At 42.3% G+C, this 69,285-nt stretch overlaps 6 protein-coding genes across 6 annotated transcripts in view; 5 read left to right on the plus strand and 1 right to left on the minus strand.

Moving 5' to 3' along the window:
* The first annotated feature begins 205 nt into the window (after window positions 1-205).
* On the plus strand, window positions 206-13,012 carry washc5 (WASH complex subunit 5). The gene is made up of 29 exons (XM_030103293.1): window positions 206-245; window positions 915-1,187; window positions 1,491-1,636; window positions 1,863-1,947; window positions 2,116-2,216; window positions 2,477-2,669; window positions 2,918-3,070; window positions 3,247-3,360; window positions 3,752-3,923; window positions 4,386-4,513; window positions 4,890-5,019; window positions 5,328-5,440; window positions 5,684-5,850; window positions 6,525-6,600; window positions 6,698-6,808; window positions 7,230-7,370; window positions 7,820-7,900; window positions 8,228-8,329; window positions 8,481-8,660; window positions 8,811-8,935; window positions 9,190-9,352; window positions 9,486-9,588; window positions 9,681-9,760; window positions 9,878-9,981; window positions 10,265-10,394; window positions 10,504-10,600; window positions 11,110-11,263; window positions 12,281-12,368; window positions 12,653-13,012. The coding sequence occupies exons 2-29, from the start codon at window positions 1,002-1,004 to the stop codon at window positions 12,707-12,709; spliced, it is 3,480 nt and encodes a 1,159-aa protein (XP_029959153.1). The 5' UTR covers window positions 206-245; window positions 915-1,001; the 3' UTR covers window positions 12,710-13,012.
* A 553-nt stretch (window positions 13,013-13,565) lies between these two features.
* Window positions 13,566-18,733, plus strand: nsmce2 (NSE2 SUMO ligase component of SMC5/6 complex). Its single transcript, XM_030102626.1, has 6 exons — window positions 13,566-13,974; window positions 15,174-15,280; window positions 15,577-15,730; window positions 16,411-16,496; window positions 17,400-17,506; window positions 18,151-18,733. Exons 1-6 carry the CDS (start codon window positions 13,860-13,862, stop codon window positions 18,260-18,262), a joined length of 681 nt encoding a protein of 226 aa, XP_029958486.1. The 5' UTR covers window positions 13,566-13,859; the 3' UTR covers window positions 18,263-18,733.
* Window positions 18,734-21,743: 3,010 nt separating this feature from the next.
* lratd2b (LRAT domain containing 2b) lies at window positions 21,744-23,903 on the plus strand. The gene is made up of 2 exons (XM_030103367.1): window positions 21,744-21,882; window positions 22,128-23,903. The coding sequence occupies exon 2, from the start codon at window positions 22,349-22,351 to the stop codon at window positions 23,171-23,173; it is 825 nt and encodes a 274-aa protein (XP_029959227.1). The 5' UTR covers window positions 21,744-21,882; window positions 22,128-22,348; the 3' UTR covers window positions 23,174-23,903.
* Window positions 23,904-44,326: 20,423 nt separating this feature from the next.
* LOC115396885 (kelch-like protein 38) lies at window positions 44,327-53,167 on the plus strand. Its single transcript, XM_030102955.1, has 6 exons — window positions 44,327-44,426; window positions 49,121-49,164; window positions 50,137-51,357; window positions 51,452-51,593; window positions 51,684-51,789; window positions 52,048-53,167. The coding sequence occupies exons 1-6, from the start codon at window positions 44,367-44,369 to the stop codon at window positions 52,335-52,337; spliced, it is 1,863 nt and encodes a 620-aa protein (XP_029958815.1). The 5' UTR covers window positions 44,327-44,366; the 3' UTR covers window positions 52,338-53,167.
* Window positions 53,168-58,332: 5,165 nt separating this feature from the next.
* fbxo32 (F-box protein 32) lies at window positions 58,333-65,396 on the plus strand. Its single transcript, XM_030103568.1, has 9 exons — window positions 58,333-58,585; window positions 59,018-59,139; window positions 59,376-59,425; window positions 59,560-59,652; window positions 62,225-62,318; window positions 62,914-63,098; window positions 63,196-63,378; window positions 63,828-63,971; window positions 64,082-65,396. Exons 1-9 carry the CDS (start codon window positions 58,473-58,475, stop codon window positions 64,169-64,171), a joined length of 1,074 nt encoding a protein of 357 aa, XP_029959428.1. The 5' UTR covers window positions 58,333-58,472; the 3' UTR covers window positions 64,172-65,396.
* Window positions 65,397-66,702: 1,306 nt separating this feature from the next.
* Window positions 66,703-69,285, minus strand: part of prelid3a (PRELI domain containing 3A) — a 2,762-nt gene continuing 179 nt past the window's right edge. The window contains exons 1-7 of the mRNA XM_030102649.1: window positions 69,179-69,285; window positions 68,632-68,800; window positions 68,282-68,371; window positions 68,006-68,076; window positions 67,753-67,855; window positions 67,465-67,541; window positions 66,703-67,322 (exon numbers count right to left, since the gene is read on the minus strand). The exon at window positions 69,179-69,285 is cut by the window's right edge and continues 179 nt beyond it. Of these exons, the coding sequence (XP_029958509.1) occupies window positions 67,470-67,541; window positions 67,753-67,855; window positions 68,006-68,076; window positions 68,282-68,371; window positions 68,632-68,800; window positions 69,179-69,210 (537 nt within the window). The 5' untranslated portion in view covers window positions 69,211-69,285 and the 3' untranslated portion in view covers window positions 66,703-67,322; window positions 67,465-67,469. The remainder of the gene's footprint in view (window positions 67,323-67,464; window positions 67,542-67,752; window positions 67,856-68,005; window positions 68,077-68,281; window positions 68,372-68,631; window positions 68,801-69,178) is intronic.

Below are 69,285 nucleotides of genomic sequence, written 5' to 3' on the forward strand. Positions count from 1 at the left end.
TTGGCCTAATGTCTTGAACTTTTATGAAATTAGTCACTTTATTTTGTCATCACCATGACACTATACAGAGTGATTAATTCTAAACATCAATGTAATCAATTTCTGGCAACCAAATGAGGGATCCATTCGTAATAGTTGTTCCCGCTCGTCTCCGGCGCGCTGCTTGAAGAGAATCAAACGCACCCAGCAGCAGAGTCATGTGGTTGGTCATGAGGAAGTGCATAGGGAAGAAGAGCTTCAGGAAGGCAAGTACTTTCTCTCACAATCTTGTACTTTAAAGATGACACTCGTTTCAAACGAAGACATTTAAATGATCAGAAAGTAATCAAAATGTTTGCCACCTTGCACTCGCTGTCGTCTGCAGCGTCCTCGTTATTGACAGAAACTGAATGCTGAGGTTAGCTCGATGCTAATGGCTAGTATGCTGCAGGATAACGTCAGCCCTTCAACATCTATCAAACAGTAAACTGTGACCCCCCGTGTTTGTTTCGAGGAAACCGTGTGTTTCCTAAATCACCCAGATTTATGTCATGAATTAGTTAACCTCAAGCATCAAAATGATTAAATTCTCTTCTATTATCAACAGGAATCACTGATTTGTTAACATTTTAATAGATTTGCATCAAACGTTTGTTAAATATTCACAAATGTAGCCATTGTAAATATACCAATGCAATAATATATTATAGATTTGTTAATGGAAAGTGTGTATTTGGTAATTTTTATATATTTTTAACCTCATGTCCCAAGTTATTTTGGGGATTGTTTCGGGGATATATGGAGAATCCAGTTTTATTTCCACTCAGTGGAAACTGAAACTCAGAATGACCATATTTACTGCTTTTCACTCAACACTAGTGAAGAATAAAAAAAATACTATCCAAAGCTTGTTTTCTTTTTTCTTTGTTCCCTAGGAATTTCTGGAGTGTTTTCCATAAAGACCAGTGTTGAGGTGCGGTTATCTGTCCTACCCTCCTCTTCTTCTTCCTCGGCCAGCCATCATGGTGGACTTTCTGGCAGAGAACAACCTGTGTGGACAGGCCATCCTCCGGATAGTTTCCAGAGGAAATGCCATCATCGCAGAACTCTTGCGTCTCTCTGATTTCATCCCAACAGTGTTTAGGCTCAAAGACAAAAGCGACCAGCAGAAATATGGAGACATCATCTGTGACTTCAGCTACTTCAAGGTGCAGGATTTTGAAACTTTCTTTTACAGTTCAAAGCTATTGAATTGATAATCATGATCAGATAATTCTGTAGTGAAAAAGTAAGGAATGCAACATATTGTGTAAATGTTATTTTTGTGTGTGTATGTGAGTGAGAAAGACTTTTTGTTACTGTAATTGGTCGAGCTCCTCACTTTATTGTGAAGAGTGAACCGTCATCATGGGGAGAAAACTAATTTCATGCTGTAATTGTTCGTACATGTGTACATATCACCTTTTTTTTTTGCCACAGTGTTTGTCTCACAGTCATATGTCTCCCTGCAGGGTCCTGAGTATTATGAGGGGAAGCTGGAGGCCAAACCTGAGCTCCAGGACTTGGATGAGGAGTTCAGGGAAAACAACATTGAAATTCTGTCGAGGTTCTACCTGGCCTTTGAGAGTGTCCACAAATATATAGTCGATCTTAACAGGTGAGAGAGAAGCGGGCGACTCTGGTGGTTGGTTGAGTTCACTTTTAGTTCACTGAGTTTCTCAGAAGGCAAAACGTGCTTTGAAATTTTACCATTGAGAGAGAGATTACAAATATAGTCAATTCCCTTGGGGGCGCACTTGTTCTGTTTTTCTGTTTTTGGAACCCCAAAACATGAATAAAACACTGTTATAACGGATGTTGTTCTATTATTTCCTCATCTCTAGATATTTGGATGACCTATATGAGGGTGTTTATATTCAGCAGACCTTGGAGACTGTGCTTCTAAATGAGGATGGCAAGCAGCTCCTAGTAAGTTACGCAAATGCAAATTAGTAATATTTTGATACGATAACGGTTAACACAAAAGCTGAACTCCTCAGAACATCAATGTTTGACGAGTTAATGTGAGTCTTTGTTACCTGTGACACAGATTCCTCTACACGTGTCTTGACTGTGTGCGCTTTGTCTTTCACCCAGTGTGAGGCTCTCTACCTGTACGGAGTCATGCTGCTGGTTATCGACCAGAAAATCGAAGGCGAGGTCAGAGAGAGGATGCTCGTGTCTTATTATAGATACAGGTGCGCCTGTGACTCACACACACACACACACACACACACACACACACACACACACACTCACGATATTCCCTCAGTGATTCACTGGCTCATTGTATACAGTAAGTGTGTTCACTCTGAGCAAAAGTTGAGTCACTTTCTTAAAAAAGACGAGAATTAACCCCCAATGTCAGCGCACACAGAAGCAGACTATTTCCAGTTGTTTGGGCATTGGTGTAATTTTCTGTGTTGCGTTTGAAGTTTGAATTCCAAATTGTCCTCAGTGCCGCTCGTTCGTCGGTTGACTCCAACTTGGATGACATCTGCAAGCTCCTGCGCAGCACCGGCTACTCCAGCCAGCCCGGAGCCAAACGGCCTGCCAACTACCCAGAGAGCTACTTCCAGAGAGTTCCCATCAGCACCACCTTCATCAGCATGGTGATCGGGCGGCTGCGCTCTGACGACATCTACAACCAAGTGAGAAACCTTTAGCCAAATAGACAGAGGCAGGGAATAATTGATAACTGTGCATCAAGATGTTTTTTTCAAGCATCTGTGTTTTAAGTATTTTGAAGAGGTTTTACTTTCTACAATTCAATGCAATAGAATACAACTATAATGGATGTTTTCCCTTCGCTTAGGTCTGACTCAAACTATAATCCAGTGGTCAGATGCTCAAGCAAATATATAACGTTGGTCTAAAAAGATTTTTTTTCTTTCACCAGGTTTCTGCTTATCCTCTGCCAGAGCATCGTAGCACAGCGCTGGCTAACCAGGCAGCCATGCTCTACGTCTGTCTGTACTTCAGCCCCTCCATACTGCAGACCCAGCAGGCCAAGATGAGGGAAATAGTGGATAAGTACTTTCCCGACAACTGGGTAAACTATTTGTTTTATGATGGTTCATCAGATTTCCTGTATTAAAGCTTTTTAAAACGTTATGAAGCTGTTCCACCAGTTATCTGATGAATGGCACTCTGTAGGGATTCTCATGGTCTTATCTCGGTTTTTCAGAAGGGATGTTGGACTGAAGCACTCTTGTTGTCTCTCTGCAGGTCATCAGTATCTACATGGGGATCACAGTGAACTTAGTGGAGGCCTGGGAGCCGTACAAAGCTGCCAAGACTGCTCTCAACTACACGCTGGACTCTGCCAACATCAAAGAGCAGGTATTTAAAAAAACACACTATCTTCTCTGTCGCAAACTCCTCACATTTATTCAATTTCAGTCCTGCTGTACTTTAATCTACGACATTCAGACACCGATCTCCGTGTCCAGAGTCAGTGAGGCTTCCAGTGTGACTGTGCAGAATTTCAATTAAAGTAAAAGTGTTACCTAAAAAAAAATTGTAGAAATCTTTGTGCGTATGTACTGAAATGAGGATTACAGATGTCACATCTCAGAAAAATGAATGGTTGATCTTTACAGTGTGAACATTATGCAGCGTTGATCGTTCTAACAACCATAGCTCAGACGCAGTGTGTTTTAAAGAAAATGCAATCATTAAAAATGAAGGAATAACAAACTACATATCAGAACCATATCATCCCGCTGTTCAGGCCACTCGCTATGCAGCCAGCATGGAAAGCCTGAGGCCTCAGGTGCAGCAGCTGCTGAAGGAGGGCTTCCTGAGGGAGGAGATCATCCTTGACAACATTCCCAAACTGCTCAACTGTCTGAGGGACTGCAATGTTGCTATTCGCTGGCTGATGCTGCACTCTGCAGAGTCAGGTGAGGGATTTTATGAAATGTATTAAATAAGGAATGTAGTGCAGTGGTTAGCACTCTGCCGTCATCGTGAGAGTGTTCCAGGTTTGAATCTGAGTTGGATATGGGGTCGTTTGTATCTTATAAATAAATTCCATGAGGGTATTTTTTTTCTCAACTGCTCCGGTTTATTTTTACAGTAAAAACATAACGTGGCTTTAAATTTCCAATGGATGTTGATTTCAGTATTTATGTGACTCTTTGACTCTGTATTTTCCCTGCAACCCTAAATTCGATGAAGTATGATAGCAGATGATTGAATTATGGCACGATGTTAGTTTTGTTGTTTTAATTGATCTTTTCTCACAATCGAGTTCACACCTTCTGATTGATGCATTTTGGTTTGCTCTTATAGTGCATTTTTTCCACTGAGGTAGACCCATATAACTGAATCTTGTGTACTGCTGTGTCTCTGTGTTCCGACAGCTTACGACCCAAACAACAAGCGGCTGCGTCAGATCAAAGATCAGGTGCTCAACGACTCCAAATACAACCCCAAGATCCTGTTCCAGCTGCTGCTTGACACCGCTCAGTTTGAGTTCACGCTCAAAGAGGTGAGAGACTCTTTCATCAACGTTACATAAAGTCAGCGGCGATAAAGAGAAAACTGAGAACAGCAGACTTCTCATTAACGCCAAAGGACATGTAGAATGTGAATCTTCTTTTTTTTTTTTTTTAAGTGCGCTCGCTCCTTTCTTTTCATTACTGAGCCAAAGTTCAAAAATGATATCAAAGTAATATCAAAGTGATCTATCCAGCTGTGCTTCTTGTTAGATGTGTCTGCCCCGTTGCCTGCTAGCATACAGCGGGATCGCATATGGCTAGCCCAGTTTATCATTAGGAGAGGACACAAATTTAATCTTCTAATTACACATCTCATCTGACTAATCCTTCCTCATCGTCTTAGCATCTGTGCTGTCCCACTTCCAGATGTTCAAGCAGATGTTGTCGGAGAAGCAGATCAAATGGGAGAGCTACAAGAAGGAGGGATCAGAGAGAATGACGGAGCTGGCCGAAGTCTTCTCCGGCGTCAAGCCTCTTACCAGGGTGGAGAAAAATGGTGAGAAACACTTTCAGCTGGGATGTGGTGAATTAATATAAAGACGTTTTTTATGGGGTTTTTTTTCCTCCACTGTGCAGTCTCTAACTTTCAATTTAAAAGATTATTTTTCCTTTGGAACGCAAATAGTTTGGGTTTGGAGTCGGGTAGAAATGCACAGGTAAGGAGGAGGTGGCATTAAATTTGCATCAGTCGTTCTACCTTGAGCTGCGGTGGAAGAACCTATTTTCTCAACGCTTTGATCATATTTTTCACCTGTTTTTTTTTTTTTTTCCCCACTGTTTGCATGCCTACTCTAACTTTCACAGAAAATCTGCAGGCCTGGTTCAGGGAAATCTCAAAGCAGATCGAGTCTTTAAACTATGAGGACTCCACGGCGGCGGGGAGAAAGACAGTTCAGCTGATACAGGCTCTGGTTGAGGTGAGCAGGATAATTATAGTTCCCCATGGCTTTACATCTTCAGATTAGATCTGTGTAAGATAGTGGTATTAATACACCGTTTCCATTTCACTGAAGTATTTAGTTTTCTGTCACCTCATGCAAAGATAATCAGTGAATCGCAAAAAGCCTTTTCAGTTTGGTGCATATCTGCTGTTAACCATGTAGAGATGATTCATTAAAACGTCACACTTTACTTATAGATGTTTTCCCGTTGCTTTTCAGGTCCAGGAGTTTCACCAGCTGGAGTCCAACCTGCAGGTCTGTCAGTTCCTGGCTGACACCAGGAAGTTTCTTCACCACATGATCCGCACCATCAACATCAAAGAAGAAGTGCTCATCACCATGCAGATTGTTGGAGACCTCTCCTACGCTTGGCAGATAATCGACAGGTGGTTTCATGTTGGTGTATAATGGACACAGAAGTGACTGGCAGAGTAGATGCATTAGTCTGTGTCATATTAGTCAGTAACAATGAAAAGGTTTAGCAAAACACAACAGGTAGTGTAATTTCTATTGATTTTAAAAAATTTTTGTACAAAAGGAAAGACTGACAACACCTTTGTCCTAACTACCAAAAATTATAATCAATACAGATGTTTTAGTACTTCCTATGGCTTTATGCTGTCGGCATGTTCAATCTGTCTTTAATTTTTATTTTTTTTTAATTGCATGAACATAATATTAGTTTACATGAAACTAACATGGACATTATGGTGAATCAGCAGTAGACAGTTGGGATGAGGCGATTCAGAAAATAGACCGATGGAGTTTGTACATATATAGCAGTTCGGTTAGTGAATAATTGATTTTCTCGCATATTTGGCATTGATGCTGCTGCTCTTTCTGAAGAAATTCCTTGTGATGGCATGCGTAGTTTCAAGACCGTCTTTCATTAGGTCAGCTAAAAGCAGTAAAAGATTATTCTGCTGAGCTTCAGATAGCAAGAAGCATCACAGAGGCCACAGTGTTGTTTTGACTTTGAGTTCAGTCACTTTTGCTTTTGTTCTGTCTATGTGGCAGAATTCAACTTTGTTTTTCTCCTGGTTTATGTTTTATTCTGCAGCTTTACATCCATTATGCAGGAGAGCATCAGAGTGAACCCCTCCATGGTCACCAAACTCAGAGCTACTTTCCTCAAGGTGAGGACTCTTTGTGTGCGCATTCACACACTCTTCAGCGGCACCCTTGATGCGGAGAGGTATTACCTGTAGTTATTCTTTGCTTCTGTTTGACTAGTTGGCGTCCGCGCTGGATCTTCCCTTGCTGCGGATCAACCAGGCCAACAGTGCTGACCTGCTGAGTGTGTCTCAGTTCTACTCGGGAGAGTTGGTGGCTTATGTCAGAAAGGTACAGTACGATCCAGTGGAGTACCTTCTGTTTCCGGCATCTGTAAGGACTACTCTTTGTAGTAGTTATAGTTGAACTCTGCGTGCTACAAATTATTGTTGAGTTTCTTTGCGGGAGCAGCTGCAGTGATGATTAATGTGTGTCGAACCATCTGTTTGGGGAATTTAACCAAAAAAGAAAATACTTAGTGGATGTGTACCTTCCGATGAGACTACCTTCTGGTGTCATCAGCCGCATGCTGTGTCACTTTATGACAGAAGATTTGTTCCTCCTAGCTGTACACAAGATCCTTCATCCATAGTACCGCTACCATCTGCTCGTGAAGACTGATCCCCACTATTCTGCCATAAAACCCCCTTTGAACAAGTATTACACTCACGTTGGTGCTCAGTGTGTGGGTATTTTATCTTCTCGCCATCAGGTGCTGCAAATTATCCCAGAAAGCATGTTTACCTCTCTGGCAAAAATCATTAAACTTCAGATCCACGACATCATGGAAGTGCCAACCCGGCTGGATAAGGACAAGCTGAAGGACTTCTCCCAGCTGGGCGCTCGCTATGAAGTAAGCCAACTGTTGAAACCGACTCCTGCTCCCTGGCAGTTAATAAGGGTTTCACTTACGTAAAGTGATGAGGAATGAATCTAAATGAAATGAAATGAAGAACATAAATGATGATGTTCCTATTTAGCATGCACTCCTCACAGCAAGTATCTCTCCATCTGAGATCTTTGACCAAGGGCTTTTCTGTGTGGAGTTTGCATGTTCTCCCTGTGCACAGCTCTTCAGACACTCTGGTTTGTGTGCAATTACTTTATAAACTCAATATCAAAACTATATAGCACATGTTCAGTCAGTTGAAGCATTTCTCAGCCAACATGTCCTTTTACAGCCTTTTGTGACATTCTTTATTCCGCTCACTACCGTCCCTTCACACTGTATTGATCTACTCTGGGTTCTCATTCGATTGAAATCGTCATTTGTGTGCCTTGTTTTGCTTCATGTGACTGCAGGTGGCGAAACTCACCCACGACATTTCGATTTTCACCGAGGGTATCTTAATGATGAAGACCACTCTAGTCGGAATCATTAAGGTAAATGTTCAGGCAGAGGCTCCCTGCTGAGGACAGTTCACTGTGTTTATTTTTGATTGGGAAAGTTTGTGCGTCTCTTTTTGTTTCCTTCCAAACTAACACCGGTAAATTGGATTAAATGCCTGGACATGGGGAGAAAAATGTCTGCTTATTATTCTAATTAGCTATTTTTGTAGTATTTCTCATAACAGGATTAACATTGTTTGGCTCATTTGCTTTGTCAAAATATTTCGGATACCTTGTTGGTGCACCTCCTGTGAAGAAATGTAAGACATAGATATATATTAGCGAGTGCCCTGTCAAGGTTAACATGCTGTGACGTTTCAGGTGGATCCCAAGCAGCTTCTGGAGGACGGCATCAGGAAGGAGCTGGTGAAGAGAGTGGCTTATGCCTTACACAAAGGCCTAATCTTCAACCCCAAGGCCAAGGTGACACATTATTGGCCCTACTTCTCTGATTATTGTTCAAAATTATAGTCTAAATGTAGCTGGTTTGAGTGAAAAATCAGTTGTTGTTTTTTTTTTTTTTTACAATGAGGGTGAAGTAACGATAAAACTCCCTGATGCTCTTGTCTCACAGCCCAGTGAACTGATGCCAAAGCTCAAAGACATGGGCGCCACCATGGACGGCTTCTACAGGTCGTTCGAGTACATCCAGGACTACGTCAGCATTTATGGCCTCAAAATCTGGCAGGAGGAAGTGTCCCGCATCATCAACTACAATGTGGAACAAGAGTGCAACAGTTTCTTGAGAACCAAGGTCAGACTGCACTGCAGCTCCTGATCGTGCCCCTGAGCAGTGCACAGACAGCAGTTCACACCGGTTCAATCAATAGGGAAGGCTGTGGCCGTCCGGCGATTCGTCACCCAAGGGGGTTGATTGATCGGCTGGTTGCTTTATTCCATTCAGATCCAGGACTGGCAGAGCGTGCATCAATCCACCCACATCCCCATTCCCAAGTTCCCCTCTGTGGATGAGTCCGCCACTTTCATCGGGCGTCTCTGCAGAGAGATTCTCCGAATCACCGACCCCAAGTATGTCGATCAAGCGCAGCCAAAAATCCATAACGGCACTGAAAATAGAGCTTATGATTCTCATCCACACAAATAACACAGTGAGGTATCAGCAGATGGCTAACTGTGAAGATTTGATCTGAAATTCTAATGTAGAGATTGATTTCTCCCTCTCTTGACATTTGAATCTACAATTAAACATGTAGTTAATGTAATAAAATATAAATGCATTTAACCAACTTGACCAACATTGTTTTTTTTTTTTTTTTTTCTAGGGTGACGTGTTACATCGACCAGATGAACACCTGGTACGACCTGAAGAGCCACCAGGAAGTGACCAACAACAGGCTCTTCTCTGAGATCCAGAACACTCTGGGTACATTTGGACTAAACGGACTTGACCGCCTGCTCTGCTTCATGATTGTCAAGGAGCTCCAGGTAACTGGAAAGCTCAGCCTCAGGCTGGCCGACACGACTGAAAACTCTGAAATGTTTGAAGAGCTTTTAAAGGGATCGGTGCACAGAGCATGACTACTTTCCTAAATCTGAAAGTTTTTTTTTGTTTTATCAGAACTTCTTGACGATGCTTCAGAAGACCATCCTGAAAGACAAAGCGGTGGTAGATGTCTTCAAAACTATGCTGACTGCTGTCAACCCAGTCCAAGGCATTGTGGGTAAGGTCTCATTTAATGAATTTGTAATCTTGCAATGTATTTGTAATTGTTATCACAAATTTGATCTGTTGTTTATTTATTAATTCTGGTAGCTAATGCTAGCAAGGTGTATGCCAGTGCAGTGGCAAAGTCCCAGAAGATCTGGGGTCCTTACCTTGAAGCCATCATGAAGGTATCAGCCCATGTTGCTTACTCATGGTTGTGATCAGATACATACAACTACTATCTGATTAGCTTTCTGCTGAATAGACGCTGTTCAAGGTTTCCCTGCTGCCTGTGTGTGTTCTAGGTTGGTCAGATGCAGATCCTCAGGCAGCAGATTGCAAATGAGCTGAACTACTCCTGCAAGTTTGACTCCAAACATCTGGCTGCAGCCCTGGAAAACCTCAACAAGTAAGATCAGCCTCAACTGGACTGTTTGTCTCATAATATCTTGATATATCTGTAAAGGAAATCGATTAAAAACTTTAAAAAAAAATATGGAGTTGATCTGCATCCTTTCTTTCTTGAGTTTTATGGACTTCACACTCATTTAATACCAGACAGTCTATCTTGTACATAAAGTGACTTCATGGTGAATGATTTAGCTTTTTTATTTACAAAGAAGTGTAGTCTAATTGGTGATTATTGGTGTTCTCCTCATTCTGTTGCTGTTTTGTATCTGATCTGATTCCAGATCTCTACTGGCAGATATTGAGGCCCACTACCAAGACCCATCCCTGCCCTACCCGAAAGAGGACAACACTCTTCTGTATGAAATCACTGCATACCTGGAGGCTGCTGGCATTCACAACCCACTCAACAAGGTAGAGCGATGATCAATAACGCTTTCTACATCAGGACTGAACATTGTGCTGAACTCATATTTCTGCATGAAGCCGTGTTTTATGTCTTTTCTTGACACTTCTCGCACAGATCTACATCACCACGAAGCGCCTTCCTTACTTCCCCACCATCAACTTCCTGTTTATAATCGCACAGCTGCCTAAACTTCAGTACAACAAGAACCAAGGTATGGTTTTCTGCTGCCGGTTTGTTGTATCATAGTCTTCATCAAAATTAGATCTGACCAGAAAAAAAACAGAACTAATTTTACTCTGCAAAAGAAACTACTTGGCTGTCTTTTACACCAATTTAGAATACATTTGTCTTTATTGGAAAGCTTCACAGGATGTCAAAGTTTTGTTTCGCTGATCTTTCTTTCTCTGAATTGTTGATATGAGAGGCAGCCCACATTATTTTAAACCAATTATTGGCTTTCCTGGCCTGTGTATGCTGTTTTAATTGGAAAATCTACTTACAGTCCTTCGGGACACACAGGATTTACTGCAGGAAATGTAAGACTTCCTCAGTAGGACCAGGACATTTCAAGTAATGTGAGAACATTAGATTCGTGGCTTAAGTGGGTATCTTCAGTGGATTAGGCAATCAGTATTCCAGGCATACTACTATATGAAGATTTATTTATGTCAGTGACCAGGTTTTTTTACTGTCTTTTCTTTTTATTTATTATTATTCAAGGAATGACCTGCAAAAAAGCCACAGACCCAGTTGACTGGCCTCCGCTGGTGCTCGGCATGCTCACTCTGCTGAAGCAGTTCCACTCCAGATACACACAGCAGTTCTTGGCTCTCATTGGTCAGTTCATCCGCTCTGTTATGGAGCAATGCACAAGGTAAGTCATCGAAAAAAAAAACCCTCAAATAAACACTGAATTCTTTTCTAAGATTACACTGAAAGTTGTGGATTTTCTGCACTATATGAACACAAAAGTATTTCTCTGCTTTTCTGAATTAAGGTAATACTGTTGATTTTCACAGTTTTTATTTAGAAGTCAGGAAGATGCTTCATTAAGTGACCTTAATGGCTGTTTTGCATGGACCCCACGTGACTTTTTGTTTGTCCAGATGGAAAGTCTACTCTGACCTGCGACACATTGTGCTGATTCTCCAGGATCAGATGAAGTTGTGCAGCTTTGTCGATCCATGATGATACAATAGATATGCATTAAAGGTGCTGTAGGCAGGATTTTGCTAGTCAATGCTAATTTTTCTGTGTTTTCTTTGGATTAAATGTTAGAGTATCCATTGATAATCCTTTAGGAGTGTAGCATAATTGCACTACCGCAAGGGCACAGCGTTTCCATCTGTCTCTGTTTTGAGCTGAAAAGGAATCTCGAAAGCTCCAGGTATCTTTGACCAATCAGAAGAGCCCCTGAGGCTCTAACCGTGATTGGTCGAGGGGCGTTCGTCACATGTTCTTGTGGGAGGGGGGTGCTTAACTTGCGTAAGGGCGTGATGTCAGAGAAAACAGGACAGGATTGGCTGTGCTGGGTTTAAAATCGCCGTCTTAGATAGGTCAAATCGCCATCTTGCTCAGGTAACCCTAAGCAAGATGGCGGAGATGCGGAATCCTGCCTACAGCACCTTTAAAAAAAGAAAGAAAAATATTTAATCCTGGTGCAGTTGGGGAAAAGTGATCTCTGATTCAAGAAAAATAAATTCATATTTAATGAAATCTTCTGTCTTAGATTTGAAAAACTCTTCCTTGTTTCTTGGGTAGCAGTAACCCTAATACTCTTATGTAGTTTCACAATTGTAGTTTATGATGGATTATTGCTACACCCAGTAACTATTGACGAACACATTTATTCAACTTAATTGAATTCCATTTCAATTTAATTTCATTCCAGTCAAAAGATACCCGACATGCCTTCTGATGTGGTGGGAGCTCTGATGTTCCTTGAAGACTATGTGAAGTATACAAAGCTGTCCCGCAAGGTAAGACGTCACGGAATTATACCATTCAGTGTGTGGCTTCTGGAATTCACCCCGCAAAAAATGTGTTGCATTACTTTGGTTAAATAGTACAAATATTTTGTTGTTTTATCACATTGCCCCACAGATGCTTCTTTGAAAAGTACAACCCCCTTAAGTTGTTTAACATGATTAATTGAAATCTCTTCCTTAATAAAACACAAAAATATTTTAAACTGATTTATTTTTAGTGCACATTTTGTTGGATAGAATTATAAATTTTTGTGTATTTTCTCTTCATTCTTCAGGTGGCTGAAGCTCATGTGCCCAGTTTCATATTTGATGAGTTCAGAACCATTCTGTGAAGATGTGGATGTAGCATTTCATCAGAGAATAGCCGCCACCACCCCCCCCCCACATTTTTTTTTACTCCACGCATACACACTGTCAAATTCAGAAAAGGTGTATTCATTGTAATTAATTGTAGATTTGTCATCACTAGTGTCATTTTTTTCCCAACTAGTCAAATTTCAGGCTTGTTAAATTGTGTTTAGACTTCACTAATTAATAAATTGTACATATTGTATATGTGTTCTAATTCAGTGCTCTAATTTGAATGATTTTGTTTACTACCATTCTGTGCCATTTCTAAATGAAATCCATTAATAAAGAATATCTTTTGAAGCAAGTTGTTTTTCTTGACTCATACCACTGAAGAGCAGTACAGAGGACCACAGGAGACCCTTCATTTTTGTTACTCCTTGTAAATAGTATTTGTTGTGTTTTTGTTAATATTAACATTTGGTATTACTTATTCACTGTATCAATATTTTAGCTTCTATTTGACTTATTTCAGTTTCTTTTTTTCTGTGTTGAGCTATCTTATAAGAATTCCCCCTGTGATGGATAAAAGATTTCTATTGCATTGGAGTCTATCCTGTTCTATTGTATTTGGATCTATTGAAGTGGTGGGGTTTTTTTTTCCACCCGGAAGTCGTAATTGGAATGTAGCTGTACTTTTCGTGACGCGGGAAATTTGTGTTTTTTTTTTTTTTAAGTTAAGTTTGCTTGCATCTACTTTTAATTTTTTTTTAATTAAATGCTGATAGAAGCCACACAGGTTTAGTTGCCGCCGGTCAGAGCAGTTTGTGGGTGTTACGGATTAACTGGTTTCCCTTTCTAACTGATGACCGACTTCCTGTAGCAGCAGCAGATGACTCACTAATAAAGCAATTAAGACTCTGAAAAGGCACGACACTTCCACGTGTTTTGTAAACTCGGATATACTGCGTTCGCCTGGGCAGCTTTGGATTACTGTCAGGCTTTAAGCATCTGCCGCTGAACGACGCGGAAGGAAGTTGGTCAGTCGTTAACTGGTAAACCAATCAATCCGAAACACCGGCTAACACAGACAGCGAACGTTAGCAAGTGGCGGTAAAGTAGCTCAGATTGACACATATTATCTTTTGTTTATTGTGTCGGTGGCCACAGAAGATTTTAGTTACACCTCCCGAAATGTCTATGAGTGCTGTTCACGGGACTCTGTCCAGCCTGAAGTCCTGTCAGGCAGACATTGCGACGGGCATGGACATTGTGACAGATGTAGCCATGGACCTGATGGAGACTCAGGGTAAATATAAGCATTCTCTGAATATTTCTGTCTGTTTACACTTCTTTTAGCTACCGCCTGATTAATTGTATTGTTTCTAAATGCTGTTTATGTTTGTTAGCCCTGTTGATTTGTGGTAAAATGTAAACGCCAATAGCCACAGCGATCAATATAAAGAGATTATCTGCATGCAACATTAGTTTGTGTTGTAACTCAAAATTGCTTTCAAATTCCAAAAATCCCACATGATTATTGTTAAATAAAGCATGATGTCTCACTCTGTGATCACATTATTGTTGATATGTATGGGCATCTGTGATTTAAATATATTGAACAAAATGCTGGCTGTTCGATCATACAGCCAATGTTCTTAACAACTATTGTAGAGTTTAAGACAAACTAATCGTAGAAGTGATGATTTTCCCTCCTCAGTGATCCAGTCTGTTTAAGTTTACATGTGGAGTCTGAATGAGTCAAGCTATTTTCCAAAAACAAGTTTTGCACAACTCCCACTCCGAAAGTTATGTTAGGCCACATTCCTGCTAAATTCTGACAAAAACTGCTTCTGTGTTTTCCCAGTCCAAGTGATGTTTGCAGTTCAAAGGCTTGTCACAATGAATTCTGGTTTCTCTCCTGTTTGTTCACTTTTCATGAAGTGGTAAAACAACCATCAATGAACTTTTTCTGAGTGTTGACTGTTGTATTTTTATAGTTTGCTTCAAACTGTTGATCAGTGGCTCCTTTCATTAAATAATTGTTCCCTCTAAAACATCCATCAGTTTTCTAAGAAGGTTGCAGAGTAGTGGAGCTTCTACCAGCCAGCTCAATAAAAAGGCTACACGAAAAAAAAAAAAAAAAAAAAACTACAGCACAGGCACACATTACACCCACACACAATATAACGTCAGCCTATGTCCATGATGGTGTGTTTTTGGACTTCAGGAGGAAACCAGAGTACCAGGATACAAAGGCAGAGCGAGAACCGACTGTTCTCTGGATTGAACTCTGTCTCTTTTTACTATTCTCTCTTCACTGACATCATGTTCCTGAAGTCTTTTATGAATATTAACATTGAAATTATAATATATTCAAATCAACTTTTCAAATGTGGTGCACTGGTAATCACAACTGACAAGACTCCACTGTGTATGGATGAATTAAAATAAGTTTAATAATCATATGCTTCTTATTTATTTTATTTACCTCTTTGTGTGCTGAAGCACAGAACCCAGGGATCAAAGAGTTGGAGGCCACGATTCTGGAGTGTGCAAGGCTCGACAGAGAGATTAACTACTTTGTTGATACTGTGCAGCAAGTCACAGCTGAGGTGAGAGTCACTTGCCTTTGTCTAATTACCAAACAGCAACATGTAAACAGCTTCCTTGTAAATGACCACGGCCAAGCTAAATATGCACTTCAATTAATGAAACATGCATAATGATGTCTGATTGTTTTAAAGGTCGTTCGTTTAATTCTCGGTACATCTCACGCTATGGATTTTCTTTAATGGCTCGTCTCAGTGTCTGTCTCGTCCTTGTTTTGAAAACAAGCGGGAGCACACTGAACCTGACTCCTTGCGAAGATCAATAAAACGGCCTAACATACTTCAGTTTCAATCTGTAGGTTAACGCACAGCAGCCGGAGGCCATGTTCTGCCTGTCTGATAAAGTGAAGGAGCGGTTCACACACAGAATCGCTGAGCTCTCGGATGCCGAGCTGCACAATCACCAGAAAGTAATGGCCTTCAAAGAAAGCATCAAAAACTCTTCCAAACAAGGTAAGGCCTGTGGGGAGACAACAGAGGGGAGAAATGTCTTTAACCGCAGCACTCGGTGCTGTGTATTCACCACTGATGATAATAGTCTTGGACAAATAAACTAGGCTTTCAGAAGTGTTTTCTGAGCTGAAGCGCAAGAGGAACGTTGAGTGTCCTTTTTTTTTTCCAGGATAATTATCTTAATTGTAAACACCCCGCTTCTTCTGTGTGCTAATGAATAATTATGTTTGTCACCCTGTGGCTGTTCTTTGCTGCTTTTTCAGTGCTGTCCTCATTAGAGATCTAATTAAAAATAGGACTCAGACAGACAATGCCATGCTTCATAAATTCTCCGCAGACCTCATGAGCTCAGTTCTGTGAGTGAGTCAGCCCTAAATGTTGAAAATAAACTCGTACAAATCTATGAACTGAGGCGAATGTTTTATATAAAGCATACTTTAGTGTATTGTGTTACATGGGCCTGTTAAGCTTAACCAATCAGAATCTCTAACTTTTGGTGGTAGTGACTGAGAGTGGGGGCCCCAGGACTCCACTGTGCAGTCAGCTTTAAGTGGAAGTGGTGATCTCTGTGAAAGGGAGCAGCAGAATATCTCACCGGAAAGAGCAAATGAGAAAAAAGGTTTCACCCCATGTTCCTGTTGAAGGGTCCACTTTCAGAAGTGTGTATGTTGTGTTTTTAGCCAATGAAGAAACATCAGAGGACATGCTGGATGAGGACATCTCTGTCACGCAAACCCAAGTCAACTTTACCTGCCCGCTCACACAGGTCAGCTCATGACTCCTTTAAACTTCATACTTCATGTTGTGACATTTTTAAACTTAAATGCTATTTGTCATTCTAAAATATTTCTCTCTTCTGACACATTTTCCCTCATTCTTGCTGGATCGTTTGTTGCTCAATAGCACATTTCAGTTACCATGGAGGGGGAGATATTTTTCTCTTTCTTTTTTTAAGAAGCTATTTTAGCCAACAGACTACAACAAAACAATGGTGCAGCCGTCAGAAAAATAGCCTCTGCAGCAGTCCCATGGGCTGCTGGGCATTTGCAAAGATGCATTCATCAACTTTGCCCTTTGGTGAGGAATCAGAATCCAGAGAGCTGAAGCTCAGTTGAGAAAAAAACCCCACTACAACTACAATAGCACAGCATGTGGTCCATCATGGTGTCCCAGAAGTTCCACCGTATTTTTTTGTTTATTGTTTTGGCATCCCTTTGCCTTTCCTGAAATAACTGTCCATCCAATGTCCTGAATCTTTATCCTGTCCAACCTCGGCTGTGACGCCTCCACTTCGTCCCCTGTTTTCTGTCAATGCCTCAGTTTCCACACACTCTAACATACAGTAGCATCCTGTACACCTTCTCCTTCTCAATGCTCGCACCCTCCTTCACCTCTCTTTCACACCTTCTGCTGCCAAGTTCAGAAAAACTGTGCTTTTCAAAACCTTTAGCTTTGTATTTGAGCATGGACACCTCAGGGCTTCTGCTCCTCCAACTCCTTCACACCCTTTGCCACGGCGAGAGAAGCCAATGTCTCCAAGTCAGAGAAACCACTTGTTACAAAGCAAGCTTAGACCAGCATCTGACCGTACTTCTGTATAAACATACCAATATAGACCAATGTCATTATCTGTTTCAGTGTGTAATACTCCTCTTTATGTGTATTTAAGGCGGAAATGGTGAACCCGATGAAGAATAAAAACTGTCAGCACCACTATGACGAAGGAGCAATCCTGGGCCTGATCAGGAAAAGACACAGCCAGAGAAAGAAGTGCCGGTAAGACGCTCCCCCGTCAGAGGAGGGCTGGAAAGTTGAGTCAGGTTTTCGAGCAGTAAACAGCTCTGCAGGCTGGCCTGGGACCAGCAAGACTCCTAAATTCACATGTTCTTTATTGCACCGCTTTGATGTTGGAATCAAATGAAATGCGTCTGGTCCTAGCGGAGCGCCGATGGAATCCCAGAGCCGGGGCCGTGTTGTTGCCTATTGTCTGGCCGTGGTCACTGTGCTCTCCGGCAGCAGCTGTGCTCGCCCCTTGCTGCGATTAGCCGTGTGGCTGATGAAACGCCTTCAACGCCGTTTCATCAGACACCATTCTCAAATATTGTCAAAGCCCCGCAGTGCCCATTAATCAATTCTTCAGAGTTATCAAAGGTTTTATGTAAGCGCGATGGAAGAATGTGAGCCGCCGAAAGGTTTTCATGAAGTACCGTTCACACACAGGAGCAGGAATGTTGAAAAGTGGCAAGTCTGGCCACTAATTGGCAATTAGCAGCTTAAACAGTGAGCACACAAACGCTTAATGTTCTCCATGCAGTTATACAACAAAGAAGAGGTCTAACTAATGCAAGGCTGATGTACAGAGAACATCACGAACCTGTAGATGTGAGTAATTACATGTTCACGTTTCTCTTTCTCTGCAGTTGTCCCGTGGTGGGCTGTGGAAACGCCGACGTCAAGGAGTCAGACCTCATTCCCGACCAGGTTCTGAGGAGAAGGATTCAGAGCCAAAAGAGGCTGAGCAACAAGACTTAGTTCTCTTCATCTCCATGATCTGTATTATTCTTCATGAAATCTGAACATTGAGCCATAAATCTGAGGTTGCCAGACTTGTGCATACACTTTTAAAAAGTGATCGATCTATTTTCATTCTGAGGTTTGTTCTTCTGACATTACTTGCCTCTCAGTTGAATCTATTTTTTGATGCAATGCCTTTTTATGTTTTTATGGAATTGAAATAAAAAGTTGATATGTTTGTATAAATGATAAATCACTCTTGTGTACCTGATGCAGTAAGTTAACTGAACCACTAGAGGGAGATGTTTGTTCAAACTCAGCATTAGAGTAAACCTGAGGTCTATAACCTTTCTCAAAGAGCCAAACATTTTTTTAACCTTCAGAATAACGATCTCCTATACATTTCTAGTTTTTGTTTCAACATAACTGACATTTAAACTGTAATGGCAAAAGTCAACACTATTAATGTATAAAGAAAAAAAAAAAAAAGGAAAGATCCTATTTTCTCCTTTGCACTGGTTCAGGCATTTTTCAGGGTGATTTACTTGTAATACTCTGTTTTCTTTTTTCATGCGAGCCTTAAATTCTTTGATTTTGTGCACCAGCTTAGCCTGTTAAGATTGTTCTGATGCTTTAGAGTGGATAAAACAGCACACGGACCTATTTGTGTCCTCTGAACTTATCCATCCATTTTCTCTTCTTTCCAATTCAGTTTAGGGACCATGTCACACACATCACTTATATGGACATTTTAGTCACCAATTAAGTTCACATGTCTTTGAACCGCAACAGGAAACTGTTTCACACAGAGAAAACCCATGCATGCATCGTGACAACATGAAAACTCCCCACTGAAAGTTTTCTAAGCCTGGGTTCAAACTGGATGTATTCATGTCGTGTCATCATGACCACTTATCAGTCCAAACATGTACTAAGCAAAAAATGAGTAGCATACTGTGCAGCTTTACATGTTCTCATTGAACTGCACACTCTCTTCGTGTTTCTGCTTTGCTCTGTGCACCAAAATGAAAAGACAAGCATTTCTGTACATGTGAGACTGAAAACAAACCAGCAGAGAGGTTCTGCTATAGACTGTAATTCCAGTCTGTCTTCAGGAGTTCATAAAGCTTGATCCAACTTTTTATTTTGAAATGAAGCACTTTCTGTAAAAACACCGACATTAGTGAGAACAAAACTGGGTTATGAGAACGAGTCCTGAACAAAGTATTCTTCAAGTTTAAGCGGAAATGCACTTATGTGATTAAATCTCCCCGTACATGCTCCCGCTCCTCATGACGGGGTCTTTGTTTCAAAGAAACAAACAAAGGCTGTGTTGAGATGGAACTAGGTAATGCTAATCTTTTAATAACCTTGCATCAGGCATTTTTGAAAAATCACTAATTGCCGTTTCTCTACAGTGAGTGCGTCACACGGCACTAAGAGCATTTCACCAATGAAGATAATCAGCGGCAGCAATCGCTCCAACTAATGTTGATTCATTCATTCCTCCACTCCGACTCATTTCTGTATTGCCGTTCTGAGAATTGTTTACTGCGCAACATGTGAAGTCACAGGCAATTTGCCAACAACAGTTCAATTTGTGCGTTCATCAGCACAAAGCGCTGTTCCATTCATCATGTCACAGCCGGAGCCATTAGGAGGTTTCTTTAAACAGATGTACACCTGCACGCATTCTGAGGAGGTCAATATTATAAAACAGATAATACTGAGGAAATAACTTAATGTCTGCTGCTTAGATCTCAGATTTGTTCTGGAATTCACATGCATCACTTTGCAAGGTCCAAGAAGGAGGCATTATATGTGTCTGACACATCATTAGCTTCGATATCTGACTTGCGCAACACGGATTTCACCTCTGGGTTATTCTCATTTTTTGGCATAACGATGTTGGTCACAGCAGTGCCATAGTCGGGGATGAGGGAGAACAGCAGGGCCGGGATGAGACCAGCACTCCAAAAGAGCAGTTTGATCCAGGTGTAATGCTTTTTCTTCACTTTTATTTTCCTCTAAAACAGTTTGAAGCTGCCATCAAAAGGGATCCTGGCTCCTAATGCTGTTGACACACTGAGCTGTTCAGGAAACTCTATATTTCCAGGCTGCCCACAGTCTGACCTCCCTCTTTGACACTGATAAGGCAATGCCTTCATAGCAGAGACACGTCAGAACTTCACAGGAAGAGCTGTGAGGAGAGAATAAACCGAAAGTTTTTCAAGCTTCGCTCCACCTGCACAAGATACCTCTGAAAAATTGAAAAAGGCTTAACTGTGAAATCTGGTCGCATTCAACAGTTTAAATGGATGTTAACCATTTGCATGACCTGAATTTGAATGGAGACCTGTTCTGCAGCAAAAATACACACAGGATTCCAAAAATATATACAGTTAACAAATAAGCAGGTATGCATGTTTCTCATTATTGAATTAAAACAATGTATCTAATAGCATTCAGGACTGGTTGAGTTGTTCCTTAATTGTTTTGCACATTCCAGATTCCTGTACAGGAAACTGCAAAACAGCCTAAATCCACATGAACCTCGATGGGGCTATTTCTGCATCATTTTTCTGACTGATTCTGAGCATGAAAGAAAGAGACACATACTGGTTAAAATGCAAGTGTTCCCTCGAGGTAGGACACCATTCAGTGGATTTTTATCATTTCTTTTACATCTCAATAATTTTTTTCAATAAAAGATATGACATCTTTATACAGTATTTCCTCTCGAGTTTTTTCTGTATCCTACTTCAACAGAAAAACAGTAGCCTCCTGATTTCACCTGTGCTTTATTGTCTGCTAGTTATTCTTATTGTTCACCATGATTCACCAGAGTTGGAAAAACAATACAATTTCTCTCAAGCACTCAAAGTACAACTGTAAAAAAAAGGTAGCCTTTTCAAAGACATTTATTGTCACATTTTGTTTTCTTCAGGCCAACATCTTCAAACATTTCTCGTTTTGCTTTGTTATCAGTGTAATCTGCTTCACTTTGTCATCTCCTCACAGACATGACATTCAGTAAGTGCCATTTCTTCACAGACAAGTCTGGCTCTAATGTTTTTATCTATTTACACCTGCCATGCTGGAGATGGATGCACAAAGAAATCATCCTCTATGGATGTTGGAGAGCCAGACAGTAATGCGAGACGATATATTTCTTGAATGATCTCCAGCTGTGGAACTCAGTGCTTGTGATCTGTGGATGTTCTGGAAGTTTCCTCAAATCGTGAGAGTAAAGACAAGGATCTAAGAGTGTAATAAACACTCAAACAACTATAATAACAGCATGAACTATTTAATATCTCATGAGAAATCCCCTTTTATCTGAACATAGTGGATTATTGACAGCATAACTAGTGATCGTGCATTCAAATCAAACAACACTTGAAAAATATCGGGTCAATAAACTTCCACCCTCCCTACAAATATGCAAATGAGCCACAAAAAAAGCTCGCTGTCTCTTTAAAAGACACCACCTCCCCGCAGCCGCTGGATCCTGGGCGAGTTTCTCCGCAATAAACACCGTGGTTCATAGTAGAGACTGACTGTCGAGCAGAGCAACAGGAAGGGGATCCAGATCCTGTTCCAGTCACCGATGTGAGGATTGATCCACCGGACTGCAGGTGAGTGTGATAAACAGGTTTGTTATTTAATGTAGAGCTGGGGGGGATGGACATGACAGCAGCAGGGTGGGAGAGAATGTCTGTATTGAGGTGGCGATAATAAAGTTAAAGAATAAATAAATGCGGTTGTGTAAACTGTGAACCAACAGGTGAGTCAGGTCGCACCTGTTGGGAGTCCAGACTGAGCGCCACCTGTTTGCAGGCCTGAACTTAGTCCTAAAGACGCTTTGCTTCTTCCGCTGCAGGTGCGCACAGTTGGTGTTTACTCGGATCACCGGGTCTACAGCTGGACATGGATTACTGGTGTCCGTCTTCACCTCTCTGGATTTAAGTCAGGACGCAGCTCGGCCACGCGCCTCCTTCCTTCCGCGTCCCGCTCCCCGGTGTGACACGACAGCGCCGAGAACAGGTGGATCCTGTTCCTCCCTTTAACTTTTGCGCCGCTCCACATCCACCCTCCACCTTTATGGGGAACCAGGTGGAGAAGCTAACGCACTTGAATTACGCGGAGGTGCCCACGTCGGACCCGAACGGCTTCGACCCGGACGACGACGGACCGCGCATCGGCGTCTCTTACATCTTCTCCAACGACGACGATGACGACCAGGACGACCACATGGACCACTTCCCGGCCGACAGCCGCGCGGTGAACCACGAGGAGAAGCCCTTCGACCCCCGGGACGAGCTGGAGTGCGCGATCTACTACCGGGAGGAGTGCGCCTACGAGCGCAGCTCCGGGGCCGCCGCGCACTCCGCCGAAAGTCTGCTGAACAAGTGCAGACCGGGGGACCTGCTGGAGTTCGTGGCCACCGGGCAGTACCCGCACTGGGCCGTGTACATCGGGGACTTCCAGGTGGTCCACCTGCACCGCGCCGAGATCAAGAACAACTTCCTGACGGACGTGAGCCAGGGCAAGAGGGGCAGGATCGTGAACGGCTTGTACCGGTACCGCGCGCTCCCGCCCGAGGTGATCGTGCGCAACGCCCTGGACCACGTCGGCTCCAGGGACAGAGAGCTGTACTGGAGGAACTCCGAGTGCTTCGCCGCTTGGTGTCGTTTTGGCAAGCGGGAGTTCAAAATCGGGGGGGAGATACGGATCGGGAAGCAGCCGTACAGGTTGAAACTGATGTTTTCGGAGAAGAAGAGTCACGTCCTGGAGTTCCAGAGCCTGGAGGACGTGATCATGGAAAAGAGGAGGAACGATCAAATCGGCAAAGACGCCGTAATGCAGGAGCTGGCCAATCATTTGAATGCAACGCACGAGATTAAAGAGGAGCGCTTTGGCGACTGACTGAAGGCTGGGAGCATCTGGGAGCTCCGGGGAAAGAAAGTGCCGGTGAGGGAGAGCTGGTGCTCCCAAAGAGCCTCTCATAAGGCTGAGGGCACGTGCCACTCTGCCAGCTGATGTGGCCCACCTGCTCAGAGGAAGTTTTGAAAGTTAAGTTTAATTTGTTCCTCTCAGCAAAGAGAACTCCTGGCACCCTCAAATGGAATAGAAAAGAAGATCAGACGGGTCAAACCAAAATGCATAATCCCACACATCCCCTTAAGAATATGAAATCCTCACACCCAACTCCTGGATTAGAGACTTCTGACAGGTGTGTTTGCATTAGAGCTGCACCTGCAGTGTGATCGTGAGGATGAATCCAAACTCTTCGTGATTATTTTTCTATCTCGATGAATTTTTTGCACAGAGGAGCAGAACCTGTCCTTTTACTTGTGTCTGTCCAGGTGACTGAAAGTGTTTGCTCCTGTATATCTCAGGTGTCGGAGACTAATACAGCATGGAAGATAGAGATTTATGTGCTTTTATTGTCTCAACCTCAAATCTCTCCCTCTGTTGCTTTATATCGACTCATCACACAGCTTTACTCTTGAAATACTTTGTGGACACCATAAACTGTGCACTTTTATTGATTCACCCATTCCAACAGTTTATTTTTTGTAATAGAAAAAGATGTTTGTATGAAGGATTATTGAAATAAATATATATATTTGAAGAGTAAGTTTTATTTTTTTTGCAGTGAAGGGTTGTGGTTGACCTTTAAATGATTTCTGTGAATGTTGCTACAATGCTGATCAATAGTTTCAGACTGCAAATCTCAGAATGAAGGAGAGGTTATTTTGTAGTCGAAGCAAAGACCGCATTCTTTCACACAAAAGTGTTGTTGTTGCACTCCATGGAGGATTACAAAGCAGCAGCAGCAGCAGCACTTCGACCATTTCAATCCCAGTTCGCTCCCTGGAAAAGCCTCGGCTCTACCTGTTCAACTCGTAAGATCTGCGCCTTTTGTTTGCTGCTGTGTGGAAAGAGTGCCGGCTACCCTGCAGTCGAAGCTGCTCCTGCCAGTTTTGATCTGAATATTTTCCTCACAGCGGCAGCTCTGTGAAACGACTTAAGCGTCAGCTTTGTTGGCTCGTGTCAAGTTGTGTTCAAACAGTGCTGGACATTTTTCTTTGTTTACACCTCTGCCAACGGAAGATAAGTCATTTCTGAAAGTTTAGCCACGGGCTAAAAATGTTCCATATTGGGCTTTACCCTTGAATTACAAAATTTATTAAATTTGGGGCAAAGGTGCAGTTTGATTTGTGTGCAGGCTCTAATAGGCTCCATTTTTAACTCTATTTACCTGAAGCCAAATCACATTGCAGACAGCCTTTAAGCGACTGCTATTTATCAAGCAAAATTGAAAATGCGGCATAAGTACAAATCTGAGGTTACAGCAGGATATAGATCTATAAATTGAAATGTTTAATGAAAACTAAAACGCCGACACTGAACGGCGAATGCCGGTGAAATACTTAGTAATGTGTTCACACATACTGAGGCTGCAACGGAAATTACAGCTGGCTCTGAGGTTGTTTTGAACCACATCTTGTTTTCCCCTCTCTGTGCTTCAGAGGAAGCTGATCATCACAGCCTTCACAGCCAGCCAGCAGATGAGTTGCTTCTGCTGCAGTCGCTCTGCTCAGGTAATATTTGCATGGAGCAATTTTGTCACAGGTGAGGTCCCCCAGGACCCAAAAGCAGGATTATCACCAGCACAGGTACCAAATATAAAAAGCCGCTGGACACATTAGCATTTCTTCAATTCTCTGTGGTCCACCACGTTGATAAAATACGAACTGTGTGTATCAACATGATGCATATTTATGATATTCAGTCATATATTTTAGCAGCGGCGGCGGAGTCGGCGCAGCAGAGAGCGACAACACTCAGCCTCACAGCTGCCAGTGGGATTGTGTAATTGTGAATATTAACTCTCATTTTTCATCATGTGTGACAAAGCACAAACAGAATTACACCATCACATATTACATTCAATTTGGTTCCCTCTGCACAGTTTTGTGGAGAGTATTTCTCAATATGGACAGTTTTAAAAACAGCAGTTGAGCAGAGGAGAAGCTCATTTCTTTTTCAGCTCTGTTAATAAAAGAACAAGCATTGTTTTGTCCTGTGGATTGTATGTTAGTGAGAAGATCAAACTGATTTCTGGTGTTATTTTCTATCAAAAAAGAGAAGCAAAGCTTATGTTTACTTGTTGAGTTCCTCACAAAATGCTTAAGCTGATTCACTCAAGAAAGTTCTGATAAAGTGACCTAAATTAGAGCAAGATGCTCTGTCACTGAGCTGCAGCTTCTTATAAATATGAGGATGCCATTTATTAATAATGCAGGAATTTCAGTGCTGGATTTTAACATATGGTGCTTGAGTAGTATTTTTAAGAACTTGCACTGTTACTCTGTGACACAAGTCCAGTTTTCACCATTTTGTCACGTTAAGTTTTTTTTACTAACTACTTCCACAATTTAAATTCAAACATTTTTCATGTATTTTTGTTACTCATAAATCTATATGTCTTTAAAACTACACATAAAAAAACAACAACAACAAAAAAAAAAAAAACAAATTCATCCTGTGGAATTTTTAGATACTTAACTAATTATCCAAAATGTGCTTTTAACCTTGTTTTATAGAGATATGTTGAATTCAAACTACAATCAATAAAAAAATAAGCAGTATTTTGAGCACTTTTTCACTAGAATGCTTTTTTTTACTTATAACTAAGGATATTTTGAAGATTGTTAAGCTAATTTTGCAGTCGCTTTTCTTGACATAAACGTGTCTGGCATCACTTTGACATCGCACTCAAAAGAAACATCGCCCCACAGCGTTTTATTGGTTCCTGTAATTAATCTTGTTTCCACATTAATTATTCAAATTCCATATAAACTCATGTAATTTAAGTAATCTGAGCCACTGGACGTGTCTGATGGAGCTGAAATGACTTCAGGAAAAAAAAAAAAAAAAAAAAAAGGCCACCAGTGCAATCTGTATCCAAATCACACAAAATGTGACAAGTGAGAGTGATTTGGTTCAAAGTGTGGTGAAAAAACCCTGTGAAGCTTTTGGTTTGACATGTTGGCTCACTGGTGTCAGCCGTTTGCCCAGCGAGTCTGTCATGTTTCCTTTGGAGGGCTGGAGGAAAGCCTACACCCTTCAGGCAAAGCTGGAACCGGTACAGAAGTTGGGGACGAGCCAGCACTCGAATCAAACCCACCCTATGTTTTAAAACGTTATCTACCCAAAAGGGGTGAAAAAAAAAGGGGGTGAAAAAACAAACTTCTTTAAGCACACATAAACATGTCTGAAGTTAAGAGGATCCTGCTCATGAAGAGATTGTATCTGACAGCCCTGCAGGAAGTGCGAGGGTATTTTGGAGGTGGCCTCCAGCTGCTGTGAGATTGTTATCCAGCAGGGACCGACACAGTGTGGCATAAAGACGGTTACTCTGAGGACATTTGACGATTTCATGTGATGTGCTCAACTATTTAGGATGCAAATCTCACCTGAGGAGTTTTATTAGAGTGCCAGATTTCCACCACTTGATCTTGTGCAGCACGAAACAACACGTGTGAGCTGCTGAGGGATTTCCCTCTTTTTATCAGAAAAGAATGGGATTTATGAATGGCTGATGGGTAAAGGAGTGTGCATGTTAGATAAGATATTAACATAGATTATATGGGCATGGAAGCTTTTTATTAGCAGCACCGTGCTCGGCGCGCCAGGTACTTTTGATTAAACACTCTGCAGACGTTCATATGGATATGAAGAGCGTATAATTTCCAAAACGAAGTCACTATGGGGTCATGCTAACAGGTAAATGTGAAAATAAGAGCGCCTATAAATACCCGCTTCAGGCAGGGTGCCACCGGGTTCTGTTAGTCAGTGCATTTTCACTGCCCACTCACCTGAATCATGTTTATGAGAGACGTTTCCATTTCCTGTGAATTAGAGAGAGTATAATGAAACTCCACGAGCCCTTGTAACTTCAAAATTAACAACGCCGCATTCATTAGCAAGCATTGATCCAAAGTGTTTCAACTCATGCAGCTTTTTTTTTTTTTTTTGGTGTTTTTTCGTTGTAAACCTCCCCTGAGCTGATAGGATCTACTTGTACAGGGTTAATATTTTACATGGGACTCCCGCCAGCTGGTCTTGGACGGGGCTGTGTTTACAGTTCGTCTTATTCCGGTGTTGTTCTGCGCTCCTTTATTGTCTCGCTGTGGGCCGAGCATTTGTTTTGTTTTTTTTAACCCACACAATAGCAAATTCCAAACCACTACGAGTTGTTCCAGCATTGCTCCCTCCATGTTTTTTTCCTTGTTTTTAAAATAACATTCCCACAGTCTGGCTTTGTGCTGAGTGCTTTTGGCCTGCTGCTTGGTCATTTGCACTATAACGGAGTCCAGTTTTCTTCTTGTCCCCTCCCTACATGCGCTCACATGCAAGTAGACCGGTTGGCAATCGATGCTTCCTTCCTCCCTTTCTTTGTGAGTTCTTTCACTTTCCTTGAGTACATTCGTAGGACTGAGTGGCCGTGGAGGTAAAGCCACGGTTGCAAACTCACACCAGAGGAAGTGCGGCGTTCAGGAATGATCAGCTCAAAGTGAAATAACAAGGACACTATACAACGTAGCAAGTTAGCGCCGATGAATATACAAGGAGTCATGTGGAATGATTGCTTTGTGTGACAGCCCAGCGGTATCTTTGATTTAATCTGACAAGAGAGTGTGAAAACTTGGTCCGCAGAGGCTGAAGTGGAGCTTCTCAGAATGGAGTCAGGCCCCATTCTAGTTTGAGCTGTCGTGTCTGGTCAGTCGAGACTGTGTGCGGTTTGCATAAGCAGAGCGAGACAACAAGAAAGAGCTCCGGGAAACTGTCGGGGACACGGACACCGTTTTGTGCATGGTGGCGATGAAAGAATGAATGAATTAAAGGAGGGATGACGGAATGATCTGGGACAAGTTGAGCTAAGTTGTTCATGAGAAGTGTTTCCTCACCTCTTTGCCAGTTCAATTATTAATGGCAGGCGTCAAGAGCGATCAACGTTCATTTAAATCACAGGATTTACTGCTTTGTGTTTAAATTTTCTGACTTTAAAACGGAAATTACTCATTTAAAACTCAGCAGCATGATCAATTGAGATTTGTTCTCCAGTTGGAGGCAATATTTAAAAAATAGCACAGGTTTTTTTTCAGATAGCTTTGTTTGCATCCATCCGTCCATTCTATACTTTGAGGCAGGAGTGCTGACCACTACACCACTACGCTCCATAATTAACAATCTCAAAAAAAAAAAAAAAAAAAAAAGAAGCCAGATTAGACCCCTGAAGGAGTTGCCCTGCTTCAGAAAAGTGTCAGTTTTCAGCATGGAGTGTGTTTCACCTGACAGCCAGAGTCATAATCTTGAGGGAGACCCTTTTTTTGTGTGTGAATTAATAGATCCTACCCTCGTGGCTGTCTTTTCAAAACCTTCCCCCCCAGATCCCAGGGAATCAAATTAGTGCTTATCAGCATTCTTGCTGCTCCTCAAATTTTAATTCCATGTTGCTGCTCCTGTGCTTTGTCAGTTTAATTGTCAGGGACAGAGCCGAGTTTTTCAAGTCCCAGACGGGAAAGAAAATGGAAAGGAAACCCATCCTTCCTCTCCTCGCCTTCTTCCTTGTTTACTTTTTGGCTTTCCTGTTACAAACAAATCCTCTGCCAGTCTAATTTTGAATAGCTTCAGATAAATGATGCTTGTGAGTCAAACGTTCTTATAGGACTGCCTTTTATGCTTCGCCCCATTTGTCTGCATGAATACCAAATTTTAGATTGATTAGAGATAATTGGAGGAGAAAGGCTGCGGTGTGAATACTGATACAAACATTAAGCTAGTAGCTATGACTTGAAAAAAGATGCATGATCTTTTTCAGAATGAGGAAGAGAAACAGGCTCTGCTTTTATTAAAAGCCTAGAGGTCAATTTAATTGATAATTTTCTGAACTTTTGCTGCTATACTGCTCAGTTTAACTAAAACCAACATCGATTCACGGTTGCAGACATGACGTTGAAATAACGTTGTAATTTCAACGTTGACCAGATTTGCAAAATCAAAACAAAATTCAACAGTTATTCAACATTGATACCTGACGTTGATTCAACAGTGATTCAACACTAAGATGCCAGCTGGGCCGTGTTGCTGCCATGTAAGCTAGCAAGCTAGCATTAGCCTCAAAGTCATGCTATCAGGTTGAGTTTGTAAAAACACCCATAAAAAACAGTTAAGGGAGAAGGTTTTTTTGTACATTTCATTGTATTTTACACTGGAAAGTTTCCTTAAAATTTGAATTATGTTGAGATTGTACTCATTTTCAGTAAGAATAGTTTGGTTTTGAGAAAATCTAGACATTTTCATCACGTCGTAGAGTCTGCACCACAACAAAGAAAAGCTTTAAAGTTTAAAATCAAAGGTTATTATGGCACTATTTTACCGGTCCGGCACAGTCAAGATGAAACTGGGCTTCATTGAGTCCCTGGACTAAAAGGAGTTTGACAACCCTGTTTTGAAGCCTTCAGCCTGGCATTTTTATCTGTTATTAGCAATTCTGAGCATTTTCTTAGTGTGATAGCAACAGGCAAAGAAAGCATGCACTCAGGAATGAGTCAATGATCAATTATTTCTGTAGCATGACTCGCAGGCGTGTCGGCCAGGTTCACACTGTGACCACTGATGCTGAATGAAAAAAGGTCTGCACGATGTTGGAAAAGGTTATACTCCAAGTGACATTTTCCTCTGTGCAGCTATCTGTTTGCGCATGAGACCAAGCAAACGTAACCTTTGCTCTGAGGACATTTGCATGCTTCTGTGTATGTGGGTGGTTAATAAATTGAATGTTGAGGTTGACACTCATTGATATTCAATCAAACAAATCGCTGCTTCTTACAAATGGGGCCCCGTTTCACATTTCCAATGTCATATTTTCCCAGGCAAAACCTCGCTACATCTGCTCTTCCAGCTGCCCATCAATGGAAAGAACTGTGATTTCCTATTCCATCTCCAGCTGATAAGCATCCCATCATCCTTTGTGGGTGCCTGCTACGAAACCAGATGTAGTCAGATGCAAACTGAACATCCTGCTGGCTTAATCAAAGATATGGAAATGGAAGTATTAGAGTCGGAGTGCGTGAGACAGTGAAAATCATCCCTGTACATGTGCGCATACCTGGGACTTCATGAGTGTGTGAGTGCACTGGTGGGTGGCAGAGTAACGGAGGTCTGGCCCTGCAGGCTCGATCTCGGCTGCTGATAATGAGGCACTGTTGGCGCTAATGGAGGTAAAGCCAATTTAGACTCACTCAGTTGCCGTCTGATATCATCACATCGACCAGATTGTCAAGAACTTAAAGACAAACTGTTGTGCGTCAGTACTTGAGGACCTGGGATTACGGTCTAGACAGAGAAAAAATAAATAAAGCGGCTAAAGACGGACAAAATAGCAGGACTGTAATTTGAAAATAAATCAGGGTAAAGCTCGTGTTCATCACTCTGCATATTGTTCACTTCAAGAAATAGGATTTAAAAAAAAATCATATAAACCTCCGATGCTTACAAAATCTCACACCTAGCACATGAAGCTACGTGTACATTGAATGGAGACTGTGTTGTGCAGGCTGTTTGAGCAGAATCAGTGCAGAGCGAGCTTCTTGAAGATTTGTCACAGCAACATATCTGAGCTGGGTAATTGCAGTTTCCCACAGATAGATCAGTCTCCCATGTGTAGAGCAGTTTATTGCCTTATAATTATGAGACTAATTACAAAGATGTATTACAACCCCCCGTGTGCACTGATATATGTGTGTACACAAAATTTCCACCCCCCGCACACTCACACATCAATCAGAAATACTGTAGCCAATGATTAAAATCTCAATGTGAAAATGGGAGGCAGTAATGACTACTGCACTGTCTTCCAAGACGGGAGCGTTCGCTCTGAAGCAATGCTAATGCTTCTCTTTAAGATCTGACTTTAAGATTTATCGTCAACAAAGCTCCTGATTTCTTTTCTTTAACAAAGTATGTTGACAACAAAGAAGCAATTAGGCTGTGTTCAAATTTCTACAGCTTGTCGTTATGAGCGTTGAATCAAAACTTTTTCTGTTTTAAAAATTGCCGACGCCACTATCATTGCAATTATGGTGAACAATTTTATTGGTATTGCAATTCACTTCCTTCACTTATGAGAGTTTCTTCTTGTAAATTAAGCTCCCTCTAAGTCTTTTTTTCTCCAAGGCACCCGTCACCAACAATACCGCGGTGTGCTTCTGCATCCAGACTACAGAGGCACAGTAATTGTAACAAGGCTCTTCTGTGTAACATCAATCAGAATACAAGAGGTACAGTAAATTGATACAACTTCACAGACGGAGCATTATTTTCTTGATTCCTTGGGCATATTGCAGCAGATCATACAGCCTTTGTTCGGAGGCATGAGAAAGACGGGGGTACATCCACGCACACACACCCCTTCCTGGGGATCTCAGGGGGGGATCTCCGAGGACAATGGTGGGACGCACGAGGACAAGGTGTGACGCCTCAGACGCAGCTAGACGACAGCGAGTTCTGTGTTTGCGCACAGTAGGAGGCACCGGCGCTTATGCACCAAATGATTCATTCTCAAAACAAGTTGAATGCGGTTATCTGGGCATACTGAGCGCACTGAGGGGATGTCCATGCTGAGAAGAAGGAAATAAGCAATCATTTTCTATCCTCAGATGTGACAAAATCGGTGACCCTGTGTCGCATTTCCTGATGGATTCTCTCTCTCTTTCTCACACACACACACACACACACACACACACACATATACACACAAAAGAGGCCTGTCATGGACTTGTATTTTATGCAAAGCCTTCTGTATTAAAAAAGAAGAAAAAAAGCACCTGTCCTGCACCCACAGAGGAAAATTCCATTAAAAGGAGCGAGCTGTGGATGCAGCTATACTCTCATTAAACTTTGACTGAAGTTCATCAAAGTGCGTTTGGCCCCTTCAGCAAACCCAGTTTTGCTTGATCTGTGGGAGCAAACCAGTGATAAGTAGTTAACTCTTTCATGATAAATACTCTATTAGTGCAGTACACAGAGCCCCGAGGAGGAGGAGGAGGAGGAGAATGAGACGGAGGGAGGGAGGAGATGATAACTCCATGTTCCCAAACAACAGGCGGACTTATCTCTTCATGCCTTCCTGTCTAGGATATCCCACGAGGCTCAGCTGCAGTGTCATTACCATGGAAAAAGAGGCAGGGGTATTTTTAAGTACAAAGATTGCACTGATATTCTGTAAACTTTGGCATTTTCCATAACTGTATTAGCTCTGTAGATTTATCTGTTCTTTAGCTGTGTTGCGGGTTGGTGAAATAAAGGTTATCTCGGTGTCATGTTCCAGCTGTGGCCATGCAGACTCGGCGGTGGGGCCGTCCCTATCTGAAAGCTACGGCGTGTTTATTAGATGAAACTCAGCAATTTCCTCTTTGGGAAACAAGACACAGCTTGGCGGCCCCACATATCACCCAGTACAAGCATCTGAATGCAGAATCTGACACTTACATGGATCCGCACAGCACACCTCAATGAAGACTACCTTGTTTTATGATTTTTTTTTTCCCCATTCTATTTTCCTGTATGCTCATACCAAAGCATACAAATATTCAAATGTGTGTTTGGCATTTTCACCACGACTCTCAGATGAATAATTCAGGTCTAATCTTCAGAGGGTGGCATGAATTTAGCATACAGTCAGATGCTGGCCATCTCTGTCTGGTGCGCTGTGTGTTTTGCTGAATGATCAACACATGAGCGGTTTGCCTTGCTGGCTGGCCTCTCATTGATTTTTAATGTATGTACATGAAATGTCTGATCATTAAAAAATCAGAGTGGCAACGCAGGGGGGGGATGGGGTCCAGGGTCGAACAAAAGCAACCTGCAGCCCTTCTCTCTCTCTCTCTTTTTTTTCCCCCACTCCCTCTCTCTCTCTGTCCATTCATTAATGATATCTATAGCCTTTAAAGCCCTTCATGAGTGTTGGTGGAGTGTCTGGAAGCTCTCTAATCCCCGCGTTGCTCTTTATTCTGCCCGTGACGCTCATCCCCTCTGTGTCAGATCCTGAAACTCAGCTAATCCCCTGGTGGCAGCGCGCACGGGGCCCCAGCTGTCGGATCCCATGCTGCGCTCCTTCTTGCCCCGCTAATTTGTGGCCCTGCTTGGGATGCTATTGATGTCACCCTTCCCAATCTAGTCCAATAACTTTTTTCACTCTTGTGCTTTTTCCCACTACACTCTCTCTCTCTCGCTCTCTCTCTCCTGGCTGGTGATGAAACTCTCGTCTGGCACCAGGAGAAGGCTTTTGTTCCCTCTGTTGTATTAGGAGTCGATGTCCTTTTCCTCCGTGCCCGCACATTACAAATCTGCCACAGAGCCCTTTCTCCCTTCTACCAAAAGCTGAATGGACGTGCAGCGGAGGAGGATGAGATAAATGCAGCACAGAGGGCAATTCGGACTAAGCAGCTGAGAGCACACAGACTAAGCATTTGAATGATGGCACATTAAGAAATCCTCAAGTTCAATTAAGAGTGCTTAACAATGCATCAGTATGCAGGCCAGCTCGCTCGGACTTATTTTAATGAGCGGAAGGAGGTGGGAAGAAGCACAGAGGAAAGGGAAGGGTGGAGGGTGAGGGCATGCGTAATGATTAGCACTGTTTTCTTTCTTCCTAAGCTCCTCTGTGCAGTTCAGTGGAGCAGTGGGCTGCTGAGAGATTTTGGACACCTTGGTGTTGCCCACCCAGGCTGCCACCCGCCCCGCTTTATGGTGAGTTGAATGAGGGCAGACACAAAAACACAAAGCGGTCAGCATTTACATCCAACAGTAAAACGATATATGGATGCTAAAGTTAAAATTATTTTCTTCTTTCTTCATTGCAATCAAAAAAATGGCCTTTCCACACTGACTTCTCACAGTTTTGACAAGGAAATGAATTCTCAAATTAGTCTTTTTCTCTCTTTTTTTTGTTTTTCTGTCCATTCCCTTTAATCACACAGATAGATTTTCAAACTTTGGTGCAATTTATCTGAAATCAGTTATTATTCAGGACAATATTCAGGCAATAATATCTAAACATATATAGGGCACAGATGTTCAAAACTACAACAGTGAGTGTTCTTTAAAATGTTTCATGACTGATACCTCCATCCTTCAGCATATTTAACATCCTGTGTCTGTAGCTCATATGAAGAACGTCTCACAGCAGACTATATTGCTTATGGTAATACAGTCTGGTGGCAGATGGGATTGGCTGACACATCGGTAGCAGGTCAGGTAAGGTGTCTGGTGCTGACGAATGCCAGTGACGATTCAGAGACGCCGCTTGTCGCTTGTCGCTTGTCCTCCAATTCACAACATCCAATCCACCATTGTCCTGAAAGCGGGAGACATCAACAAACATCAGCTCCCTCTCTGAAAAAGATCAGCAGAGGAAGTCTGATCTGCGTCTGCAGCCGTGGAGCCACTTGGACGTCACAGTGATCGAATCAGTCCAGTGCACATTCATCACTGGTTTGGAGCAGTCACAAAACAAGACAGCAGCAAAAATCAGAAAAAAAAAAAAAAAAAAAAATCATTGGTGTGGCCATGCTCAACATCCTCCACTTTTTTCAGGGACCAAAAGAAGAAAAATCATTACGGGTTACCGTCATCCATCAAGCACTCTTTTTAAAGTCCCCACCTTTTTATTGCTGCTATTGAACCTTAGATATTGAAATGACCAGATACAGGAGACAATTTTCTCCTCTTAAATACCTCAGCTTTTATATCAAAGCTATTCTCTCTATTGTACTGTGAAAATTCTTGTGACATGATTTATTTACACTTCTTTTCATCTCTAGGATCTTGCATTTCTTTCATTGTAATGTTTTCATTGCTTTTATGTAGTTGTTCATCAATAATTGATATATGATTTTTTTTTTTCTGTACGTGTGTGTGTTTGTTGAAGCCCCGCTGGGCTTAGACAATGGAAAAATTGATAATCATATATTTATTAATAGAGTATTTTTGAGTAAAAAGTGATAGGTTATTTTCAATAGTTTTTTTTTCTTCCCGGTTTTGTTTATTTCAAAATAAATGCATAGTTTGGAAAGACTGACAGTAGAAAATGACGAGCAGCGTCCATTGTAGGGGGAGCCGAGCAGAGGATGGGGAAAGTGAAACTGACGCAGATTATAGAGGCTGAAAAGACAAATAAAGAGTCAGAGAGAGACCAAACAAATGATCGCAGTGGAAATTGGAGTTAGAGCCTCGAGCTAAGACACTGCGAGGCGCCGTGTGAGGCTGACCCCATTCCCAACTTCTCGCGGCGTGGCCGCATCAATGTGACATGCATTACCATCGCGGCGCTCGTCTCTGGCCCCCGCGTCCCTTTCCTTTTGCTGCTGTCTCCCTCCTGCCAGTCAACAGGCGGGGAACACGCAGGGCTAAACAACCCCCTTTTCTTCCCACCCACCCACGTCTCGCTCATCCCCTTCGCCGGACCCGCTGTCAGAAAGACAAATACGAAGGAGAAGTCAGCGAGGATGTTCCAACAGTCACGCTCTCTCCCGGCAGATTTTCCTACATGGTTTCTTCGCTCCTCTGTGAGGCTGCCGGGATTATCTCGGGGGGCCTGGCAGGCTATTCAAGGTCAAGACTCGTATTTACGGGCCTGGTATGCAGTGACAGAGCTGCGCTAAGAGAAAATGTGACACAAATCAAATCTGTGAGAGTGTGAGACATGATACAGGTGTCAGGCCCTGCTCTGCTGTAGGGATCTTTTCCAAAGAGCCAACAAGAGCAGAGATGAACTCGACACGATTTAAGAAGACATCAGGTATATTTGCAATCCATGTAATGGTGGAGATATTTGAATTATACTTGTGAAAAGAAGAGACCCGAAAGGCTGCAAGCGATTTGTGTTAACTGTAGGTTGTCCTGAAAACACCATTAACCTTCAAGCCCCCTTTCTTGCACAAGAGATCCACAAAAGTCACAATATGTTTCTTTGTGTTAACTGCTGATATTATTCATCTATCAAGTGAGCACCGTAGAGCAGGAAATTGGTAAATCATGTCTCCATTTCACGTTAATCATCAAGACTCATCTAAGTCATGCTTATGACAGATTTATTTTGTTTGGTTTACTGTCACGTTGTCTTAGAAAATAATAATAAAGTGGAATTCAGACCATACTTCGTGATGATTGACAAGAGTTTAAAAATTTCTGTCTGCCCACTTTTTTTGTGTCTAACCAAAAGCATGGGTCTTTGCAATCACTGCAAACGAGATTCATGTAGAAAATCTGTTTGCCCGACGCAGACGGACGGCACGAGGAGAGGCTGGCACACGGAAAACGAGGGAAAATAACCTGTAAAGAAATTGACACAGCAAAATGGAAATCCAGTCGGGAAAGAGGGCTTTCATTCCCCGCTGACAGAAGAGGGAGGATCAACCACCGAAGTGACCAGCCCACTCTGTCATTGCGATTGAAATATATTCATGGAGCAGCTGACATGTGTAATTACCTCTTAGCATTCGCTCTTTATGATTAACAGTTTAATATTAGTCTGATTAAATGCAGGACTGTGAGGAATGACGGGATCTGTGTTGGATTATATGGTGCTTTCAGTCTGACAATGAAACTCTCATAATGTGTCAGTCATGTCAGTCATTTTTTTCTTGTTTTGTGCTGTTTATGTGCTATAAAGTCTATTCATCACCACATACACCAGATATATATTCCGTCACATATGGTGAGAAGCCACATGTGGCATTGGATTCATTTGTATGCTGTGGTTTTCTCAGCAGCTTTTGCCACAAAGAAAATGTTCAGGATCGGTGCTTTTGAGCTTTTGTTCCACATGCAACTGACTCCTGAATGGCCGCATTATGTGCACCGGGGTTCACTCAAAGTTTGTAGAAGAGATTATGGAAGAGCCTGTGAGTTGCGGTGCACAAGGTTATGAGCTTATTCCTCAACGGCAGTGAGCCTGATGAATCCTATTGCTGCCATGTATAAACCACTTGGCATTATACAACTCATGATCGTATCGTTCACACAGTATTGGTACAACAAGTGGACGTGAACCTGCTTTAACATTCCCACTCTGTGTGGTGAGATCCTGCTGCTGCACTTTTTCTTTTTTTTTTTGGGTTCAAATCTCACTTATATGAGAATGGAAGACTAAACAGTTTACATGCAAAGCCTCAACTTGTAGCTTAACCTCGTCTGAATAAAAGAAAAAGAGCTCATTGGTGAATATTGATTTGAGAAGCGGCAAATAAGCTGAGAAAAATACCCTGCTTGTAAACACAGCACTAAAATCGCTTCTTAAGTGAAAGAAATATCTGCTCTGGAATTGCTCTGATTTATTTATGTGAACGACAAATATATTTCAACCCAGAGCACTGTGTAACACGCAGGAGTGTTACGCCATGGCTGCTGGGAAAAAACCCTGAGGGAGGCTTTCACCCTCTATATCAATGAGAATCTCCAATTGGGTGCGCGGAGTGATTTGCATCGCTCCCTCTGGGCTCTTTACTTCTGACCTGGCGGCACTACGCACATGGCGAGGCCAGCGCCGTTGCCAGGACGACCAATCAAGGGATTACAGGTAGTGAGAATAAAGAGTGATAAAGAGAAACAAAGACACACAGAGGGCAAGAATTGGTTAGTATTGGTCTCACTGGACTTCAGTAGTTCTGGTCCTGCTGGTTTTTCCATTTTTGCCAAATAGGAAAGCTGTGAAAACAAGACAAACACAAAACATTCATACTCTTTGGACTTTTGAGTGAAATTACAAATTTAATGGGGTAAAAAGGCTGTGATTGAAAAGGGTTTTGTGTTGGGTATGCAAAGAACATTGTTTATTCCACTTTGTTGTCAAAAATGGAAATGAACTTCTTTCTTTCTTTTTTTTTTTTTTTTTTTGAGAATTGGTCATGTTCAGGGTTCTGATTGGGCTATGTTCTCCCTGCCAGCTTCGTCGTCAGTGGCTCTCTGAAGGTTTGCCGCTTAGTGAAACCACGGATTGGTGGAATTCTTGGACACAGCGGCCCAAATGTGCATTGAAACGTGTTCAAAATACATTTAAAGCAGACGTCTCAGAATGAAATGCACCTTGACTGTAAAAGGTGTACAGGCCTGCCTCACCCTGAATGACTTCCTCTCAACTCCTGTAAAAGGTGCCTTCTCATCTGTGTTTGACTCCGTTTCCACTTAGACCAAACCATAGAACTACGGGCTATGGTTCTCTCAAATCTAATGCCTGGAGGGAAAAGAAAAGTTTCTACTGCTGCATATTAAAGGCTTGCTGGTTTCTGTGAGTGTGGCATGTCTTTATTCAATATCAGGGGCTCCACAGAGACGCATACAGCTTTAGGCTGGCAGCAGTGCAGTAAGGGCATGAATTGCTATCTGACTGACTGATTGTTTTTAATAATGCTCACCCCCCACGCTCACATTTGTTCATATTTAACCAGGGAGACATTAGAGTAGACCAGTGTTGCTCTGTTTTTCTATTAGACTTAAATAAAGGCAATGGCCATAATTTGTGTCAATAAGCAGGGGGAGGGATTCTTTCTTCACTAACTAAATGACTCCTAACACGTCTGGGTCGATCATGCTTACCGGTGCAGGAGAGAGACCCTGGGCATTATTTCCAGCTGTGGCTCCTTTTTGGGAGGCAAAGAGGGGAAAAGCCTCGTCTGAATGAGATGGAAAGAGAAAAGTCACAAATGTTCTGAAGGTAACGTCATATCACAAAGCTCAAAACATCTCAGACTGGATTGTCATGTTACACAAACGCCAACCAGAAAGACAAGATCTCTATGAGACAGCTCAACTACCAAGGAAGACTGTTCAAAGGATAAAGTCAGTAGCAGCCCACCGAGCGCTGTGCCGGGTGAGTAGTCTTTTCAAACCATTGACCATTCATGCATCCATCTTCTATACCGCTTTGTCCATCCGATGCAATAAACATCAAATGCATGTTTTTATACTGTGTGTGACTGGAGTACCCAGAGAAAAACCGCGTTGTATGCACAAGCAAAACATGCAGGCTTCACACAGAAAGGTCTTCACACCAAAGCCGGACTCAGACCAGGGATGTTCTCACGATCGGCACAGACTGCAAACTACTGCACCCCTGAGCAGCCCTTAAAATATCTGTATTCACTCACATAACGTAACATAACTTCTACACATGCACTTTAGCACAAAACTTCACTGAAAAAGCAGAATAGCAGATTTTTTCCTGCCATTTTCTATCATTTGGTAAATCGTTAAACATTAAACTAGATTCATTACGGTTATTATTCTTCAACTTCTTTACATCACTCGTTACTGCCCAGGAGAGCAGGATTGTGTGTTGTATTATTTGAACACTTTGCTCAAACTTCAAATGACTGTCTGATAATTTATTTCCTAAAGCATATTGATGCCTGAATGTTTACAACTACATCATTTCCAGGGATGGTTCCCTCCTCTTTCCTCTAGTTTGGAGAATTTTGTGGCCGGAAGATCTTTCTTTTGGCTTCACTGATTTTAAAGTGTGTGAACAGATTTGGGCTCCTTCTGCCTCCTTGGACGAATGTGAGAAGTGTTCAGTATTCTTTGAAGAAAAGGTGAACTATAACTCTTCTGTGAGCCCTGCAGTTGACTCTTGCATTAACACGGATTCCTCTGGTCCAGGTCCAGCCACCTGCCGTCTCCTTCTTATTGACATGGGGAACCACATGAAAGTCTCCTGCAGCCCTCTGGATGTTTTGCTCAAATTTTATTTGCAGGCAGCAGGGCCTCCAGTTCTACATATAATTATATTTCCTTTGGTTTTCTGTATTTGGGTACTTTAAGCATTCAGAGGTTCGTTGTGAAGGAAATCAATACGTCAACTAATGGCTTCTTTATGGATGATTGACGGCTCAGTTAATTGTTCATTTCATTTAAAAATTGGCCTTGAAGCATGAAATGCTAAAGGATACGCCGATATTTTAAAAACTGAACCACTTTTAAATATGAGGAAAAATGTGTAACTTTTTATGACATGAAGTGATGGGTGGAAGAAATGATTGTGACTGAAAAATGTGAATTCAATCAATGGCCGCGGTGTTGACAAATGTGATCACGGTATGTCCTTGGCAGTTTGCATCTGCAACAATTCCAATCATATACAGACAGTACATACATATATACTATATATGTTAGCCTAACATAAATGACACAAATAAGTAGCCATCTAAACTCAACAAGACCTTTATCATGTAAAGAACACATTACTCTCACATTCATAAGTTTTTTTTTGGGCGGGGGGGACACACAAAAAGGATCACCCTGGACTTATCAGGGGAAAATATTCAGCTTTCACCAGATTTCTCAGTTTGCATGTCTCATTAACACTTCACTTGCTATCGTCCTGTTATGTAGCTTTCACAATTAAAGCTTAACAATACTATTTCTCAAAATAACTTCTCAGGCACATTTATTACAGTTAGCTTGACTTTTTTAAGAAGAATACACACACACACGCAGACACACACACACACATCCGCTAAATCCTCTACACTGTTTTATCTAATTCAGGGCTGCAGAGCGCTGGGGCTGTCTTCTGTAAAGAAAGATTCCCCACGTTTTCAAAAATGCCTCTCAAATAAGACGCGACCTTCGTTAATCATAATCTTTTATTTTTATAGGAATTAGATACAAAGTAAGAAGTTTTCCACCCATCTTCTATGTCACTTTATAATCCAGCTTGGGGTCGCAGGTCACTGCAGCCTATTCCAGCTGAGTATGACTGAAGACTGAAGACTGACCACACAGAGGAACCGGTCATCAGTTCATCACAATGAAAACCCTTCAGCGCCAAATTCTATCAAATTCTATCTGTTGGGCTGTGGAAGGAAAACTCCACACAGAAGAATTACACACAAGAGGGCTTCCAGGCCCAACCTGGGCTCAAACCGGGGAATACTGTTACTGCAAGGTCACAGATTCCTTTAGATCTTTTTGTTTTAATGTTATTTGGTATGATAAAGGCATTCACTAAGATCAATAATTCATCTTAAAGTCATTCAAAGCTTGGCTGCCAGTTGCTGCATCAATCAAGATTCAGCACACGCCGCTTAAATTAGCATTCAAATCATTTATTTCAATAATTAAAATACCTTTAAGGTGAAATGGTAAGAATTTTAAACCGAAAAATTTTAAATATCTGTATGGCTGCAGTCTTTCTTCGAGTCATCTGCTCACTATCGCAAGAAATAAGCTTCCAGCGTCTTCTTCCAGCGTTCTGTTTCTTTAAATTCTTTATTTGAGTACAATTGTAGATAATTCTTCTATAAGCTGTTTCTATCAAGCAGAGTAAAGGTATTGGGACACTCTCTTCTAGCAGTTGTTAAGCCGCAGGCAAAGAATTGTGGCCCAACATAAAACTTTAGATGAGAAATCTGAAGCTTAAAGCCTCCTTTTTCTTCCAAACATTTTCACAATATTGCTTGGTTTTGAAATGCACTGGAGCACGTTTATGCTGTGTTTTTGTGGGAAACTGAGCAGCAATGCAAACATGTTAGTTACCTATGTAAACTGTGTCTTTGTCAACAAAAGGCCTCTTTCCCAACCTCAGGCCAAGGTCCAGGCTCTGCTCCGAGGAAAAGAAAATATCATTCAGTGAAGATTGTTATTCAGCTGAACACAGTAATAATAACATAAAAGCTTCCACTTCGTTATCATTTCGAAATGTAAGTAGAGAAGTAAGTAGCAATGCGACAGCTGATTTAGTACAGACGCATTCATCAAATAAAGTTTGGGAACAACACTTGAAGCCTCACATCCATCCGTCTGCCAGCTTTTTGGAAGTTGATTCAACGGCACCCAGAGCGTTTTTCCGCCTGACGCTGGACAAAGGGCCGGGGACACGTCAGCAGTCCATCACTGGACCAGCTCAGAGAGATATTCACACACACACATCAGGATGAATTAGAGTCATCAAGCAAGCTGACTAGATCATTTATTCATTTTAGATTGGAGGAAGAAAGAAATCAACAAAGAAAGACCGCGCAAACGAGCCTGAAAACAAATTCTTGATAGTCATTCCAACAAACACTGAATCCACTGTTATCACTGGCAACAGTGCCGCACGGGTGCTGAACTTGAGCTGGTGCATTAGCTGTATCAGTATGCCGCCATTCCAGGAAAGAGACACATTTATCCAAAAAGCAGATTCAGAACTAAACACTGCGTTAACAGAAGGGAGTCCTGTCTTCTTTCATTGGAATGTTTTCTTTCAGATAGTCTCGTAGTGCTGTTTACAAGATTAGCCGATGCTTCTTTTAAAGCCCAAATGGGTCTGGTTTGACAAAACACTGCCAATATGAGACAAGGTCAGTACAGTCATCATCCCCGAGCCGCATCACACAGGGAGACGGCCCATTAATTCAGATATGGTGTTTAGAGAAGCGAGGGAGGGCGATGAGGGGGAGGAGTGCGTCAGGAATGCGTGAGGAGTGAGGGAGGTGAAGAGAGGTGTAACAGGTTTCCGTGAAGCAACAGGGAGGATGTGAGGCGGGGAAACCAAGAGCGACCTGAAGGAGACAACCAATGATATATGGAGAGCTCAGAGAAGGAGGGATTCAGCAGCTTCATACCAATAAAAGCCTTGAGCTGAAAACTGGGCTGTATGAGGCATTCTTTCAACAAAAATAAAAACAAACTTCAACACCAAAAAGTTCAGCCTCAGCTCATTACCACTAAGGAGAGGCCCCAGAGCAAGGACCTTGATCTCTAAGCTGTTCTGCAGCCAGCAGCGGATTGCAGTCGTTTGCTTTTGGCTGCTTCCAGGTGTGGATGTTTCCTCTCTCAGGATGAAGTATGGATAAAGACAGAAACATTTTGTTTTAAGATCTCACATAAAATCCCCCATCATATTCAGAGAAATGTCAGATGTTAGTATGTTAAATATGCATGTTATTTTAAACTCGGTAGAACTGCAGCATCCCACTGATATCTGAAATCAATTCAAATGTTTTGGTGGGATTAGAGAGTTGTTTTTCTTGTTTTCATTGCAAAAAGTGCAAAAACAGTGACACAAACCATTAAATGAGGAGGTTGCTGGGCGTCCATCTGCTCATGTGATGCATGGCTGTTTTCATTCGTTCATGCAGAGATACATATACAGCCGCTCTGAAAACATTAATCCTGATTTCAGGTGAAACTGTGACAACAAAGATTTCATTCAAAAGCCGTTTCCACCCCTCACTGAAGATGTGTGCCATTTGTTCCTGCTGTCTTTTGGCTACCTTTCAAAAGCAAGTGGACTTGAGGAAGACGGGGCGGGAAATAGAAGGTTTACCTGCTGTTCGAATCATCAACCCACACCCAGAAATCAAACCCACGTAGAAGGATTGCAGGGAAGAGAATGAACAAATGATGCTTCATTTCTTCTCCACATGGCCCACTATTAAACAGCGTGTGTGTGTGTGTGTGTGTGTGTGTGTGTGTGTGTGTGTGTGTGTGTGTGCGTGTGTCTGTGTGTGTTATCATGGAATCACTGACCCTTGCCGCTCCTTTAAACTGCTCATTTGCTCTGTTTTGAAACCTGACATTTTCCCTGCCTGTCCCTGCAGCCACCACTCCCTCCGTGTCCATCTGTTTCTCCGCCTGCCTGCATGTGGCCCGGAATACAGAGGCAGAAGACAGTCACAGAGGCCTTCAAAGACATCTGAGTAATTTCACCTCCAGAAAACCCACCAAAGTGTTATTTCCCTCCCTCCTCTCTCCATATTTCCCCCTCTCTTCCCTTTCTCTCTCTGTGGCACTCTCCTCTCTCTATGTCTGTCTCTTCATCTCCTCTGCCTTTGTATTTTTGCCGTCTTTCATGGCCTCTCTCTTTCTCTCTGCATTTCTATCTCACCCCCTTGCTCTCTTTACTCCTTTCCCTCGCTCGCCCTCTCCCTTCTGTACTTCAGGTACACCTGGCTGGCTGCTGAGGGCTGACACTTTAAAGACATTGGCTTCAGCATCTTCTGCTTGTGGAATATCAATATCTGCTGTGCTCACACACACACACACACACACGCACGCACGCATGCACACGCGTTCGAACCCCGCCTTCCCACACATGGGGCAACATATAGCAGACATCAAGGTAAGCGCAAACTCAAAGACACCCCTCTGCCATCAGCGCGCCGCCCACTAACCCACACAATATAAGTTGACTGTTGGAGCAGACATGAAACGAAACGCTGCGCTTGCCATGTTGCACGGCAGCGGCGACTGAACGACTGCCACGCCAACAACAGAGGAACCTTGGGAGAGCTACAATCGAGGGCACAATGAGTAAACACAGAGAGCGATTTTGCCCCACCCCGGCCATAGTTTCAGAGCTACAGTGCACTTTTTTCTTTCCCAAATAACATGTCCTGCATGTGTTGGTTACATCAGAAGAATTTTAAGCAGCTAACTATAAGCCCTTTAAGACCTCATCCCTGCTTGAGCATGTGTGGGTGTACAGGAAAACACACACACACACACACACACACACACTTTCTCACCACAACCCCCTCTACCTCTCTCGATCTCTCCGTGTCTCTGTAGGCTACTGCTCAAACCTCCCTTTTTTCTTGGTAGATTTCTCTCTTTGTTGATTTATGTGTGGACGTCTCTCCATCAAAGCCAGATTACTGCTCTCAGGGTTGCTCGCCATGGTTCTCCTTGCTCCTGAGAATAATGGTGCAGGCCGACTCAAGAGGTTATCACTTGATCCTCGTTGTCTGTTTCAATTGCCCTGGCTATCTGTATCTTCGAAAATAGGAATTTTCAATTTCACTCGGTAAATTAATGTTTGCAATGGCGGAAAAAAAAAAAACTGTTCGGGCACTTCTCAGAGAATTAATAGGCTCATTTCTTCATTTGTATTTATAGAAGATGTTTTGTTCTGTCAGCCTATAAACAGCTTAAAAATAGGAAACAACTCCCATCTCACAGTTTAATGCATCTTTTATGTTGACTTACTGACCTTGATGCCTTCTTTGGAGTCACTGGGGACAAAGTCACCGTTTTACCACTTTGATATTTGCATAACGTTGGCCTGACACCTAGTGGATACAATAATGGCTGAAGAGGCTCTGGAAGGACAACATTTAAAACAAAACTGCCAGGTCTTCATCTGTACTGACAGAATCATCAATGCCAGGCTTGATGTCACATCAATATAGAGATCAGTTTACTTTTGACATGATTGTTGTTTTCAGATTAGGCTATAGGCGGTACCCCATCTGCATTTTGAACATTTCGCTTTGACTGATCATTTGCAAATGTGATATGAATTCTTAAAGAAGTTCAAACAAGTCAGCCTATTCATTTAAAACCTGCAGCAGGAGTGAATATCTGAGTGGAGACCACATCAGAGTGAACAAACAGCATAGTTTCTGCCTGCAGATGAGGACTCATTTAAAAAAAGAAGAAAAAAAAAGACATTTACTGATAGTTAATCTTAAAGTTTACAGAAGTACGGGCTATTCCTGAGCATGTCATTTTTTCAAACCAATACTTTCATGTGTTCACATGCGATGAGCTTCCTCTTTTCAAAACAGTTGCTATTTTTTGTGGCGGAGCCATCAGTACACAGGAAATATGCAGAAAAACGGTGCCAGCATGCACCAGGAGACAGCAATGAATACACTGTACATACGCTTAAGGTACGAAGTTGCACCTTTTCCCTGGCATAGCAACTTCGTTTAGCCAGTGATTTCTGGATGCTTCTACTCAAGATAGAGCTGAATTGTGAGCTCTAGAGTCCAGATCAGTTAAAGACATAATCAGAAACAAAACAGAATCTCTTTCAGAACTCCTGACCCAGATCAGCTCGCATGATTCAGTGTGAAGTGTTTATAAATCTTTGGACATCGTATTACCCCAGACAATGTTCATTGTCTCCCATCATCTGGCCGTGTTGCAGTTGCTTTATGCAAAATGCCAGCGGCACAAATCACAGGTATTCAGACAGCCACTGTTTGACTGGGCTGTGGAAGCAGGGATTGTTTGGGTTATACGTCTCAGCAAACTTCGCCATGAGCTGAATCGGTGCCCCCGGCACCAGGGCCTGCCATCTAAACAAACACCACAGAGTGACACTCCAGCGTACTTCAGACACAGCCTGAAAGTCATTGCAAAACAACAAGAAGAAAGTTCAGGGAAGAAATTCAGAATCAAGGAGCACTGAAACAATTTGAACAGGGAGGTACTTTCTCTGGTTTTGGGTGACCTATGAGACACCTGTGAGCGAGGAACCAGTAATATTAAAAAGCACGATTTCTCTGCCGCATAACAAATGTTTTTTTTTTTTTTGTTCCCTGAACCAGCACCTATTCCCAGAGTGCCATTCACGCTGCGGTTTCAGAAAATCAGCTTTAACTGAGCAAACACAGGTAGAAATGATCATTATAAAGGCTTGGAGTGAAACCTTTCTCCTTTTCTCTATTTACAGAACGGTACTTTGTATTTTCCCAAATACCTTATTGGATAATTCCAATATGACATACAGTTTATGTCAAGATTATCATTTGATACAATATTGAACACAAAATACACTGAACAGAGTGCAGGCAGATGAAATCATGTGAAGAGCAGAGAATGGACCGTCTTGCTTTCAGATAGTCTTTTATTGAACCGAGCCGAGCTGCCTGTCCTTCACATACACACATGCTCACACCAGCACACAAACACACATACACACACACATTTCTTATCTGCTGGATCTCGATCCCCAGGGTATAGGCTCTATTAGACCATGTGCTTATGAGAAGATAATCATTTGGTGATATGAAGACACAGCAACGGGTGGTGGGCGGCAACCATTACGCCGCTGTATGAGAATGCTCTGCTGCAGAGTGTGTGCCACAGCCGCCCTAACTTTTAATATAACGTGTTGCCTACAGGCAGACATTAATGAGTCCTTTTTGTCAAGGTGAAGGAACAGAGAGCGAGAGCAGACAATGTGCTTAACTTTAAAGGATGCAATCACAGCAGCGAATATGAAACCGTGAGTGATAAAATGACACCGGCATCTTCTGGGCAAACGAGTTAAGCTTTTGCCCTTGACGATACAAATCGATGAGACAATTTTAACATCAGTGCCATGCAAAAGGGGGGCAAACATTAATCTTGAGCATTTTGTTGCATGAGGCTGTCAGCTTTTGCCCCGTAGGTATGAATAACAATTTACTAAATGACAAAATAGTTGATGTTGTTTCTGTGGGGATACATAAATGTATCTGACCTCATATAAAAAAAGATCAAACACAGGGAAAAGTTAAATAAAAAAGAATAATGCCTCTTCGTTTTGTACTTCTCCATAATTACAAGGTTGAGTTTTTAACTCACCCATCCACTAGATGGCGCTGGTTAACAGTGACTGCCTGCTTTGTGAAGGCGGTCCTCCCTCTGTGGTGTCATAAGTGATGTTGTTTTGACCCCAGTCTAAATATCACACTTATTATTCTCAGTCTGTGCACTCGGTGTATCTGTAGCAACCATGTGAGAGGAGTCTGATGCAGAGTTACCCACAAATCACTACAGCACACAGATGGGCATCGAGCACTTTATCCTCTAAGCTGGAGATTTTTGTTGTTCCATCGAAGCCTGCCTACACTAAAGTGGCTGTGAAAGCACACACACACACTTACGTATGTCTGATTTGCCAAGCTCTGTAAACAGCCCTGGAACGAGAAACACGTGGCACATGGGTATATTTGATGGGAGAAAATGCCTTCAGTTGTATTTCTGTTGTTGTTGCTGTCGCTTTTTATGTGAAAGGCAACCGAGCGGTCTTTGATTTTTCTCCAAATTCAAAAAATGGATAAGCAACCACATTGCCACCTTGTGTTAAGTTCTCCATGCAAGCTGCTGCTGCTGAGAACAGGCTTCATCTGTCTCAGGAAGCATCTAACATATGAGATGGAAATGAGCTTAAAAAACACAAAGATGGGAAAATGCAAACATTTGCAGTTGATGCACTGTCAAGTTAGAATATTTTTTCAATGCTTTGAGTATGAATGCAGTCTGCCACAGAAGTGCACTGAGCATAGCATCACACGGCTGGGGTTAAAACTGCTCTGTTTTTTTCTTTATTAACCCCATCCTAATTGCTGAAGTGACATCAGTCTGAAAAACCCCTGATTGAGCCTGTGGTCACTTCTTTTGCTGTAACATCGTGGTTGGAGATGGAAATTTCCACAGGTCATTTCTCTTTTATATTGAACGTCGACCCTTTCAAATCTCTGTTTATGTTGCTTCTGCAGTAACATAATCCTGTTTTTATACCTCTGTGTGCTCCTGCAGCCAGCCAGCAGAGCGAGCGGCCAACAAAATGAGTGTTATCAAATATCAGTGCAGCTTTTACAGCTACAATCATGTGCCAGACTGAGATAGAGATGATGGAGCGAATTGGAATGCGAGATATAGAGAGGGAAAAAGAGGTCTTGTGTGGGTGTAAGAACATGAAAGAATATAACACTCCAGGAAGAAGAAAAGAAATAAAAAAAAAAACATAGAAGGAAAGCTGAAGATTAAGTGATGGAGTCAGACAGATTCTGAGAAAGCGCTCTGACATGTCACATGTGAGTCTGCAGTGGAGTTGCCAAAGAGAGCTCTATTTTTAGGGGAGGAATGTACACACGGGCCTTGTGGAAAGAGACCATAACAACAAACAGTGCGCAGCACACTCCTACAAAGAGCGAGGAACATACAGTCACACAGCATCAACACGAGAGGAAAGAGGAAGAAAGTACAGGAAAATGTCAAGGCATCATATTTTCTGCTGAGAATCTGTTTTGAATACAGGTGCTCCCAGTAAGAAAAAAGAAAAAAAGAAGAAAGAAAAACAGGTAGGTGCTGTCTTTCAGAATAGTTTTATATTGTGTTTCTTCTGTTTGATGTTAACAGTGAATTTAATGTCTGCATCAGTGCTGGTCGATGATGTTTTGTTTTTGTTTTGTTTCCTATCATTTGTGAAGTTGACATGTTTGTATTATAAGATGCTTTAAATGTAGATGCTTTTTACACACTTTGCACTCATCTCTTTGCATGAAATGGAAGGAAAAGTTGCTGCTGCGATAACTTTTGAACAACAAGAAAAGAAATCTTTATATTTTGAAGAGACACAAATGTTTCCACACAGCAAAACAATAACAACACTGGCTATGTCAGCATGTGGCACCCCACTGATAAAAAGAGTAGCTAAGATGTTTCAGCAGACATTTGCTCAGATGTTGAGTGTCCAATATTATATTAATGGTTCTGTGTACACAATATGACAGTATTAGGCTTGTGTGCTTCAAGAAAATATCTAAGTCCATAAAACTTCTAAATCAACATTGCAGTCATGAAATAAACAGTTTGGATATTAATATATCAAACAAGTAAACTGTGAAATTTGGTTAAACTTGCAAAGACAAAATTTTATATGCATATGGAAAAGACATGTCGACATGTTTTTTTTTTTTTTTCATTTTTTGACTGAATTGTAATGCATCAGATTTATAGTGTAGTCAGTACTTCTCAATACTCAGCTTAGTTTTAGCCGGATGTCATGAATTAAAGCTATGACACTGCTCATTTACTCATCTTTTTATTATTTTATTTTCTTGCTCAATTTTTGTCAATTACATAAAGAATCATCCACTTGTGGCCATCTTCTTAGTGACATACTCAGTTTTCAGTTAAAAAAGTTGAATTCGCATCAGCTTCAGAAAGCAATCAAATTATCAAAATATTTCTTTTAGGAGACGAGAAGAGTCTTGCTGAAACAAAGTCTGAAAATCAAATGGCTTCACTGTGACACTTTGTTTCTTCCTCAGCATGGATCGACCAGCCGTTGAGGTCTTCCACTACAAAGACAAGGAGCAGTCGTCCAACCTGCTCCTTCAGCTCAACACGCTGAGACAAGAGAAGATCCTGACCGATGTGCTGCTGTGTTCAGACGGCACAGAGATCGCCTGCCACCGCAACGTCCTGGTCTCCAGCAGTCCCTACTTCCGAGCCATGTTCTGCCACAACTTCATGGAGAGACAGCAGACCAAGATCAGCTTGAAGGGAATCACGTCGGCCATTCTGAGTAGCATCATCGACTACGTTTACACCGGACTCATTAGCATCAGCATGGACGTCGTGCTTCCCCTGATGCAGGCGGCGTCCATGTTGCAGTACGGACGCGTGTTTGAGGCCTGCTCCAGTTTTCTGCAGGAGCAGCTGAGCCCAGACAATTGCTTGAGCATGATAAGACTTTCAGACATCATGAATTGTGACAGTTTGAGAAGCAAGGCGAAAGAGATGGCCATGGAGAGCTTCTGTGACGTATCAGCGTCCGAGGACCTGTGTGAGCTCTCCTTACCGGACCTCATGGGATACCTGGAGGAGGATGGCCTCTGTGCGCAGGAGGAGCAGGTCTTCGACGCAGTCGTTTCTTGGATCCATCATGATCCTTTATCCAGAAAAGGATTAATCAGTGACCTTTTCAAGAAGGTTCGCCTTCGTTATGTACACCCCACCTACCTCTTCCAGTTCATAGCGAGCAACCCGCTGATCCAGTCCTCCACCCTCTGCACTGAACTCATCGAATCCGTGAGACGTCTCCTGTTTTCTGTCAGCACAAAATTACTTGAAGACACTTTGATGGATTTCAGACGTCTGTGGGTGGCGCCGCGGCGGCACACCTACCATGACAATATGGTGGTAGTGGGAGGGCGAAAGAACAACGAGCAGACCTCGAGGGACACCTTGATCTTCGATGAAAAGAGCCAGGAGTGGCAGCGGCTCGCCAAAGTGCCCGTCCGTCTCTACAAAGCCTCCTACGTCTCCCTTCACAGCGTTCTGTATGTTATCGGAGGCCTGAACGCAGGTACAGAGTGCAATAAGGTCAGTAGGACTGTCTACACTTTGTCCCTCAAGACCAATCAGTGGCGGACAGCGGAGCCCCTGCTGGAGCCACGCTTTGCCCACCAGAGCGTCTCCTACCTGCACTATATTTTCGTCCTGGGCGGATTTGGACACGACAGACAACTGACAGACAGAGTAGAGAGGTAAACTGAACAGTCCTGTGAAATATGCTGCTGTTGGCAATGTTAGCATGTTGTAGCAACGCACATGAACACCTTTCCTCAATGCCGCCATCAGGTACAGCAGCATGTTCAACCAGTGGGAGTCGATGTCCGCGATGCCGGAGGCCGTGCTCTATCCCGCCGTGGCTGCAACAAACCAGAGGATCTACGTGTTCGGAGGAGAGGACGCAATGCAGAGCCCCGTCAGAGTCATACAGGTAAACCTGAGTCATGTGTCTCTGTTTCAGATGTCTTTCATAATTTGCCCGTCTGTTGATTCCCCTCTGCTCGCTGCTCATTTCCTGAAGGTGTATCACATTGCCAGGAACATGTGGTTCAAGATGGAGAACAGGCTCGTGAAGAACGTGTCTGCTCCTGCTGTCGTTATGAACGAAAAAATCTTCATCATTGGAGGTAGATGAACAGGACGTGCATGTGGAATAATTACATTTCGAATGAAAACGACAATAAATACCAACTCCCTGGATTTATTGATATTGCTTATTGATTTGTTTAAAAAAAAGTAATCAAATCATAAACGAGAGGGAAAGTGAATCTCTCTTGTTGTCTAATTAATAATGATATTATTCCCAATTAGATTGAGTTACGTTGCCACACTCTGCCTCAGCCACACGTGCTGCTTGCTTCATATTAATATCTTTGCCGTCACAGGATACACCCGGAGAGTGATGGCCTACGACACGAAGGCCAACCAGTTCAGCAAGTGTGCCAACCTGAAGGAGCGGAAGATGCACCACTCCGCCACTGTCCTCAGCGGCAAAATCTACATGACGGGTGGACGTTACATCAACAGCCACGATGTGGTAGAGGACTCGGACACTTTAGAGTGCTACGACCCAAAGAGAGATGCCTGGACAGTACAGGGGAATCTGCCTTATAAACTGTTTAACCACGGCTCCCTGACTCTGACATGTAGCTCACAGAAATGGGGGAACTCATAAGACAGGTATTGAAGAAAGGATATAATGCTGACATTTTTAACAAATCTAATGCATTAACGGTCTGGTTGATATTTTTTTTTTTGTTTTGATCAGTTTGAAATCTTTGCATTTGAAAAATTACAGGGTGTTTTTTTTTGCTTGTACCTTCCACTAAGTCTGTGATTGATTTAAAAACACTCTGTAAAGTCAATATACCTCAAGTAATTTGAATATGGGAGTAAGTAGGAAGCTATTGATGTTGTTTTTTTTTTATTCCAATTCAACAATCAGTTTTGTCTGATTTGTCTAATGTCCAAAGCTGTAAAAACAAGCAATGTGTTGCACAACCCAGCTGTTCTTAACCTGTCTGCCTGCACAAAGGGAAAAAGGAGCTATTTTAAGCCAGCTCTAAATCACAAGAGTTCTACTTGTCATGCTTAAATCCTTGGAGCTGCGCACTGTTTGGTGCGAGTCGAACCTGAGTTCAGGTCACGGCTGAAAGGCCTGGTGTGTGTCTTATGAACCTTTGAGTCATTGTCTGTTGCTCTGAAAAATAATGAAGTAACTGTGGAAATAGTGTCAGCAAACACTCACTTTAAATAAAAATTCCAATGAGGAAGTTATAATATGAGGATCATGGTTGCATGAGAGATATTTAGATTTTAACATTATGGTATTTAGCATTACGTTTAGCTTTATTTTTGCAAAGCTTTCTGAAATATGTGTTTTACTATGCGCTGACATCCCTTATTGAAGAATTATATTTTTTTCCTCAGGACTGGAATATGCGTTGAAAAATCAGCTCGTTGTTGTTTCTTTTTATGTTTACCCTTTAATTCTGTTTTATACATTTCGACAATAAAACCCAAACATATGCACGTGGTTTCTCGTTCTATTTCTAACCGTTGGTAGTGCCTGTCACAGCAGTGCTTAGTCAGTCGATGGTGAATGCAATATGAGCTGCACATTTGTCCTCCGAGTCTCATCATGTGTCTCTTTGACCTCGCTCACACTCCCGTCCACACGGGACTGCTGCATGTTCAGACAAGTTCTCGTCCTCTCATCACACACAGTGACACAGAGGATCATCTGTCATGGGATCAGTTTTGACAGGGACTTTTAGACGTGTGTTTTAACTTTTGCTGCACATTTTAATCTATTTACTGTGTTTTAAGTCGATGTTTTGAGCTAGACGCTTTATGGAAGTCCTTCAATTAGTGTTTCTTGCATGCAGTGGTTTTATTTCCCATTGCCTCTGAACACAACAGACACACTGGCCAACCCCAAGCAGCAGTCAGATAACAAACTAGCAAAAGGTAAGGTACTCCAGGAAATATAAAGGAGTACAGAGGGTGGCCTGGCCCTGGTGGACAGAAGAGACTCTCAGGAAATCAGAGACAACAGAATACCAGGGCAGCAGGATCCTGTGGATGAAGGGGTCCGGTGGACAAAAAGGGCAGTTGGACAGCAACAGGGGACACACAGTCCAGCAGGGCGCCCACTGGAGCCGCTGGTCAAGAACACTCCGACCTGGGTGAATGGTTTGGCCGCTTCCCGTGAGAACTGTGAGTGTTCCTGACCTGGCGCGGGGCGGATAGTGAAGGGTCGGCTGCGGTGCCAGGCGGGGGCGGTGGCCTGGAGCTGCTGTGGGCCTTCTCGGGATGGCGATGCCCCCGGGACGGCTACAAAACAGGAAGAGGAACCGTGGCCGGTGGAGGGTGACGAGCGGCTCCATTGTCAACAACCGCCTGATGAGACATGCCTGACCTTTATTTTGAAATCATGTTTTTTTTTTTAACTTGACCTTTTCATAGAAATACATTTGTAGATGTTAGTTTTGTTTTGTTTTGTTTTTTTCATTTTTGTTGTGACTCTGCTCACCTTTCATTCCATTGAATTTATTGCCTTTGAGAGTCCTCGGGCTCTGTAATTCCCTGGAGTTGTTGGCTTTTTTAACCTTTAAACCCTCTTTTTAAATATTTTAACTGTTTGAACATTTTTTATTCCATTTGAGATATTTCAAAGTGTCTTAAAGTCATACTTTTCAGATAGTGTTGTTTAAGGAGCCAGTCTGCTGGTCATGGTAAGCTGCACTATCCCCATAAGCCACATGTCCTTTCACAAAGAAGAACCTAGATAAATATCCATCAGTAGTATGTATAAACATCATTTGCTTTCAATATAAGATGTGAAGTTAAAGCTATCTGTGCCGTGAGTTTCCTCACATGTTAGAAATCACATGGTGGCGGACAGGAAAATGTCAAAAGAAACTCTTTACTCATGATTTATTTGAAGTCTTCTGTTGTACAAATTGAAGGAATTAAAAAAAACACACACACACAACATCAACATCAAAAACAGCAACCAAAAAAAGCTGATTAACGTCTGAGAAGCTTCAGATTTGATGTCTGCGGCGACTGAGGTTTTTTTTTAAATTTCTTTTCAAAGCAGAGATTAAAGAAAGCAAAAGTGATTACATAATTTCATTTATCAATGAGCTCAGAGCCAGTCTTTCATGTGGAGTAAACAATGTGACCAGGCAGGCAGGATTACATGGGAATATTTGTACACTCCTCTGACTCCACAAGTCACAGGGTCGGATGTTGCAGCCAGCGAATGGCGCTCAGGGGACAGAGGGTGGAGAAAGTTCGGGACTGGAAAAAACTACAGGTGATCTGATGTTATTTTGAGACACAAACAAGAGGGCAAACGTTACACCACGTGAGGCCTGCTGCCCGGCTGGTTGCTGTGTGAGCTGGCAGATGTGAGCGGAGTCTGGAGAGTGAGACAGTGAAACTGATGAGCGGGATTTCACAACAGAGAATCTGAGCGAGTGATGAAACTCAACCAGGAGGAGCAGCAACAGGTGTATATTTGTACAAGCGTGTGTGTGTGTGCGTGTGGGGGTGAACATGTGTACGTTGGCGACGGACGTTTTTGTAAGACCGAGCAGCTGCACATCACAACATCACAACAAAAACAGAGATGATGGACAGAGGCAAGAGGAAAAACCATGAATTTAAAACTTCTTTTCAAGTAATGTCTCAAGCATCCATATACCGAGAAAACATTGAACACAGGGGATTGCACACTGCAAACTGCTTCGCTTACAAAAAAGATTTTATGTTGATTCAAATGGTAGAAAGAGAAAAGCTTTGAAAGCCTTGCAGGAGTGTCAGCTGGCTGAGATTTCCCATGCATTATAGATCCCTCGCTCCTCTCATGTAGGCATGCTAAAATGTGCTACATTCAGTGAAACACAGGATGATGGAGCATCACAAATTCACTGAAAATGCACACTTACTGGAATGTGCATATCTACACAAAATCTTGTGATGGCATGAATAACTGCACTGCACCTGGTGTGTAGCGGTCGACTGACTCCACACTCCCTGAACTGGATACGAAAATGTAGAAGATGGATGTGTGGATTGATGAGTAACTAAGATTTTTCTAATGAAAATTAAACATAATATGCTACAGTTTTTGTAGAATTTAAACTCTGATTCGACTACTGGAGACAGCAGGCTTGGTCTTGTAGAGGATCATGCATGTCTTTTTTTTTTTTTTTTTTAAATTTTCCTTGATAATACATCTATAAATACTGTGAAATTTCAGTCTGGTACTGGTGGTGAGATGAAAACACAACACTGCCATCAGCAGCCAGTTCAACAAATCTGACTTTTTTTTCATTTGTACCGATAAACAGTAGACGACTTTATCTTCTACTGTTTGGCTGGACACTATACAAACCATAGATCTGAGTCATCCACTGACGAAAACTGCTTTGGCCTTAGGTCATTTCTTCCCCCTCAGTCATTCAGTCCGTCAGTCACCAACTGACCGAACACTTGTTGGGACTTTCCGTTTCAATCTGTAATTCGGCCTACTCTAAGAATAGCTTTAGTTGGACTTCGGGAACTTGCAGCAATGTAAACATTATTATATACCCCTGCATCCCGCACACATTCTTAATCTCCAAGTCCCACACAGCTGCACTATTATTATCCCCATGACCAACATTAAACTACTTTCAGCACGTTGTTTCTGTAGAAACTGTGAAACATGAACATTCATGCAATCAGAACAAAATCTGCCCTGTGTGTCTTCATGGATGCTCATGTGATGTGTCTTCTTGTTGACAGACTTTAACAGGCCGAGCGTGTGCAGAGCTCTCTGACCTTTTGCATAGATCAGGGGGTTGCATTCAAACCTCAGACATGAGGCCACAGACACACCTGTTTCCACATCTTGTGCAATGAAGCTGCAATACACAGAGTAATGATGCCCATGAATTCAATGAAAACAAATGGAACACCGAAATAGAGCTTTTGCTGAGTGTCAGCTGCTTGTTCCTTCTTAATAAACCTGTATGAAAGCCATGTGGAAGCCAAGATGATGACTGCTTTAGATTAAAGTATGTGGACCAAATAATACTGTAAGCGAATGCTACAAAAATGCAACAAAATGAAAGTGAAAAAAACTAGGAAGCAAGTTGAAGAGTGCTTTTCAACCATCAGTGGTGAGTATATATATATATATATGCAGTGCAAAAACCACAACCGACTAAATCTGCCTGACTGGTGAAACTGCACAGGACCGGATGTGTCCCGACACATGCACTGTATAGCTGAGACGCTGGCCTCTGGTTCTTGGAAGGAGAGCACTCTCGTTGTGTACCACGTGTACGGGCTGGCATGCTTTGCTCATGGTATAGCATGCATTGAAATATGAGAACTAAGAAATCCTCCTCAGTTTCCACCGTACTTCTCTCACATCCTCAAAGCACACAGAGATGTGCTCACATGAATGTTCTCTCAGCAGAACAGACATGTGCTTAGATGACGTGCACATTTACACAGTCGCTTTTGCAGCTTTTTCGCTAATAACACTGACAGGTTTGCTTAGTGGGAGGACTGTTGAAAAGTAGTGCTTCACATCAGCAGTTTACTCATCCCAACATTACATCAATCTCCTCATTGATCATTTTTACTACCCTGTTTAATTAATGTGGATGAGCGATCAAATACAGAAGCCGTTTCCCCTGCAAAACAGACATGTGTTTACATGACATGAGAGCTGATAGAGAGTAAGCTTGTTGGTGATAGATGAGTGTGTAAATATGTCCCATGTTTAATTAAGCTGATAGAATCTGACCCACTGGCCTGGGCAGGATTTGTTACCCTCATCTTCCACAACACAGTCCAGAATCAACAACATACCCTCTCCCAGCCTTCACGGATCAATTGTTGCTGTTTTTGGGAAAATGCAATCCAGTGGTTAAACCAACTAGAACACACACAAACACACACACACACACACACACGCACACACACACGCACACACACGCACACACACACATACACAATTCACTGTGCAACAAAATACTCAGGAGGAATCTAAAGGACAACTCAATCTATTTATAATACCACGAGTGACTAAGAATGAGGGGACTTTACCACCACAGCGCTGTGAGCCTGAATGGTTTTTTTTCTTCCCCCATTTCTATTTAAAATTACATAAATCCAGGGCTGAGAAGATAAGCTGGGGCACAAAACTTTTTGAGCACTGTGTATTTATTTTTCTTTCCTTTAAGGCACTACACGCAGATTAGTTATTGCTTTCAAAGCGTTGTCATCCAAAGCTATGAGCTTCAAACATGTTTGGAGTAATGTCTTAATTATTTTTTTTATTTTCATTTAAATATCTATCTATCCATCTAAATCTTAACTTGCTTCATCACACAGTGAGTTCAGCCAGACAGCCAAGGAAGTCTCTCATAACAAGTCCTGGACTCTGTTACATAACTGTCTTCAAAGCCGTTTCAACTTAAAAAGAAAAAGTGTGGCTCGCTGAAAGATTCACCCTGTTAGGATTCTCAGTAGTGTCCTTTGTCTCTCCGTCTCTGCAGGTTTGATTCCTCTGCTCTTTTGCAACGCTGAAAGTTGATAAACAAAGCCACGTGTTGCGGGAAAGTTTCCAGAGTGGGCGGGTCTCGTGCGCTTCCGGGTTCTGTCTCGGAGGGTATAAGAGGAGCTGCGCAATGACAACACTGGAGGAGAAACACAAAGGGAGACAAAACGCGTCGAAGAAAGAACCCGAACAGGAGGGTCTGGTCGTTATTTCTTTGTTTGGAGCCGTCGCCGTCGAGTGAGGATGCCTTTTCTCGGACAGGACTGGAGGTCACCGGGTCAGAGCTGGGTGAAAACCGAAGAGGGATGGAAAAAGACAACTTCAGAGGAGAAAAACAACAATGGCTCCATCGAGAGGTTGGTGTTCAGCCGAGACTTGGGTGATTTGTTTGGCTGTTACTTTTCTGCGTTGAGGGAGGGGGATGTGTTTTGGTTAAAGTCCAGACAGACAGCAGGCCTGCCTTCAGGTTGTTTCCCCTCATTAGCCCCACTCTGTGCCTTTTGTTATTGTGGTTGCCATGCTTCTTTTCCAGGCTAATCACTGAGCTATTATTAACCTCACAACAAGCGAGAGGATTAAGTGCAGTCTGCAGAGTCTGTCCAGTCTCAACAGGATGAGACTCTCAGGTTATATTTACTGTAAAGGCACTTAGAAATGCGTTTGACCCCCTTTTGTTTTGATGTCTAAAGAAAAAGAAAAGAAGATCTCATGTGGCTTCATAAGTGCCAAATCCAAATGTTGAATTGCTGCCATTTTTTTTTTCTAAATCACCCTTGTGTTTTGTCCAGCTTCTGCAAAGTGGAAGAGGAGCAGTGTTTCAACAAGGAGAACCTGCTGCTCTCGCTCAGCCATGACATGGCTGCCAAGAAGAGGAAAAAAGACCTGATGAACAACAACACCAAGGCCCCCTGTGAGTCACAGCACCAGGAGCACATGCTGAGGCATTACTCAGACATGCAGAGAATAACGGCTCACTCTCCAACGCACGCTTACCTTGCAATGTTCAGTAACTTCTGTAACATTCTCCTGCTCATGATGTCTGAAACACTGACTTACAGTATTTATGTGTTGTGTACATTTGGCACAGTACTCATCAGCAGCATAATGAGGGCAAGTTACTGATATAAACACTCTCCTTTCTCCCAGATTTCCACAGGGAAAAGTGGATTTATGTTCATAAAGGAAGCACCAAGGAGGTAACAAAGCAACTCATTTAGCTCCGCATCAACTTTTCATATCATCATTGCCAATGCAAACATGCTGAGGGAAAAAACCCCACACTCCTGCCGAGGATTGCAATCTAATACCCTGATAATTAAATTCTCCCCAGCGCCACGGATATTGTACGCTGGGAGAGGCCTTCAACCGCTTGGATTTCTGCAGCGCCATCAAGGACACGAGGCGGTTTAATTACGTTGTCAGAGTGAGTCCTCATCTCCCTCTTCACGTTCTGTACTGTTCCTTTTGTTTGTCTCTCCCTGTGGTTGTTAATGGGTTGTTTGTGGCAGGAACGGGGTTAAGGTTAAGAGGGTGTGCTTGCTTCTGCCCGACTCTTATCAATGCTCTGCAGACAAGGGGACTCTCAGTGGCGATGATGATACTCACCCAGGGAGTGTGTGTGCTTGTGGTAATATGATTGTAAAAGCACTTTGTCATCTTTGAATTCGCATAAAACCAAAACAATAATAATAATTAAAAAAAATCTACCAAGTGAAGTGGATGTACTTAAACCAAGTGCCAAATGGATGTAGTAAATGGCAACAGTGCCATTAAAACCCAGATAAGGGTATTCAGATGGCCTCTTAATTCATATCATTCATTAGAATACTTGGAAAACAGAATTTTAACAATTGGGAGGATTTTTTAGAAGAAAAATCACATATATCCATATTTCTAGTTTCAAAATTTGTTACTGTATTTTGTTAAAAAAAAAAAAAAGGTGTGGTAAAAATTGCCACATCCACTCTGATGAATGCATTTATCCTACAATATGACCATGTCAAATAATTGACAAATATGAAGTTAGTAAATACAGTTGTTTTCCTGATGAAGATTTTAGGGAAGTGATGATCAATAATGTGAAAACATTGTTAGATATTAATGGCAAAACGGTTCAGGAGTTCTTCCCTTCCACATGCTCTCCCATGTGAGCCGACAGCTTCATGCGGCTGTGTTCCCCTGCTGGAGATGTGGGGTGGGGGGGGGAGGGAGGAGGGGTTATGGTGACAGCTGTGCGCTGAGGTGCGACCACCCGACAGGGGTTTATGAAACAGGACCCGGTGGTTGTCAGGTGATTCAGACCCCCTCAAACACACACAAACACCGTTGCACAGTGCCTCTCTCGTCCACACACTAAGCCTCACCTCACCCGTCCGGTGGCACACTTTCCTCATGAATGTCTTTGACTTTCTTACATAATCGCCCTTCACATTAATTTCAGGCTTCGTCAGGTGGACAAAAACCAGCTTTCTATTTTGGCAGTCAGATTGTAGAGGATCGCATGTTATGACTGCTTTGTTTTTATGTACCTTCCCGCACTCATAAATACAGTGCAGGCAAACGACGCCGTCGCAGATATCCTCCTAAAACCAAAGCAAACTGTGAGTGACGCCACTTCCCGGAGATAGGTGGCCGTTTGTTGCCATGTCTGTTGGGGTTTAGGATTGGCCTGGCGGCCCAGACTGCATCTACCGGGCGCGGAGCGGTGCGGTAAGCCCAAAGAACAATACTGCCTTGTAACACTAGTGTCCAGTCTGGACACGGTGTCCTAGGTCACTGCTCTTCACCGCTTGTGTCTGATGGCATTTGCGGCTTCATTTAACTCTGTCTCGGTTACACAGATCAAATTCTTCCACAAAAGGACAACTAGTGGTCCTGTCTTTGCTTAGAGTACACGAATGGAGGTTATTTCAAGGAGAGGCCTTCAGCAACTTGGAAATTATTGTAATTTTTTTTTTCTTTTTAAGTAGGGCTTTCACATCAAGTAGACACTGCACTTTAATTCAGTTGGCATGTTTGTGGAAAAGTATGAGGTGCAGTTGGAGTGAAGAGCAGAGGCTAAAAGTAGATACGGAAATGCACATTGTTCTGCCCCGCTGCTCTACAAAGAGAGGAACGCTTGATGAGCAGCTAAAAGAAGGGCATGGGATTAGGTTTTAGGAATGGAGCTGGAAAGAATGGAGGGAAAACAGTCAGGAGGGAGCGAGCGAAGAAGCTTAGAAGTGGCAAAGCTGACGGGAAAGGTTCGGGATGAAGGAGAAAAGTAATTCAGTTCAAAGTTAGCTATTATTAGGACCCCTAACTCATCACCTTTTTAATGTAGGATTTATCTGGATGCCGTTTCCAGGAGCCTGCGTAAGCGTATTCCATGAGGCAATTCCTTCAGATTAATTATTAATAGACACTTTAGTGCAGCTACCTGGGACCGTCTTTTCTTCGCCAGTTTACCAGAAAGTGTCGCACAATATGTTTATGTGACAAAGGTTGCGTATCAGGGCCGAGAGGGGGCTCGAGTTTCTCCATGATGTCAGCGTCTGACATGCCAGACATGCCGCCCTCAAACCCACCGGCCAACGGCAACAACTGGACACACACACACACACACACACACACACACGCGCACACACACACACTGTCAAGTGATTCAAGTAATTCACATGACGGGAGAATCAGGAGTCAAATGATTAAACGCTGGTTTGTGTGAGCTGGGCTCCTTTCCAGCACCTTTTGAAGCAACTTCTTTTCTCCCCCTCAAGACCAAAGAATGCCGTTCCGTGCTCGCAGTTTTCAGCTCCGGTCGAGAGTAATGACCAGGTGGAACATCTCCACATTTCTTTGAGTCTACATTCATCATTAAGAGTGCCAGTGCCTTTGTGAGAGAGCAGCATAACAAACATTAAGTAATGAGGGACGGGAACAGAAAGTCTTCGCAGCAGACGTGCTGAAATTTATGTTGTGTTTCTTTCTTTGTGTGTCTTCTTCTTTTCCTGCTCTAGCTCCTGGATCTTATCGCCAAGTCCAACCTCCCCTCGCTGAGCGGAGTGGCGCAGAAGAACTACTTGAATATTCTGGAAAGGGTAGTCCAGAAAGGTGAGCCTTGGCACTCTTTCCCTGCTTTTTTTTTTTTTTTCCATCAGCTTGTCAACTTATTTTATTTCCTCACTGTAGATACTTATTTTTCATCCACATAAGTCATCCGTTTCAAAACCGATGTACATTCAGCATTTTGCTTTGATGAAGTAACGTCGTCGTCCGTTGTTTGCACCGACTTGTGAGGAAACGAGCTCTGAACATTTCTGAGGACTGGGGTTGAATTTAGTGCTTCAGAAGCGCAGTGAAAAACACTGACAGTCACCAGACCACTCTCCGAGCCGCAGTGTAAACCAAATGTCCCCTCTGCTAAACACAGATTCAGGTTGTTTAGGTGTTACATTGAAACCTTTTTGCCAAACATTATAAACATAGCGGTCAGAGAGTACAACCGCTCCAAAACATTTAGTTTAATAGTGTTTTTTTTTTTTTTTCTTTTTGATGATTCATAATAAATATTTGCCTACTTGGCAGGTTGCCCGGTCACTGCAGATCTTTGTGCAATAACAGTGGTTTTAAACTTACGTTAATCTATTGTTTTCACTGATCGAATTGTTTTCACTGATCGAATTTACCTTCTTCTCTTTCCTCGCAGTTCTGGATGATCAACAGAACGTGCGCCCCATCAAAGAGCTGCTGCAGACCCTGTACGCCTCGCTGTGCAGTCTCGTTCAAGACATAGGCAAGTCCATCCTGGTGGGCAACATCAACTCCTGGGTGTACCGCATGGAAAACATCCTGCAGTGGCATCAGCAGCTGGACAACATCCAGATCTGCCGGGTTAGCGTTTGATCACAGTCGAGCATTAAAAATAGTTGTTTTTTTTAAATGTTGGTATTCATGACGTTTTATTTTTTTGTCACCTCTCCAATTCAAGCCCACATCTACAGGCATGAACCTGACGGACCTGCCTGCCAGCTTGCAGCTGAACATCATGCACCGCCTGTCGGACGGCAGGGACTTGGTGTGTCTGGGCGAAGTGTGTCCTGAGCTGGGGGCCCTCACAGAGGACTGCCTGCTCTGGAGAAGACTCTGCCAGTACCACTTCACAGACAGACAGGCACGTAGAGACTGATCAACGCGTCAACAGAGCGACGAATACAAACTAGCGTGCATGGCGTAACTCATAAGGACAATTCGAATAAGCAGGTTATTCATCTCTGATGAGTTAAACTTTGAGTTGTGAAGCCACAGATGCTTCATACGGACACTCTGCTTTCCAAGCACCGTGTTAAAATCCCACTTTTGATAAGATGGAGTCAAACCTGAGAACTGAAGGTTGCAGTGAAGCTTTTCAACAGGTCGGAGGGGTTTAGTGTTTGTCTGTGTCTTTGAACAGCTCCATCCATTAATTCTATTTAAAACCTCCTGTGCTGCTGTTTGTGTGTATGCACGCCTGTGTGTGGTGAATACAGCCCAGGAGATATGATAAAAGAAAAAGCCCTTAATAGACGGGTTATTTTTCTCTCTGTGGGTTCTGTCTTAAAAGTCTGTTTTCTTCCTCTTTAGATCCGTAGGCGCCTGATAGTGTCAGATAAAGGTCACTTGGATTGGAAAAAAATGTACTTCAAGCTGAGCCGCTGCTATCCTCTCAGAGAGCAGTACGGCGACACCCTGCACCTGTGCACACACTGCCACATCGTCTTCTGGAAGGTACAAGAACTGCATGTCGACAAGATGGAAATGAAACGAAAATCCCACTGTTGTGAAGTGGTAAAACTTAAACCATTTATTCTTGCATGTCTCTTTGTTTGTCTGTTCAGGACACAAACCACCCGTGCACGGCGAACAACCCAGAGAGCTGCACCGTGTCCCTCTCCCCGCAAGACTTTATCAGCCTCTTCCACTTCTGATCCCCACCGACACCCTGAATCCTACCTGTGTATAACGTTCCTGTACATAGAAGAGTACATTATTTTTTTTTTTTTGTTAAATATCACATGGATGTGTATTTAGTTGAAGCGGGAAACGTACGTTCACGACGTTGTGGGACAATTATGCAATCGGGTGTTTTGAAGGAGCACTGAGGCTTCAGTGAAGTTTTGCTTCTGAGAGCAAAGTGAATGTCAAGGAGAGCAATAATGATGTTGAAGCACTTGGCCTGTGGATGGAGGGAGAGCAGAGGAAAAAAAGGAATGCTGAGCTGCTGGAGTCCAGTCTTAGTTTAATGTGTTTTTTCTTATTATGACTCCAAAGTAAGCACATTCCTCAACTTTAAGTTTGAGCACGTGTTTTTTTTAATCTCTTTTCCCCCCAGTGTGAAGAATTAGATTTTTCTTTTAAAGAATTTAAAACTTTTTGTTTCAACAAACGGAGAGTTGTGTTTCGGAAACGGGAGTTACTCATAATGTATGAGAAGGCCTGCTTATTTAGGGAGGTGCAATGCATTTGATGCCCAGATGCAATCTGCAGTAATATTCTGTTTGGCACTGAGAAGGAGAAAAGCCGTCCTTAAAGTCGCCGCAGTACTGCAGAGAAAATAAATGTAAGTGTACGAATGTTACTCATTTAACATGTTGACACACCACATTATCTTTTCTATGTAGGTCTTTTTTCACTTTTATAAGAATTTGATATTATTGTTTTGTTTTTTTTTTCTGTTCTGGCTGTTGTAGCAGCAGCACCTGAGTGCAGTATTACCAAAGATTGTTCTGTCAGTCATTATTACGATGGTGTGTGCCTTATCATGAAACTTGAAACGGTGCAGGTACAACTTCTGCCTTGTTTGCAATGCTTTCAGTTCCTGATGCTCTTTTTCTTTAGCGTGGTCATGTTTTACCTTTTACAGAGGAGTTGGGATTCCAGCTCCCACTGATTGTACCATTGTTTTACTATAGTTATTATATCCTGCATGTTTTTTTTAAACACCTAGCTGATTTGTTTATTTATTGAAAATTTTGGCAAGTGGTTTAGCTTCCAAGCTTTTTTTTTTTTTTGGTTTTAAAAGTAGAAATAATCTGTGCAAAGATGCACTTTGACCCAGTCTCACCTCGATCACTGTCCAGACAGTGAAGGACAATATACATGCTATGCAATGCGTTCTCTTTATGTTCTGTTAAATAAAAAGAGGAAAAACTCTCCCCGATTCCTTCAGTTACATCACACTAGACTAGACTATTTCAGTGAGACTCTCAGATCATGACACAGCACAAACTCTTGTGCACATGAGCCTCAGTGTGGAGGTGAACAGGGGCTGCAGCTGAGCATTTTTATGTTCCCAACAGTGAAAGTGTGCCCTCTATTGGTAAAAATAACACATTGCAATGTAGTAGCTGCAGAGACTCCAGCAGCACTCTAAGTATGTTTTACCCATTCATATTCTTTTGGATTTTATGGAATTTAGCATTAGACAGTGCTGGAACTATAGATGAAGACTGAGTACTGGACAGATCGTCCATCATAGCAAACACAAGATAATTGCCAATTCAGTAATTTTTTTTTTTTGGACTGTGTGAGGAGCCCAGTGAAAATCCATGCACCTACTGGGAGAGCAGCCAAACTGGCTCACAGTCTTGAACCTTTTATCAAACAAGTGAGCATCTCTGAATTCTTCTCATAACGTTAAACTAACAATAAGCCTGTGAAGGATTTGTAGAAATGTGCAAGTTGTGATTCGTCCATTTTGTAACTCACACTCATTAGCCTACATCAAAAAAGTCATATTAATGCTACTTTCTGCAAATAGTGATGGAATGAATAATATTTTCACAGGACGAAATGAGCTCATACAAACACTGTGTGCACTTTAGTCTCAAGATGCCGATTTTATCAAATTATTTTAATTGCTGCAGGAGGACAACAGATGAAGTTAAATAAAAAAAAAAAGAAAACCAAACTCATTTAACACAACCAGCAGACATGATGGAATAATTTACCCCCTTTGACACAATGTTTTAGAATAAATAAAATTCATACGAATATCATGTACAGTGTACATCATTCAAGAAATATGATTTAGCACGTAGGTCGCGGTATGTTTCTCCCACCGCAGCATTGCATGTACAGTACTGTCCTGCTTCGCAGGGCGTGTAGGTAGCTTTTAAGGAGGTCAACATTTGGAAGCATGATGTGTTTGACTGATAAAGGTTTGACACCACAGCCAAACTGGCATTAGTTTGAAGCTTTTAGAAAGGGAGGCTTCACTGTGTTTCTTTTTACTACCCGTCCCAGCTTCATCCTTTCATTAAACTACTTTCACACCTGCTGGTATAAGAGAAGGTTGTTTGATATAACTGCTTTAAAAAGATCCCAGTGTGCAGGTGCATTGAGTTTGGCATACGAAGGCAGTGGTAATGATATATTACCATCTTTTATCAAAATTGCCAATTAATTTTTTTATTAAGTGAAAGATCGAAATACTTTTTTCATCCATGATCCTTCATTTTACTACTATCATGCAAAACATTGTCTACAGTTTGTGCCCCATGGTAACACAAAATAAGCACCAGAAGCATGTTTCTGATATTTAAACTCTCTCACACTACATATGTCTTTTCTTTTGGCATTACAGAAAAACTACAATACATCAAATGAAAATATGTTTTGTTGCAAAATATCAACATTGCACCGCATCTAGGTTTAAAAAAAATGCATATGTATGTCCCAGTATATCCTTCTCCTGTTTTTGCATCAACCTTTGAACTGAGGTCAGTATGGGTAGTAAGATAATGATGAAGTCTGTTATGTTGTGAATGTAGCCTCCATCTAACTGAAACAGTTAATGGGTTAATGAACGCTGCATCAGCAATGAGCCATATCTACTCGACCTGCCGCCCCCTCCCACCAAAACCTTCTCAAACATGCTGCCATAACTGTTCAGCTCTGGCAAATATTCCACTGTCGGTCCGTCTGTTCTTACTCCAGAGGTAAGACAGGTGGTGTGGGATGAAAATCCACATGACCCTTCACAGGTGATCAACTGCAGAGGATCCGGAGATGCTGGGGATCCCCAGCAGTTTATGAGGTACAGCCGAGGAAAGCTGTCATCGCTGAGGACTTGGTGTCCTGTGTGTACAAACACATAAACACAAAGCATACTCAGATCTCTGTACACTCACAGCACACTTGAAGAGAGGGGAAAAAGTAGCAATTTTTATGGTAATCTGCTGAGAGTGAAGTTGCACAGGAAGGAAAAGTAAAGAGTTACCAGTGTTAGTAAACGTCACAGAGAGGAACGTTTTCTCTTTCAGAGTTCTGAATAATCCACTCAATAGCATCCCAACCCTACAGATCCACACAGAGAAAGAAAAAGGTTAGAGAGGAAACTAAAGTCCAGTTGAACATCGATGAAAACATGCAGTCCAGCTCAGCAGGGACAGTCGAGAACTCACAGACACCAGAGTTCAGCTTTGAAGACATGCAAAGAAATGAGTGTTTTCTTCATACCTGGGTGTGTAACTTAATTTAATTTCGTCTTTTACCATATTATACTTACCTTCCTGGCATTAGCAGACATTCTCCTGGCCATCATTCCCTCCAGGTAGCTGCTCAGACTGACTCCTTTGACTGTGATGATGGCTTCCTGAGTCAGGACAGTTCTGAGGAGCAAGTGAAGGAGGCGGCATGAAAGCATGAAACTGCATGAAAACCACAACGTATTCACTCTTTACACTCAATCTCTTCATGCACTGTCACACACAAATGCATACACACAATGAATGAATGAAAGATTTGAAAATATGTCGTACACTTCAGGGTTGTCAGGATGGGGTCTGTACAGAAGCCTCTCGTCCACTGATATGAGGTTGGTGAGTGTAATCTGCAAGAGACACGTGAGAAAGTAAGACTTGATGCATTGCAATCTTGATTCTACACTGTTTCAGTTTCCTCTAGTGTTCCGATTTCAGAGGGATCACTTCCTTACCCTCGGGGCCACCACTGCCCAAATCCAACATGCAGCGTGAATTTTCAAAAATATCAGCTTTATAATGTTGATCAAGATTAAAAGCTCAGCGTGAACTTACATTTGTTGAGCACAGCTCCATTTTTTTCTCCTCTGGGTCAACGATGGAGTGCTCCTTAACATACGTCTGTGTGTGATTGGTACCCAAAATCTGCAATCAGAAGAAGAATACACAGCAGGTAAGAGCAGTGGTCTGGGACTTTGGATTTGGAAATCAGAGAATGTCTGAAGCCTTTTTTTGGAAGAAACTTGTGAGGATTCAAGGGAAACATTTGGGAACCAACGGTTAGAGAGCAGAAGAAGAATCAATCTTTATTCTAAGACACGTTTAGACTGCTGGATGAACTTAAGGGACATTTCAGATCCATTTGTGATGCTTTCCAAACACTTCACAGTCTGTGGTTGACTTACAGCTCGTACGATCCCTGGCAGGCCCCACTCTGTGCTGAGGAGTCGGTGGCTGTGAAGCCGTCCCTCTGTATCCAGACCCCGGTCCAGCACATCTACCCCAACCACATTAGGGTTCATGGGGTTTGGATACTTCCTCATGGCAGCCTTGATCACCGTCTCCCATGGGTAACTGCATTCAAAAGAAAGCAAAATAACACGGCATCGCTTCAAAAACCCTTCCAACTGTTATAAAAACTTTCTGATATGTGCTGAAATGGGGCAACTATGGAAAGGCACGAGTGTGTCTAATATTCGTGCTTTAAAAATACCCCTGGTAAATTCCCTGTGACCTTGCTCATGGTGCCTCTTGATCATTTAGTCTCATCACCAACCAGCAGACTCTTAAAACCACATCAGGTGGGATCTACCCACCGGAAACATGAACTTCTGAGTCTAAAAGACCAGTTTCAGCTTCAGTAATTAAGCTGAAGTTGTCATTAACTGTGCCCCATGAGGACCGATCACATATATCTGCTTAAATTAGAGTCAGAAATAACAAATCACAAACCTGAAAACATGCTCAGTGCTCCAGATTTTCATGTTTCAACTGCCAGTCTTCACCTTTTCTTTGAAAGATAGCCCCCGTGATTCCCAACTATCTCACCGGACCATTTT

This window comes from Salarias fasciatus, chromosome 11 (genome assembly GCF_902148845.1).
Source record: "Salarias fasciatus chromosome 11, fSalaFa1.1, whole genome shotgun sequence".
Taxonomy (NCBI): Eukaryota; Metazoa; Chordata; class Actinopteri; order Blenniiformes; family Blenniidae; genus Salarias; species Salarias fasciatus.

What these genes read in the sequence shown, in the direction of transcription:
- washc5 (XM_030103293.1), top strand. Translation starts at nt 1,002, where the DNA reads ATGGTGGACTTTCTGGCAGAGAACAACCTGTGTGGACAGGCCATCCTC. An exon ending in TGATTGTCAAGGAGCTCCAG is followed by an intron (nt 9,353 to 9,485) that starts GTAACTGGAAAG and finishes TTGTTTTATCAG; the next exon opens with AACTTCTTGACGATGCTTCA. An exon ending in CCCAGTCCAAGGCATTGTGG is followed by an intron (nt 9,589 to 9,680) that starts GTAAGGTCTCAT and finishes TAATTCTGGTAG; the next exon opens with CTAATGCTAGCAAGGTGTAT.
- nsmce2 (XM_030102626.1), top strand. Translation starts at nt 13,860, where the DNA reads ATGTCTATGAGTGCTGTTCACGGGACTCTGTCCAGCCTGAAGTCCTGT. An exon ending in TGCAGCAAGTCACAGCTGAG is followed by an intron (nt 15,281 to 15,576) that starts GTGAGAGTCACT and finishes TTCAATCTGTAG; the next exon opens with GTTAACGCACAGCAGCCGGA. An exon ending in CAAAAACTCTTCCAAACAAG is followed by an intron (nt 15,731 to 16,410) that starts GTAAGGCCTGTG and finishes TTGTGTTTTTAG; the next exon opens with CCAATGAAGAAACATCAGAG.
- lratd2b (XM_030103367.1), top strand. Translation starts at nt 22,349, where the DNA reads ATGGGGAACCAGGTGGAGAAGCTAACGCACTTGAATTACGCGGAGGTG.
- fbxo32 (XM_030103568.1), top strand. Translation starts at nt 58,473, where the DNA reads ATGCCTTTTCTCGGACAGGACTGGAGGTCACCGGGTCAGAGCTGGGTG. An exon ending in GGAAAGGGTAGTCCAGAAAG is followed by an intron (nt 62,319 to 62,913) that starts GTGAGCCTTGGC and finishes CTTTCCTCGCAG; the next exon opens with TTCTGGATGATCAACAGAAC. An exon ending in ACCACTTCACAGACAGACAG is followed by an intron (nt 63,379 to 63,827) that starts GCACGTAGAGAC and finishes CTTCCTCTTTAG; the next exon opens with ATCCGTAGGCGCCTGATAGT.
- LOC115396885 (XM_030102955.1), top strand. Translation starts at nt 44,367, where the DNA reads ATGCACACGCGTTCGAACCCCGCCTTCCCACACATGGGGCAACATATA. An exon ending in AAAAGAAGAAAGAAAAACAG is followed by an intron (nt 49,165 to 50,136) that starts GTAGGTGCTGTC and finishes TTTCTTCCTCAG; the next exon opens with CATGGATCGACCAGCCGTTG. An exon ending in CTGACAGACAGAGTAGAGAG is followed by an intron (nt 51,358 to 51,451) that starts GTAAACTGAACA and finishes TGCCGCCATCAG; the next exon opens with GTACAGCAGCATGTTCAACC.